The 72,089-nt window shown below is 36.5% G+C and overlaps 1 protein-coding gene across 1 annotated transcript; it reads right to left on the bottom strand.

Annotated features, from left to right (window-relative positions):
* Nucleotides 1-36,803: 36,803 nt before the first annotated feature.
* Nucleotides 36,804-71,882, bottom strand: HDAC2 (histone deacetylase 2). The gene is made up of 14 exons (XM_037842992.1): nt 71,585-71,882; nt 55,206-55,318; nt 54,051-54,168; nt 52,365-52,439; nt 51,684-51,822; nt 49,030-49,171; nt 46,428-46,520; nt 46,244-46,352; nt 41,707-41,847; nt 41,373-41,481; nt 40,600-40,730; nt 39,651-39,806; nt 37,912-37,969; nt 36,804-37,184 (listed from the first exon to the last, which is right to left on the bottom strand). The coding sequence occupies exons 1-14, from the start codon at nt 71,634-71,636 to the stop codon at nt 37,154-37,156; spliced, it is 1,467 nt and encodes a 488-aa protein (XP_037698920.1). The 5' UTR covers nt 71,637-71,882; the 3' UTR covers nt 36,804-37,153.
* Nucleotides 71,883-72,089: the final 207 nt, after the last annotated feature.

The following is a 72,089-nucleotide window of genomic DNA, read 5'->3' as shown; positions in this document are numbered from 1 at the left end:
AATCTCTGCTCAATCACATATATGAGCACTATGACTCCCAGACAGGTACCACACCTCTCCAAACCTCAGTTTCTCTACTTATAAAATGGATGTGAAATCAGCACGTTTTTGTTGTGAAGAATAAATTATAAAGTTTTTAAAATGCCTAGTATATAATAGAAGCTCAATGTCAAAAAGTCATTTAAAATGGACACATCTGGAAGATATTAGGATGGAAAAAAACAAATAAATGCCAAAGGATAGAATATAGGAAATGAAATAAGTATGTTGAAAAATGAGAAGGTATCTAGCCTATTGACACACATAATGTAGCTGGGAAAGAGAGCTGGTTTGGAGTAAAAGCTAATGGATTTGGTATTGAATATATTGACTTTGAAGTGATGGCAGGATATCCAAGTAAAGACGTCTAGAATGTAGTTGGAAATACTGTCCTGGAACACATGTGATAAGTTAGAGAAGACTATGTATTAGAGTTAGAGATATGAATTACAGAAGCATATAATTAAGAATAATACCTGAATCCATGAGAACAGACAAACTTACTAGAGGTAGATAGCAGACCCTTGAGGGGGCAACCACAATTAGGAAAAAGCAAAAGACAGAGTATTGATCAAAAAGTTAGGAGGGAAAAAAAAAAAGGTAGGAGTGTATCCAGGAAAGCCTTCTTTCATGGGAACCGAAGGAAAAGTGTCTCAACAAATGGATAATTGACACTGTCCATTATATTGTCCACTCATTGGAAACAACATAGATGTTCATCAAGAGGGGATTTGCTCAGCAAATAATAGAACATGCATATAAAGGAAAATTTTGCAATCTTTAAATATGGTAGATTTATATTTATTGACATGGAAATATTTTAGAATGAATGAATAAAAAACAGTTTAAAAAGCATTATATGTGGAATGTGCTGCTACAAATGAATACTTAAACATATAGAGAGATATGTATAGAAGTATGTGTATAAGCATGTATCACTCTTACAGAAACAATAGATTATTTTTAGAAAAGAATGATTCTACTACTCAGCACTAAAGTTAGTATTGTGTTTATATTCTTGCATTATCTGTTGGCGCACATGGAATTCCTTCTACTTCCTGGCCATTCACTCAGCTTCCTGCAGTTTATCCCCATTGGTAGGACCTAGGCCTTTAGTTTGCATTAGTCCAGGTCACTAGCGTCCTATGAGATATTTAGTGGAGAGAAAGTGGCCTCATGGTCAGTAAGTTAGAGAAATTTGAGCATTATACCTCTCACCAGGTGATCACCAAGCACATCTGAACATTCAAGTTTCTGTGAAGGTTTTCCTAAAAATAAACCTGTTTAACATTTAATCTAATTTATGTCCCCAAATTATTTGAGCATGGAACCTTTTTCTTCTTTTATCAATTGTTAATATATCATGGAACTAGTGTTTACAGAGCAGACTACAGGAACACTGGCTTATATGTGGACCCAGTGCTTTGTTATGGATTTTGAGCTTTTCCTGAAAAAAATTCAGATTAACTAACTGAAATGTGCAGTCCCTAAAGACTCCTTTGCAGCTTCTTCAAAGGACAGGTCAGTAATCTAATGTTTCACTTTGTTCCAAGAGAGGTCTCTGTCATAACGGCCTATTTAACAATAGGTTCTGGATTTTCAGCAGTGTTCTGTAGTTACTCTCTGGATTTCTTCAAGGTTCTGGTTGAAAATTAAACAGGGAATCCTATGGTTTGCTTCTTTGTGGGGATTTTTTTCACCTTCACCTTTTCCTCTATTATCTAGAAGCCAGAAAAAGTTAACAATTTTTCAATAATCGAAAACTAAATTAATCAGACTTTACAGTCAGGAGGTTAACTATTTTATCTAACTAATATATATTTTCATTGAAGATAAATTGAAAATGGAGACAAAGTAACAGAAGTAATTAAGAATCACAATAATCCCATCATCCAGAAAGATTCACTGCTGATATTTTGATTTTTTATCCTTCCACACTCAATATATGTATATTTAGCACCCAAATAAAATTGTGATCACATGATATATTTGCTGTATAACCGGTTTTCCCCTTAATAAATAATATTCTAAATATACTTCTATGTCAAGCTTTATATCATCATTTTATGGAATAATTAGTATTCCATTGAACTAATAAACTATAACTTCTTAAGGAAATTTCCTAGGGTTGAATAGCTAGACTTTTATTATAAACAGCACTAAAATGAACAACTTGAAACAATTTTTGTGTATGCACCAATAATTTTTTTTTTGGTTAAGCTTGACACTTTAAAAAGGTTATAAAATCTACAGTTCCATACACCATATTTACAAACATTGCTTTCTTTTCTCCCAAAGCATGAGACATTAGAAACAGATGTTGGTCTTCACACATGTTGTCAAAGAGGGAAAAGGGCTGGGTCTTTTCCTTTTCCTGAGCTGTGTATTTTCTAAGTATATTCAAGGCCCCCTGGAGCCAGTATCATTGGGGAGGATGATACGGAACTGCTAAAACATCATCAAAGGCCTGCAGCTCCCTTTCAAAGGATATCCATAATCTTATTCACCAACTCTGTCTTTCATGCACGCGAAGTTCCAGTTGATCACTTTTGTACCTGGAAAGTGCTTGAAAACAAGGTTATTTTAACTTATGACAAGATATGCAAAGTTTCAAATCATGGTACACTTAATTTTTAAATGTTCTAGCTACAATGAATCATTTCTTTGGTCCAACATTCAAAAACATCAGGCCAACCTAGAAATCACAGATTAACTCAAAATACCAAATTTTGTTCTGCTCTCAAGAATTGAGTTTAGGTATTAATAATAGCTAACATAAAATCAACACTTAAAACACTCCAGGTACTTGCTAAGCAATTGGTATGCATTATCTTATGAATTTTTCATATAAACCTACGAGATCAGCATCATGGTATTAGACTGGATTGGAAGTATTGGTGTGAAGTCACGGTTTTCAATATAGATGGATAAGAAATAAATATAACCTTAAGTGTGTGTTGTGCTCCCAATTTCTGCCCACTAAGGGGGCTTGGGACCAGTGACACCCCAATAGTAATGAGCACACATTCAGATCTTGGCTTCTAAATACTATTCTCAACCAGGGCTTTCTAGAGATGTGGGGTAGTGTGCCAGTTTTTACAAATTATGTCCCCCAGAAAAAGCCATTTTCTTTGATGTAATCTTGTGGGGGCAGATGTATTAGTGTTGATTAGATTGGAATTCTTCGATTGAGTGTTTTCATGGAGATGTGACTCAATCGATTAACTGTGAGTGCAATGTTTGATTGGGTAGTTGCCATGGAGGTGTTACCCTGCCCATTCAGGGTGGGTATTAATTGGATCACTGGAGTCGTATAAAGGAGTTCACAGACAGAGGACTTTAGAGCAACTGAGAATGACGTTTTGGAGTAGCTGCAGCTTATAGGGATATTTTGGAGAACACAACCCAGGAACAAGCAGACTCCTAGAGAAGAACATCGTGGGAGAAAGCCATTTTGAAACCAGAACTCCAGAACAGACACCATCCACATCCCTTCCAAGCTAACAGAGGTTTTCCAGATGCCAATGGCCATCCTTCAGTGAAGGTACCTGATGGTTGATGAGTTTACCTTGGACACTTTATGGCCTTTGGACTATAACTTTGTAACCAAATAAACCCCCTTTATAAAAGCCAATCCATTTCTGGTGTTTTGCATACTGGTGGCATTAGCAAACTGGAACAGGTAGGGAAAGCATAAGATGCATTATACCAGAAAGCAAGGAAGTACTTAAAGAACAATGGAGCATGGCAAAAGGATACAGAAGCCAGACTGAAGAGGCTCCCACTGATGATTTGAACATCAGGGTAAATAATGACAGTAACAGATTATAACCCATTGAATAAAATAGGAAGGCATGAGTTCGTACTGATACAATAAGAAATTAATAAATAGAAATTTGATGAGAAATGGAATATTTATATAGTTTCAAGGTAACTCCCCACAAAACACTTATCAAATATGGAGAAAAAGAGTAATGCTACCGTGGAGAAGACTGAAGTCTCCTGTGAAGCCATCTACTGCGTTTTCTTTTGAGGGTTTTTATAACTGATTAAATCTCTTTATCTGTTATTGGTGCATGGAAATCTTCTATTTCTTCTTGAGTCGGTGTAAATAGTTTTGTGTTTCTAAGAATTTGCCCATTTCATCCAGGTTACATAATTTGTTGGCATACAGTTGTCATAATATCCCCTTATAATCCTTTCTATTTATGTGGGGTTGGTAGTAATGTTTCCCCTTTCATTTCTGATTTTAGTTATTTAAGTCCTCTGTCTTTTTTTCTTTGTCAGTCTAGCTAAGTGTTTGTCAATTTTATTGATCTTTTCAAAGAACCAAATTTTGGTTTTGTTGATTCTATCTATTGCTTTTATTCTCTATCTCTACTCTAATCTTTGTCATTTCCTTCATTCTGCTCATTTTGGGTTTAGTTTGCCTTTCTTTTTCTATATCCCTCAGTTGTTGTGAAATTAGGTCTCTGATTTGAAGTGTTTCTTCTTTTTAATGTAAGCATTTAAAGTTATAGATTTTCCTTTTAGCACTACTTTTGCTGCATCCCATAAATTTTGGTATATTGCATTTTCATTTTCATTCATCTTGAGATATTACCTAATTTCCTTTGTGATTTCTTCTTTGACCAATTTGTTGTTTAAGAGTGTGTTGTTTAATTTCCACATATTTGTGAATTTTCCAGTTCTCCCTCTGTTATTTATTACTAGCTTCATTTCATTGTGGTTGGAGAGGATACATGGTATAATTTTGATAGTTTTAAATTTATGGAGACTTGTTTTGCTACCTAATATGTGGTCTATCCAGGAGAATGATCCATATGCACTAAGGAAGAATGTGCATTCTGTTGCTGCTGGGTGAAGTGTTCTATATGTCTGTGTGGTGGCTTTGGAAATATCTATCCCAGAAAAACATATCTTAAACATAATCCATTCCTATGGTGTAAACCCACAGTAAATAAGATCTCTTCAAGATGTTACTTCAGTTAAGGTGTGGCCCAAATGAATCAGGTTGGTCATTAATCTAGATTACTGGAGTCCTTTATAAACAGAGTGAAAGTCAGAGAAAAAAAAAGACAAGAGGAAGCAGTCAGAAGAGAAGAGGCCAGGAGAGGCCACCAAGTTCATTGCTATGTGAAGGAGGAGCCAAGGACCAAGATGACCAAAAGCCAGCCCCAGGATGTTAGTCTTAAGGAATAAAGCATCACCTTATAATGTCTTGATTTGGACTTCTCCTAGCCTCAAAACCATAAGCCAATAAATTTCCATTGTTTAAGCTTACCTATTCCATGGCATTTGCTTTAGCAATGAGGAAACTAAAACAGTCTGTTAGTTACAGTTGGTCTATCCTTCAAGTTTTCTATTTCCTTATTAATCTTCTGTCTAGATGTTCTATCTATTATTGAAAGTGGTATACTGAAGTTTTCTGCTATTAATGTAGAACAATCTATTTATCCTTCAAACCTGTTAATATTTGCTTTTTATATTTTGGGGCTCTGCAATTAGATGCATATATATTTATAATTGTTATGTCTTTTTTTTTAATTGACCCCTTTTTCAGTATATGTGAACTTATTTCTCCCTCATAATAGTTTTTTACTTAAAGCCTATTTTATCTGATATTAGTATACCCCAGCTCTCTTTTGTTTAGTATTTACATGGTATATATTTTTCCATGCTTTTACTGTCACCCTACCAGTGTCTCTGAATTTATGATAAGTATCTTGTAAGCAGCATATAGTTGGATCATGCTTTTTTATCCATTCTGCCAATCTCTGCATTTGTCTGGAGAATTCAATTCATTTACATTTAAAGTAACTATTGATAGTGCAGGAGTTCAATCTATTTGGATTTAAAGTAACCACTGATAATGCAGGACTTTCTTCTGCCATTTGCTACACTGTCTTTGGAAGTCATACCTGTTTTGTGTGTCTGTCCTGCAATGCTTTTATTAATATCTATTTTCATATTTATTTGATTTTTTGTGCAGTATGATTTTGAGTCTCTTCTCATTTTTTCTTTCAGTGTATATTTTCCTATATATTCTTTGTGGTTATTGTGGGGCTAACATTTGACATCCTAAATCTATAGCAATCATGTTTGATATGATATCAATTTAACTTCAGTAGCATGCATCTGTCCTTCTTATACCATTCTGTCCCCCCACCTTTTTGTTGTAGTTCTTACAAATTATATCTTTATGCTTTGTATTTCCCAAACCACAGAGTAATTATCACTATTTATGTATTTGCATTTTTGAAACTGTAAGAAGTAAAAGTGGAGTTACACACCAAATCATACAATACAATAGTACTGGCATTTATAGTTACTCATATGGTTACCTTTACTGGAGTTCTTTACTTCTTTCTCTCCTTCAATCCACTTTCTAGTGCTCTTTCCTTCAGTCTGAAGAATTTGCTGTACCATTGCTTGTAGGTCATATCTAGTGGTGATATCCACCCCCACCCCACCCCCACACATAGTTTTGTTTACCTGGGAAAGTCTTAATTTATTCCTCATTTTTGAAAGACAGGCTTGATGGATATAAAATTTTTGGTTGGAAATTGTTTTCTTTCAGCATGTTAAGTATTTCATTGCACTGCCTTCTTCATTCATGTTTTCTGGTAAGAATTTAGAAATTAATCTTATTGGGACTCGCTTGTCAAAAATATGTTGCTTTTCTCTTCCAGTTTCAAAACTCTCTCCTTGTCCTTTGTACTTGGCAGTTGAGTATAATGAGTCTGGGTGTATTTCTCTTCAAGTTTATCCTGCTTGGGATTTGTTGGGATTCTTGGATGTGTATATTCACTTCTTTTGCTAAATTTGGGAAGCTTTCTGCCATTATTTCTTGGAATATTCCTTCTGCCCATTTCTTTCTTTCTTCTCCTTCTAGGACACCCATAATGCAAAAACTGGTACACTTGACGGTGTCCCACAGGTCTCTTGGGCTATTTTCACTCTAATTCTTTTTTTCTATCTGCTCCTCAGCCTAACTCATTTCAATTGCTTTGTCTTCAAGTTTGCTGATTCTTTCTTGTGCCATCTTCAGTATGCTGTTTAACCCTCTAGGGAATTTTTCATTTTAGTTATTATGGTCTTTAACTCCTGTAGTTATATTTGGTTCTTTTTTTTTTTTTAATTTCTATCTCTTTTTATTAAAATTCTCATATTGTTCATTCATTGTTTTCCTGATATCCTTTAGTTCTTTCTCTGTATTTTCCTTCATCTCTTTGAGCATATTGAGGAACATTTTTAAGTCTTTGTCCAGTATGTCCACAGTCTAGTCTTCTTAATTTATGTTTTCTTGATTTTTATCTTCTTCCTTTGGAAGGGATATCATTTCTTGTTTCTTTGTTTGTCACGTAATCTTATGTTGCACATTTTAATATTTTAAAGTCTTAAAGTGCTAACTGGAATTTAGCCCCCAAGCTATTTTTTGAGTTTGCATCCAGTTTGTATTATGATAGAGATTTCCCTGAGTGCCAAGAGCTAACAAAACCAAAGAAACCAATGCAAAAATTGCCTTTCACAGTCTTTACAAAATGGCTTTGCACTGGCTAAAATGACTTTGCATTGGCAGCCCTTCTATCTAGAAGATCAGCCCAAAGAAATGGAAAGTGCAGGGTCGTCCTTGTCTTTTCCATGCCTGTTTCTTATACTGGGTTTGTGTTTGCTACTGATCTTAGGAGTTCCCTGTTTACAGGAATTTGAATGCTCCCTCTGCTTCCAATGATATAGACTTTCTCCCTATCCTGGGTGCTCTATTGTAGGACTTAAAGCAGATAAGCTTTGGCCCAAGTTGTTTGGCTTCAATGATTCTTACACTGCTTTAAGTGTTCCAAATTGCTTTTTCCTGGAGGGCATGAGCCTGAGAGGATTTTGTTAGTTCAGTCTTTCCCAGCCAGAAGAAGGCCAGTGACCCACAATGGGAGTGCAGGCCAACTCCACATGCTGGTGAGGGGGTAAGGGAGGTGCCAGCAACGGCACCAAGGGCTTCTCCCGCAGCTTTTGAAGCTGCATTTTCTTGACATGGCACTTGCCTAGTTAATGTAGCCCTTTAACTGGTTTCCAAGTTTTGAAGAAAGTTACTCTCTTTAAGACTTCTCTGTCACTTTTGCCTTAGAGGGGTTGGAACAATGGCCACCCCCTAAGCCAGGCTCCCAGTAAACTGAAGTAGTTGCCCAAAAGCTGTGATCAGTGATCTGACCACACCCCCTGGATCTTTGGGAACTAGGTCTTTATATTCTATCCTGGCACCAACAACACACACCAGGAGTTGAAGCAGTGGACCCCATTACTGCCTGCCATGAGGCTGGGGGATGGGAAATGGTAGCCAATACAAAGAGAGTGAAATTCACTGATACTTACTGCTATTTACTGGCCTCTTTCTCTTGGTCTTCACTGTATGTTACACAGTGTTCTACTATACTTTGGAGTTTCTAAATAGTTGATTCAGACACCTCCTGTCAGTTCAGTAGTTTTTCTGGTGGAAGGACTGATTCCTGGACCTTCCTACTCTGCCATCTTTCCACAATCCTCTCCTCCTTCTACCTGATAAGGGTTTGATATCCAGAATATATAAAGAACTCCTACATTTATCAACAAAAAGACAAACAACCCAATTTAAAAGTGAGCAAAGGATTTGAAAAGCCATTTCTCCAAAGAAAATATACAAATGGCCAATAAGCACATGCAAAGATGTTCAATATCATTAGCCATTAGGGAAATGCAAATCAAAACTGCAATGAGAAGCCACCTCACTCACTAAATGGCTATTATTGTTAAAAAATAAAATAATAAGTGCTAGAGAGGATGTGGAGAAACAGGAAACTTTAGTACATTGTTGGTAGGGATGTAAAAAGCTACTGCCACTGGAAAACATTTTGGTGATTCCTCAAAGCACAGAAATACCATGTGGCCCAGCAATTCCGTTTCTAAATATGTACTCAAAAACAACTGAAAGCAAGAACTCAAACATTTATTTCTACACCAGTGTTCATAGCAGCATTATTCACAATAGCAAAAAGGTGGAAGCAACCCAAATGTCCATCAATAGATGAAGGGATAAACAAAAAGTGGTATATCCATTAAATAGAATTTTTTCAGCTGTAAAACAGGAATGAAGTTCTGATATATGCTACAAAATGGGTGAGCCATGAAGATATCACATTGAGTGAAATGTCAGACATGAAAGGACAGATATGTATAATTCAATTTATATGAAATACTGTATGTATTTAGTATGCAAATTCATAAAGACTGAAAGTAGAGTATAGGTTACCAGGATTATGGTGGTTGAAGGAGAATAGGGAGTTAATAAATAGTGGGTACAGGGTTTCTGTTTGGGGTGATGGAAAACTTCTGGTAATGGATGGTGGTGGTGGTAGCACAACATTGTAAATGTGATTATTCCCACTGAATTGTCTGCTTGTGAGTGGTTTGTATGGACAATTTTATGTGGTATATATTTCCACAATTATAAAAGAGATATGGACAGAGACTAAAGAGACAATGACAATTAAATGCAACACCTGCTCCTGGGCTGGATCTAATAATGGAGGATAAAAGACCCACAAGGACATTATTGGGACAAATAAAAAAAGTGAATATAGACTGTAAGCTTTATATCAATACTAAATTTCTTTAACTTGATAACTGCACTTATGGTGGTTACATAAGTGAATATCCTTGTTCTTAGGAAAAGTGCATGGATGAATTAAGTGTTCAAAGAGCATGTTGTATGTAACCTACTCTCAAATTTTAGAAAATAGAGGTAGATAGATAGACAGATAGATAGATAGATAGATAGATAAGAGAAGGGGAGAATAATACATCAAATGTGGCATGTTGTTAAAGGTTTGTAAAATCTGGGTAGGTTTTAAGTATCATCAACTCCTAATTTTTTTTTTCCCTAGCTTTTACCACCACAGTTCTAAGTAAAATGATTATCTTGCTATTTATTTTTTTTCCATTTAAACACAAACATATGTATATATATATATATATATATATATATACTTTTCCACCTCTTACTCTTTCAACATAGTTGCAGTATAATTTTTTTGTATTGGTTTAGTATTATTTTTGGAACTGTCCTGTAAGTTTGAAATTATTTCAAAATAGAAAATTTAAAAAAATTAAAAGACTGAAGAACTATTCCAGAGTAAATGAGACTAAAGAGACATGACAACTGAAAAAATATTATTCTGAACTGGATCCTTTTGCTATAATTGCAATATTTAGTGAAACTTGACTGGGATCTGAAGATTACATAATTCCAATATTAATTTCCTAATTTTAATGGTTATATTGTGGTTATGTAGGAGAACTTCCTTGTTCGTAGGAAATACACATTAAAAGTATTTTGGGGATTCTAGGGGTGACGGGGCATCATACTGACAACTTACTTTGAAATGGTTAAGGAAATAAAGTTTTTTGTACTTTACTAATGCAATCTTTCTATTAGTTTGAGAATGTTTCAAACAGTGCCTAAAAATATTCTGGTCTCTTAGCCCCAAAACCTATGCAAACCACTCTTGCCTTATAGAACCTCCTTAGCATAAGGGACATTAAAAATTGTGACAGCACTTACATTTTAGTACTAATAAAACTGAGACCCAGAGGGTTAAGAACTTTCCTAAAAGGACTTGTTAATGACAGAGCTAGGACAGGACTGAGTTACCCTGGCTCCTAGTCCTGAGATTGTTCCACTCCACTGCACTCCACACATAATAATCGAGACTTGTCATATGCTAGGCATTGTTCTGGACACTGGAGATGAAGTGGAGAATAAGACAAAGTCCTTGCCCTCATGGGAACTCTCAGTCCAACAAAGGTAACCAAACAACAAAAAAGTAAAGCAAGAAGGTAATTTGTAAAATTAAAAAATGCCACGAAGGAAATAAAGCCAGGCATTGGTTAAGCCTTAGTTATATGCTTTCACATTACTTGTGGTTTAAAAATATCTCTGCAAAGTTTTTGACATTTTTCCCATTAAGATTCCCATTAAGAGATGGGATATAAGTCCTCTCCCTTAGGATCGGCTTTTGTGATTGCTTCCACCAGTAGAATGCCATGGGAGAAAAGCTGTATGACTTTTAAGCCAGGTTACACAGGGCCATGCAGCATCCTCTTGTATTTTTCTCTTGGGACACTTGCTCTTGGAACTCTGCCACCAAGCTCTGAGGAAGCCCATGAAGAGGCCATATTTAGGTGTCCAGCTGACAGCCATCAGCTAGCATCAACCACCAGGTGATGGGTGAGGAACCTTCAAGATGACTCCAGACCCAGGCTGCAAGCAAATATATACATACATACATACACATACATAAACACACACATACATACATACAATGTTTTTTCCATCAAACTAATATATATGCACAATTTTAAAACTCATTTAGTTACTACTATGCTCACAGTGAAAGCAACAGTCCCTTGCTATACACATCCCCCACTCCTAACTCCTTCACCCCCTGGATATAAATATCATCAACTCTTCATTGTTTTGTTTTGTTTTTTTTCTCTAGCTTTTACCACCACAGTTCTAAGTAAAATGATTATCTTGCTATTTTTTTCCATTTAAACACAAACAAATATATATATATATATATATACTTTTCCACCTCCTATTCTTACAACATAGTTGCAGTACAATTTTTGTGATGTCAATATTTAGTGTTTGTGTTACTTTGACCATGTATAAATTATTCAGTGTTGAACCATATGTAATACTTTGATCATATTTCCTTGCTCAAGCAATTCTTTTCTTTTCCTTGGAGATAGTAATTCCATCTTCATTTGGCTTTGTTTTATTTTCCTTGTAGCAACCACTAATGTCCAAATCTCTGGTGGAACTGATATTCTCTGAATATATTCAAATTCATTGGGTGAGCTCTCGATTTAGTTTTCTTCACAGAGTCCTCACATCTGCAGCTTTGTCTCTCTGCTTCATTCTTGAGCAGTTGTTTCTGGGTTGGCTGCACAACTGTCATCCTGGGAACTGCCCTTGCCCATCTCCTGCATCACCATCACTGCCTGCTATTCCTCCATCTTTGTTTTATTGGTTTACTCCTGTGTATAGTGAGACAGCTCATCATACAGTAGAAAGGGTACATGGCAGGAAAAAAAATGTGATGCTTTGCATGTCTAAAAACATCTTTATCCTACCTCATATTAGACTGATATATTGATTGGGTATAGTTTTGTTCTTGTGACATCTGATGCCATCCTGGTCCCTACTCCTTACATATGAATAGGTTGTTTTTCTCTCTGTAGTCTTTGGAATCTTAGCTGCATCCACAATGTTCTGAAGTTCCAGAAGATGCGCTCGTTGTAAGTCTTTGTGATTGTTTTGGGCATTTGGTAGATAGGTCTTTTTCCTCTGACAATTCACATCCTTCAAGTTCTGTGACAGTCTCTTATTTTCTTTCTTTGATAATTTTCTCCTTTTTTTATTCTCTTATCTCATTTTCTGGAAATAATTATCAATCTTGTATTGTACCTCATCTTTTCTTATCTTTTCACTCTCATTCTCTCTTGTCTATGTTGTAGGAGATTGCCTTGATTTTATCTTCTAGTCCTTCTATTGACTATTTAAAATTTTTGCTACCGCATTTTAAATTTCTATGAGCTCTTTTTTATTCTATGTTCCCTTTTTGTAGAAATCTTTTCTTTTATCATGGATGCAATCCTTTCTTATGTGTGTGTGTCAGGGGGGTATTGGAGGGTATTTGCTCCCCTCACTGTTTTGAACTCTCATTTGAAATGATTTCCTCAAAAGTCTGTTGCTATTAGGTTTTCCATTCACATTTAAGAATGAGATATTAACAAGCTGATTGGTAACTTGTCAACAGGTAGACCTCAGTGCCTCAGTGTCTCGGTGTAAGGGCTCCAGTCATCTTTCAGTTTCTTGCCTGGGAGGGATAAACCTGGAGGGTAATGTGTGAGCCAAGCAGTGGATGGGAGCTGGAATCTCACAGTTCAGAGAGACGTCTTTATTTACTCAGTGTGTCACTTCACCCCTGCATACACCCATGTTAACACAGCAGTTAACACCAGAGAGCCCACTGGAAAGAGGTATACATTAGTTAACACCTTATTACCTCCAACTCCAAATATACCCTTCATCGCCTGTCCTGCAAAAAATAAAGATGATCTCTTTAACTATTTCTACTTTGACAGGTGGCATGATATTAAGCTTTGTCTATAAGGAGTGTGAGAGTGACATTGCAGGAAGAAGGGGATTCTCTTCTCCTGGTTTTGGTGATCTTTTCTCAGTAGAGTGTTGCAGCATGCATGGCTTCTTTAGCACCTGGCTCCTGCAACATAGGTAGCTTCTCCAGTGCTTGGCCCCTGTATCACCAACCAGCCTTTAACACCTGGTCCCTGCAGTGCATTTACTTAGCAGCACCCAGGGGCCAACAGCTTCCCCCATATCACCTTCACACAGTTTCATGACAGAGTGCCTCCAGTGAGATACTTCCCATGAGCAGCTTTCCTTGGCACTCTAGAAGGCAGACTTCTGGCAAGTGCTAAAGGGCAGACTTCCAGCAAGTTCCACCTGGAAGGCATCCCAGTCATTTTTTGCTATCAGTGAGGCATGTCAGTCCTGGTGAGATGTAGGCTTCTTTCTTGATTGCTCTATCTCAGATCTAAGCTTTGTGACTGCTCCTTATATCTGCTACTCTTATATCATCTCTCAGTATTACTCCAATTCCCTATTATAATTCATAAATATATTAAAATTTTCCTATTCAAATTACAGTTTGGTTCTGTCTTCTGACTGGACTCTGATACAGAGTAACTGGTCTCTATGCCCTTTCCAACAGCATTTCTGGTATAATGAATTGGTTTAAAAACTCTTTTTTTTTTTTTTTTATAAATCTCTATGGGTAAAAGTTTAGATATGAGGAAAAGATTGACATTAGGAAAGATTTGAGGATCATGTTTAACTGCCAAGGAATAAAATGCACACCTGTTGGGGATAGACATAAAGGCACACTGTTGCTTTTGGACCTCGTTGACCTTGTAGTTCAGGGATGACAAAAGCATTTCATCTATAAGCCAACTCTGATGAGTGGTAGTGGATCTTTGTATTGAGAAGGATTTAAGGTCAAAAAGCAATGATTAATTTATAATGTCTTCCACAGGTAAAAGAGAGGGAATTGTAGAAAAAGCATGGTTGTCAGCTGTTACTTAACCAGTTTCACAGATTAGTACACTGAGGCACAGAGAACTAAATGACTTGCCCAAAACAAAGCTATAGAGTGTAAAAGTTGAGACTAGATTCATATTTATAATTTCCAGTCCACTTCTCTTTACGTATTGCTACTTTAAGTGATGATGCTGTTTTGAGGAAATTGGATAAGAAAATGGCACAAACAAGTTTGATCAGGCTTTTTACCTGACATAACTACTGGGATTCAGGTGTGCATATTTGGGAAATCAGATTTATTGCCCACCATAGCCAGAAATAGACATGAAATAACATGACTTACAGAGTTTTCTGCTTAACTCTAGGACAGGATGTTTGAAAAGTCAAATTAAGAAAGCCCAATATTTTACCATTTAATTAAAGACATATCAAACATTAATTTGGTTTCCAAACAAATCACTTTTAATGGGCTCTTAACAAATTTTAGGGTTATTCAGCAGTAAGAGAACAAAACCTAATCCTATTACATGTAAACATTTCTAATTGTTAAATTAGAAAAATAAAATCCAAGGAATCTGCTCTCCCTTATAATTTATTCTACCAGAAAAGAATTCTTATTAATAATTGTAATCAGAACTCTGTCAAGTGGTAGAATATCAAAGTTAAAAGGGTTATGTACTTAGTTCAGTCCCAGAAATTCTAGAACAAGAATCCAGAGGACCTGGATATTAACTTCACTATACTAAACTACATTTCCTAGAAGTAAATTTCTCTTTTTCCATTGTGTATATTAACTGATTCCACCCCCAGCCAAAATAGAACATTTTTCTGAACCATCCGAATATTCATTTTCATTCTGCTTTTGACTAGAATAGCCACATGTAACCAATTACTATGAGGTATTCTCCACTCTGTTTTGTGAATGTAAATCTCAGGAATTAGTGTTATAATGGTTCTACTTAAAGAAAAATCCCAATCGGTATGCCAAATTATATTTTAACTCAAATATATTGAATCCAATATTGCATTCAAAATTATTAACATTTGCTACTCTGCTTGTTAAAAGGACACTGACTACAGGATAAGATGCATAAATAAGAGGAAAATTTAAACCAAGGACTGTCTGCCATCTTGTGGCAAGGTGGGGGAAATGCCACAATTGTTGAGCAGCTTCTAAATGCTGTAATCCTGAACATTACTTCTCCACACTAAAATTGATCCTCATTTGAAAAACCAGTAACACCAATATAATAATTTAATTTTTCCCACAATTCACTCACAACCAATTTGCTTGACAAATTTAATTTTAGGGCATTAAGATCCCACCAAATTCACCAAATCTTGTTAGCTTCCTCATGAAAATCAGGTCTCAAAAGATTGCTTCTCTATTCACCATGCCTAGTAGTTTGAGATTAGTAGGCATCAAATTGCAACAAAAGGCTCAAATATAGCCCATTTAATGACGAAGAGAACGTTTGAAGATTTAAGATTTTTTCCCCCAGTACTATTTTGGCCCCATTATATCTCTTTACCTAACATTACATAACCAAGGAAAATAATAACAGCTAACACTTATTGAGCATTAACTATGTATTAACTCAGTCCTCACTATAACCCTATGAGGGAGGAACTATTACCATCTTTTCCTCATTTTAAATTAAGAAGCAACTGAGATAAAGAGACGTTAGTGACTTGCACAAGATTATGGTGTAGAAAAAGGGATCTTAAATTATTGAGATGATTACCACTTGTCAGAGCACACAAATCAAAGTTCTCATTTAAAAACCTGAAAACCCCATGTTGTATATCCCACAATAAAAAATAAGAAATCTTATGAATCCCAGATATCAGAGTAACTTCAGCAGTATTTTTAGCAAAGCCTTACAAACTAGAAAGTACAGTTTAATGACTTCAATGCAGGAAGTTAAAAAATCTCCTACCGACAGAACCTTGGTAGCTCTGATAGAAGGGCAAAGGTTAGTTACCACCTGTGCCCATTTGAATGTATTATGTCCCCAAAATGCCATTATCTGTGATGTCATCTTGTGTGGGCAGAAAACTATTGGTGTTGATTGGGTTGGAGACTTTTGATTGGATGTTTCCATGGAGATGTGCTCAGTCACTGTGAGCGAGATCTTTCATTGGATAATTTCCATGAATGTGTGGCCCCACCCATTCAGTGGGGCCTTGATTAGTTTACTAGAGCACTATATAAGCTCAGACAGAAAGAGTGAGCTTGCTACAGCCAAGAGGGACACTTTGAAGAATGCACAGGAGCTGAGAGAGGGAGGTCCTGGGAGAAAGCCATTTTGAAACCAGAACTCTGGAACAAATGCCAGCCACACGACTTCTGAGCTAACAGAGGTTTTCTGGACTCCATTGGCCATCCTCCAGTGAAGGTACCCAATTGTTGATGCCTTACCTTGGACACTTTATGACCTTAAGACTGTAACTGTGTAAGCAAATAAAACCCCTTTATAAAAGTCGATCCGTTTCTGGCGTTTTGTGAAAAGGCAGCATTAGCAAACCGAACACCACTTTATAGCAGCAAGGCTGATTTTGAACAAGATTTCACTCATACCCCAGGGAAATAAGAAAATTAAGGAAAACATAGGGACTTCTTCATTAAATGAATTAAAGGACTGTCCTTTTCTGGGATGGATGGGGGGGGGGTGAAGTCTTCATTTTAAAATATCATTTCTTAAAAATGAAATGAGAGCAAAAGTCGAAAGCTACTCTTCCCCAGTCAGGGTCCCATCATTCTTTCAAATGAATCTTATGTAATTCTGCCTTCAACAATGAGGCTTTTAGCCACATGGCAAGTCTTCTGGGAAGAAATGAAATTCAGATTGTCACTATTGACCCAGCAACACTGAACTGCGGGAGGTTGCAAACCATCTAGAGAGCTAATTTGTGACAAGTAAACAGAAGCTGTCCTTTTGTTCAGAAATTGCTTGTTTTTTTTTTATTATTAAAAATTTTGCATGGGTAAAATATTTGCATGGTCCCACATTCAAATGTCACAAAACATATAGTGCAAAGATTCCCATCCTCATGAAGGCAGCCAATCTCCATGATTATCTTTGGATATTTGTATAATCAAGCAACTTTATAAGCTTTTTAATTAGGAAAAGGTAGTATATTACTACATCATCTTCTCCTGTACTTTCCTTTTCACTTAATAATATACCTTGAAGATCTTTCCATATCATACAGTTATTTCATACTTGTTATGCTGCATAGTATTCATTTATATAGATGTATTGTTTAACCCATTCCCTATTCAAAATGTAGGCCATTTCAATTTTTCACTATCCCAAACAATGGTGCAAAACAAAGTCTTCTGAAAGCCATATTGCACAAGAACATGTGTTAGATTTCTCAAAGTGGAATTTTGAATCAAAGGGTATTTATAATTTTGATATAGAATGTCACACTAACTTCAAGAGATACTGATGTACATACCTTGCCACAATATATGTTTCCTCAAACTTTTGCCAACAGTTGTTTTTTTGGATCTCTAATATGATAGGCTCAAAATATAAAACTATCTCCATAGCTTTTAATTTGCATTTCCTAAGTTAAGATCTTTTCATATTTAAGAACCATTTGTATTTCTTTTCTAAGAAACTATTCACATCCTTCATTCATTTTTTAAAATCTTCTCTAAATTCTAGATAATAGAAAATTTAACCTTTTGACTGTGATGAGTCACAATGTTCTGTGTTCACTCCCCCCACCAATTCTGCCATTTTTTTGACCTAGCTTTAAGTTTTTGACCCACAGAATCTTCTTTTTTCCCCCAAATGTATCAAATGTTTCTCTTTGTTTCTCTTACAAGTTTGAGTTTGGTGTCTGTTCCAGTTTGGTAATGCTGCCATTATGCAAAATACCAGAAATGGATTGGCTTTTATAAAGAGGGTTTATTTGGTTACAAAGTTAGAATCTTCTGGCCATGCAAATGTCCAAACAAAGGCATCAACAGTAGGGTACCATCACTGAAGGATGGCCGATGGGGTCAGGAAAATCTCTGTCAGCTGGGAAGGTATGTGGCTGGTATCTGTTCCAGGGTTCTAAAGGTCTGGGGGTGTTCTCTTAGTTTATCCCAGGGCAAACTCTGGGCTTCATCTCTTAGCTAAATGTCCTTCTGTCTGCATTTCCAGGCATGTCTAAGCATTGGCTTCAGATTCTGGGGACAAACTCTGGGCTCTCGTATCTCCAAAACATCAGCAAAACTCTGCTTTCAATGGCTATCTCCAAAATGTCTCTCTCAGCATCAGCCAACATCTGGGGTCTGCAACTCCAAACATCTCTTGAGCTAAGCCAGCAAGTGTCTGGATCTGTGCCAGCATTTTTAAAGGACTCCAGTAAACTAATCAAGGCTCACATTGAATGGGCGAGGCCACGCTTCCATGGAAATAATCTAATCAAAAGTTTCACCTACAGTTGGGTGAGTCACATATCCATGGAAACAACCTAATCCCAATATCCCACAAGATTAGGTTAAAGATCATGGCTTTTTGCGGGGGAAATAATATATCCAAACTGGCAGTGTCATACTTAGGAAGGCCTTCCCTACTCCAATTACTTAAAAGGTCTATGTTTTTTAATACTTATGGTTTCATTTTTTCTTTTCCAACTTAAATCTCATTCTTCTGGTATAAGGCATAAAAGTTGTGGATTTTTTTTTTTTTGCTACCCATTATCCCAATACTACTTGTGAGATAATCATATCTCCCTCACTGATTTGAAATATCACTTTTATCCTGATATTATTCTTATTGTTACAATATCTTTTTCATTAAACAAGAGAACCATAGCTTCTTTGTACTTTTATTTCTAGAAATTTTTATTGTAAATGGAAGTCCTCATTTTTCCAACAAATCTTCTATTGATAACTATATAACAGTTACTGATTACTGCTTTTACCTAATAACCTTGCTGAATTTGCATTCTTAGAGTCATATAATCATGAGGTTCAGTTTTTTATATGTAAATGTTTATATGTAAAAGAGAAAACAAGCAAAATATCCCAAGGAAGTTCACTATAGCATTGTAAAAAATTATCACCCCCCCTCCCAGGAAATACCCTAAAAGTCTATCAAAAACAGGCATAATTTTAGTATATTCTTATAGTGAAATATAATAATATCAGTTAAAAGAACTATAACACTACATATACATAAAACATTGTGCCAGTTTGAAACTGTTACATACCCCAGGAAAGGCCATGTTCTTTTCCCACTCTGGTGGGTGCAGACTTACTGTGGGTGGGCTCTTTTGATTAGATTATTTCCATGGAAGTGTGACCGTGCCCATCCAAGATAGGTCCTAATTAGTTTACTGGCATCCCCTATGAGAGGATGTATTAGTTAGGGTTGTCTAGGGAAACAGAATCAATGAGAGGTGTCTATGACTATAAAATTTATAAAAGTGACTCACGCAACTGTGGGTATGCACGAGTCCAAATTCTGTACAGCAGTCAGCAAACTGCCAACTCCAAGGAAGATGTCCAATGAACTCCTCAGGAAACGAACCAGCAACTTCAACGAACTCCTCAGGAAATGAACTGGGATCTTCAACGAACATGTTTGATGAACTCCTCAGGAAAAGAACTGGCAACTTTGACGAACTCCTCAGGAAACGCTTTGTTGGGCAGCCAAAGAAGAAGTGAAGGTCCTCTATCTGTCTCACTTATAAATTTTTAACTGATTAATTGGATTAAATCCAGCCAATTGCATTCTCTCATTGTGGAAGACACGCCCTTTGGTGAGTCATCAGTCACAGCTGCAGCCAATTGACTGATGATTTAATAAACCAGCCTGTTGGTTTATTAACCAGCCACAAATGTCCTCACAGCAATTGTTAGGCCAGTGTTTGCTTGACCAGACAGCTGGGTGCTATCACCTGGCCAAATTGACACAGGAACCTAACTATCACAGAGGATAAAAGGCAGAGAGATTTTGAAGAGATCTCAGAGAGACACCTAGAGGGAAAACACCCAAGACATTTTGGAGACAGCCAAAGAGATGAAGCCCAGAGTTTGCCCCAGAAAAGTTAAGTGAGAACCCCAGACATTTAAAGCAAAAGTCACAGGAATCAGAAGCTGAAAGCAATGCAAACCTATAAATTTGTAACCTAATAAACCCCCTTTATAAATGTCAATCCATTTCTGATATTTTGCATTCCAGCAAGCTATAGCAAACTGGAACATATATATCTCCTCTCCCTCCCTCCTTCCTTCCCTCCCTCCTTCCCTCCTCTATCTATCTGTCTACCTATCTATCATCTATCTATGTATCTATCTATAAACAATATAGAATAGGAAAAGTTACAGAATACTTGTATGTGATGCCATTTATGTAAATGTTGCACAAATATTAAATATATTTCACTATTCTCCTAATGAAGGGACTGAGTCCCTTAATTCCTGTTTTAAAGTTTTATGGATTGCTGACATATATGCTGTAAAAGAATAAAAACATGGATGAGAAAGATAACCACAAACTTCAGGCAGTTATTCCTTCCAGAGAGTGGGTGAAAGGGAAATGAAAAGGCAAGTTGCATGTTCCAGTTTGTTAATGCTGCCATTATGCAAAATACCAGAAATGGATTGGCTTTTATAAAGAGGGTTTATTTGGTTACAAAATTACATCTTAGGGCCATAAAAGTGTACAAGCTATGGCATCAACAAGTATACCTTCACTGAAGGAAGGCCAATGGCATCCGGAAAATGTCTGTTAGCTGGGAAGGCATGTGGCTGGCGCCTGCTGATCCCAGGTTGTGTTCCAGCTCCACTCTCAGCTCCTGTGCATTCTTCAAAGTGTCCCTCTTGGCTGTAGCTGCGCTGCACCTGGGCCTGTGTGGCTCTTTTTAAAGTACTCCAATGATCCAATAAAGACCCACTCTGAATGGGTGGGGTAACACCTCCATGGAAGTAATCCAATGAAAGGTCTCACCTGCAGTTGATTGAATTACTTCTCCAGGGAAACACTGAACTAATAGGTTCCAACCTACTCAACACTAATACATCTGCTCCCACAAGACTACATCAAAGAACATGTCATTTGGGGGACATAATACTTCCAACCAATGCATAAAGAGGTACAATGTATAAAGACAGCTTCAAGCTATCATTTATTAATTAAGGGTGAAAAAACCCAACCACTCACTTGAAGCAAATATGGCAAAAGTTAAGTATTTGTTAAATCTGGGTGGATGCATGAATGTTCATTACAGGAGTTTAGGTGCTTTTGTGAATGTCTGAAATACTTCATGATAGCAAACACAGGGAGGTTTGTAGAGAACCATTTTGATCTTTTTTTCTGGCATTGTTTAATTTTTACCTCAAAACAATCAATTTGGGCCTGGCTAAAATAGAGATTTCTCTGATATCAGCAAATTTTTAAGATGTTTTATTTCCCTTCACACCCCTTTAGTGGTGGGAATTACTTGATTTATCAGTTTCCTCCCACTAGATTGTGATTTATGGGAGCAGGCATTTTTATTTTGTTCACAGTTGCATCCCCAAAGCCCTAAAATGGGTAGACAATAAACAGTTGTTGAAAGTTAAACCACTTCTTTGGGTATTTATTTCCTTGGTTTAGTATCCGTTTCAGTTTCCTGGCTGCCAAAGCAGGTAACATGCAATGGTTGGCTTAAACAACAGGAATTTATTGGCTCACAGTTTTGAGGATGGAAGTTCAGATCAAGGCATCATCAAGGTGATGCTTCCTGAAGACTGTCATCCTGGGGCTGGCTGCTGGTGATCACTTGTCCTAGGCTCCTGTAATGCACAAGATGGTCTCTCCCTTCTCTTCTGGGTTCCATTGACATTCAGCTTCTGGCTGTTCTTTCTGTGGTTTTCTCTGTGTCTGAATTTCATTTGCTTATAAAGGACTCCAGAAATAGGATTAAGTCCCATCCTGATTGAGTGGGGCCACACCTTAACTGAAGTTACTTCATCAAAAGGTCCTATTCAGCTAGGACTTCTGGGGGAGATGGCAGAATAGGGAGCTCCAGGACTCAGTCTTTCCACCAAAATGGCTGTTGAACAGGCAGAAACTGTCTGAGACAACTTTTATGGGGTTCTGGAGGCCAGAAGAACACTCTACAGCTTTCAGAGAAGAGCTGGAGGAAGAGGCTGAAGAACTGGAGTGGAGCACAGGGAGTTGCTGTCTCTGCACAGTGGCTGCTGGTAACTGTCCCCCACTCTCATGGAGGGCTGCCTTGGGGGCCAGTCCCTGCCTAAGTCACTAGAGACAGAAAGGGACATAAAAATCTTCTTCTCCAAGAAAGTGGGTAGGCATGACAGATAGCTGATCATGGCTTTTGATTAGTGAGGTCAAGTCACTGGGTTCCGACTCTGAGCTACTTTTTAAACCTGCCTGAGACAAAGGCAGCAGAAGCCATTGTTTCAAACCTGCCCCAGACAGGGGCTAGAGTGGTGGAGATTTAAAGACACAGTGCTTCCCTCAGACTGCAGGGAACAGTAGCTGAAGGGTTGCACTTGCTGAGTAAGCCAGGAAAGCTCAGCTTTTGGAAGCCATCAAAGAGACATTTGGCATTCCTCTTAATCCCCTCCCAGGGCACACTGCAGCCCCGTCATGGGTCCCTGGCCCTGTTTTGGCTGGGAAGTACTGACTTGGGAAAGTCCTCTTTGGGTGACCCTCATCCCAGAATTTACCCTCCAGGCAAAAACAGCTAGAGACAATGAAAGGAGTGTAAAAAACTATAGAGGCAAAACAAAACAGAACAAAACAAAACAAAAACAAAAACAGAACAGATGAAGATTCTTGGAGAAGGAACAGAGGAAAGGAAGCTTTCTCCTAAAGGTGAAACAACTGCACAAAAAGTTCAATTATCCTTTCCACATCATGAGGGTTAGGGGCACAGCATCCCTGAAATCTGGAAAGTCTTCATAAAAAATATTTTTTCAGTTTTTCAGGGAGCTCCATAATTGCCTCAATCAGCAGACACTGCCTCTTCCATTACTTCTACATTGCATAGGATAAACCTTTTTTAAAATTTTCACACCAGCCTTTTCTGGCCTGAAAATCTGTAGTAGTAGACCCCTCACCTTCATTTTTCTTTAGAGAATCATATAAGGACATAGTCTTTCTTTTATGATGCCAGAGTCTACTGGAATGCCTTTTTTATAACAATGTTTCACATTTCTAGCCTTTGAGGTGTGTGTGTTGTCAGCTGGACTTCATGTGTTGTCTGTGACTTCCACAAAACTACCCTAAAATTTCTATTTAATTTCTTATACAGACCAATGATATATCAAAACCATGAAGGGGAAAGTTGTGATGTGGAAGGAATAGCTGTACTGCATGTCCAGAGCAAAAATCAGGATGAAGAAGAGCTGAAAAGGTCTGATCAGAAGAGACAGATTATTCTAGATGTCTAGAATAAGTTGAACCAAGCACCAATGAAGAGCCTAACACAAAGCCAATCAACAATAAAACTCTAGGCAAGAGAAATTGACCTTCAGAATAAACTCATCAACATAATCAAGTGCCTAGACATCAGCAAAAAATTACAAGCCACAGTAAATGTGCTTTTTTGGATATATTACGTCCTCCAGAAAAGCCATATTCTTTAATGCAATCTTGTGGGGGCAGACTGATTAGTCTGTTGATTAGGGTGGATCCTCTGGTTGAATTATTTCCATGGAGTTGTGGACCCTGCCCATTCAGGGTGGGTCTTAATTAGATCACTGGAGTCCTTTAAAGAGAGCTCACGCAGAGAGCAGAGAGGACAAAACACCCCAAGAGAGGCTAAGAGAGACATTTTGGAGATGTCCATTGAAAGCTGACACTTGGAGATGCTTGGAGATGCAGACAGGACATTTGGAGATGCTAGCCCAGAGTTTTCCCCAGAGAAGCTAAGAGACGACCACCAGAGACTTAGAGAGAAATGTCCTGGGAGAAAGAAGCAAAGATGCAGAGGAACTGAGAGAGAGGAGCTAAGACAGATGCCCAGAGACATTCTGGAGAAAGTTATTTTGAAACATAATTCCAGGGGCATAGGACCAGCAGACACCAGCCACATGCCTTCTCAGCTGACAGAGGTGTTCTGGATGCCATCAGCCATTCTTCATTGAAGATATCCTCCTGTTGATGCCTTAGTTTGGACATTCTATGGCCTTAGGACTGTAAATTCATAACCAAATAAACCCCCTTTATAAAAGTCAATCCATTTCTGGTCTTTTGCATAATGGCAGCATTAGCAAATGGGAACACTAAGAAACAGGATATGGCCCAGTCAAGGAAAAAATTAAAACTTCACAGGAGATGCATAATTTGCAACAATTAATGAAAGATGTTCAAACCAATCTCCTAAATTAATTCAGGGAGATGGAGGAAAATGTAACTAAAGAGATAAAGAATATTAAGAAGACAATCTGTGAGCATAAAGAAGAATCTGAAAGTGTACAAAAAGCAAAACATAACTATGGGGATGAAAGGCACAATAAAAGAGATTAAAAATACACTAGAGGTATACAATAGAAGATTTGAAAAGGCAGAAAAAAAGAATCAGCAAACAAGAAGATGCAAAAATTGAAATCTTAGAAACAGAGAACAGATACAGAAAAGAATGGAAAAAATTTGAGCAAGGCCTCAAGGATTTGAATGACATCATGAAGTACACAAACATACATGTCATGGGAGTCCCAGAAGGAGAAGAGAAGGGAAAAGGGACTGAAAGAATATTTGAGGAAATAATGGCTTTAAAATTTCCCAACACCCATGAATGATTTAAATATGCATGTTCAAGAAACACAATGTACTCCAAAAAGGATACTCCTAATAGACCTACTACAAGACACATACTAATCAGAATTTCAAATGTCAAAGTTAAAGAGAGAATCCTTAAAGCAATGAGAGAAAAGTGGTTTGTCACATACAAGGGAACCACAGTAATATTAAGTGCTGATTTTTCATCAGAAACCATCGAGGTGAAGAGGCAGTGGTAAGATAAATTTAGGGTACTGAAAGAGAAAAATTGCCAGCCCCAAATTCTTTATCCAGTAAAACCATCCTTTACAAATGAAGAAGAATTTATAATTTTCACAGATAAACAGAAACAGAGTTTGTCAACAACAGACCTGTCCTTTAAGAAATACTAAAGAGAGTTCTGCCAGATGAAAGGAAAGACAGGAGAGGTTTAGAGTAGAGCACAGAAATGAAGAATATCAGTAAGGGTAATTAAAAGGGTAAAAAGGGAGACAAAAATATGACCTACAAAGACCAAAGGGTAAAATGTTTGAAGTAAGTACTGCCTTTACAATAATAATATTGAAGGCTAATGTATTAAACTTGCTGTGGCAGTTTGAAGTTGTATGAACCCCAGAAAAGGGCAAGTTCTTTTAATCCATTTCCTGTGGGTGTAGACCTATTGTAGGTGGGACCTTTTGATTAGGTTCAGTTGAAGCATTCTCCAGGGTGGGTCTTAGTCCTCTTACTGGGGTCCTTTATAAGAGGATAAAACACAAAGAGATGAAATTGAGAGAAGCTCACAGAAAAAGCCCCAGAGAGGCTAGGAGACAAGGATATACCTACTGAAGCTGAGAGAGGGAGCCACTGAAGCCAGAAGTTGAAGCAACAAAACCCAAGAGAGAAGGACCAGAAGACTTTGCATGTGTCTTGCTATCTGACAGAGGAGCCCAAGATCACTGGTAACCAGTCTTCAGAGAAGGTATTGTCCTATTAATGCCTTAATTGGGACATTTCCATGGCCTTAAAATGGTAAATTTGTAAGCTAATAAATCTCCATTATTAAAGTCAGTCCATTTCTGGTATATTGCATTTCATCAGCTTTAGGAAACCAAAATACTCCCCCAATAAAAAGACAAAGATTGGCAGAATGGATAAAAAGTATGATCCACCTATATAGTCTACAAGAGACTCACCTTAGACACAAGGACACAAATAGGTTGAAAGTGAAAGGTTGGAAAAGCATATTCCATGCAAACAGTAACCAAAAAAAAAGAGCTGGGCTAGCTATACTACTATTGGGCAAAACAGACTTTAAATGCAGAACTGTTATAACAGGCAAAGAAGGGAGCATAGAGGAGGGAATTTTGTTAGCCCCCTAGAGCTACTAGCAAATAGCCAGGAACAACTAGTAAATAGTCTAGAACAACTGTTGGGGGACTTCTGTGACTGGACACCCATCATATACGAGTCTAGAGCACGTGGAACAGCTGAGAATGCAGCACAGAACTGTAAGTAAGCTCCCCAAACTGAAGGACTGGTACCCCTCCCCCAATGGCACAGCAGGCTGAGTTGGAAAACTTCCCTGTGGGAAAAAGCAGCAGTCTACTAGGAGCAAGGGAAGGTAGCTCAACCAAGCTCCAACAACAGCTTTGATTAACAAATTTGGGCTACTGAATTCAAGCTATGAGCACAGATCAACCCCAAGCAAGCAGGAAAGGAACCCGGAAGTCTCTCCTAGCAGAGAGGAAGCAAGGATGAAGGAAAAAAATGAAGACAGAGGCTTTTGGAGTCAACTGAGCTCAGAATACTGGAAAAGGACTGTGTCCCAAGAAAAGGGGCACACCAAACCGGGTACCAACTCCAGCTCCTGACTGGTGAAACTGGGTGGGCAGGGGACAGGCTCTGAAAAGAGAATTTCTTTTTTTGTTTTTTTGTTTTTTTTTCCCCCCTCTCATTCTAAGTAGCTCATTAGAGAAAGCCTCAGGCATTTTTTAAATTCCATTTTTATTGAGATATATTCACATACCATGCAGTCATACAGAATAAAGCATACATTCAATTGTTTACAGTACCATTATATAGTTGTACATTCATCACCAAAATTAATTTTTGACATTTTCATTATCACACACACTAAAATAATAAGGATAAAAATTAAAGTGAAAAAGAACAATTAAAGTAAAAAATAACACTGGGTGCCTTTTTTTCTTTATTTCTTTATTTCTTTTTCTTCCTGCATTTTTCTACTCATCCACCCATAAACTAGACAAAGGGGAGTGTGGTCCATATGGCTTTCCCAATCACATTGTCACCCATCATAAGCTACATTTTTATACAATCATCTTCAAGATTCATGGGTTCTGGGTTTCAGTTTGATAGCTTCAGATATTTACTGGTAGCTATTCCAATTCATTAGAACCTAAAAAGGGTTGTCTATGTTGTGCATAAGAGTGCCCACCAGAGTGACCTCTTGGCTCCTTTTGGAATCTCTCTGCCACTGAAGCTTATTTAATTTCCTTTCACATCCCACTTTTGGTCAAGAAGATATTCTCCATCCCATGATGCTGGGTCCAGATTCCTCCCTGGGAGTTATATTCCATGTTGCCAGGGAGATTCACTCCCTGCTCAGGAATTTTTAATAGTCAGCCCTGATCCAGGCAAGGGTGGAGTTAAGATAGAGAGGCAAAGGAAGAAGTAAAGTGTAGGATATAATTCCTTAAAGGGCTTATCTTCCCTAAGAAAATGAGGAGGGGGAGGGCACAGCTCAAGTGGTTGCCCTCCATCAGAGAATTCAGACCCCAGGTCCTGGGGAAAAAAAAGAAAAAAAGAAACAGCTTAAGCTTAGCTTTGGACACCCTCAGCCCTGGCAGGGACAGGATCTCTGAGAATTAAAGGCACCTAACCTCTTTATGCTAGTGGGAAGCTGTGGGCTGATAAGAACCACCTGCAGGGCAGGATAGGAAAAGCACCGAGTCTAGAGGCCTCACAGGAAAGTCTGACAATCTTCTGGGTCTCATCCTCAGGGAAACTTGAAACTGATTACACTCTCTTCTGAGACATGGGCCTGTCAGGTGTGGGAAAATCTGACTGGGGTAATAAAGTAAAACAGATGCCAAGAGTGCAAAAATTATGAATCACACTAGGGAAACCAAAGATATGGCCCAGTCAAAGGAATAGACTTAAACTTCAAATGAGATACAGGAGTTGAAACAACTAAAGATGTTCAAACAAATATGCCAAATCAATTCAAAAATCAAATCAACAAGTTGAGGGAAGATACAGCAAAAGAGATGAACTATCTGAGGAAGACATTGGGCAAACATAAGGAGGAACTCAAAAGTTTGAAAAAACAATTGGCAGAAGTTGTGGAAATGAAATGCACAATAGAAGAGATGAAAAACACAATGGAGACTTGCAACAGCAGATTTGAAGAGACAGAAGAGAGATTCAGGAAATAGAGGACAGGACATCTGAAATTCAACACACAAAAAAACAGGGAAAAGAATGGAAAAATATGAGCAGGGTCTCAGGGAAATGAATGACAACATGAAGCACATGAATATACATGTCATGGGTGTCCCAGAAGGAGTAGAGAAGGGAAAAGGGGCAGAAAGAATAATGGAGGATATAATGACTAAAAATTTCCCATCTCTTATGAAAGACATAAAATTACAGATCCAATAAGTGCAGCATACTCCAAATAGAATAAATCTGAATACACCTCCTCCAAGACAATTAATAATCAGACTATTAAATGTCAAAGACAAAGAGAGAATTCTGGAAGCAGCAAGAGAAAAGCGATCCATCACATTCAAGGGACGCTTGATAAGACTATGTGCGGATTTCTTAGTAGAAACCATGGAGGCGAGAAGGCAGTGGTATGATATATTTAAGATGCTGAAAGAGAAAAACTGCCAACTAAGAGTTCTATATTTGGCAAAACTGCCTTTCAAAAATGAGGGAGAGATTAAAATATTTTCAGACAAACAGATGCTGAAAGAGTTTGTGAACAAGATACCTGCTCTATAAGAAATACCAAAGGGAGCACCACAGGTGGATAGGAAAAGACAGGAGATAGAGGTTTGGAGAAGAGTGTAGAAATGAAGACTATTAAGTAAGGGTAAAATGAGAGAGAGTAAGGGTAAAAAAAAATAAAAATAAGATATGACATATAAAATCCAAAAGACAAAATGATAGACAGTAGATATTACATTGAATGAAATTAGCCAGAAACAAAAGGATGGATACTCTATGGACTCACTAATACAAACTAATATTGATGAGTGAACTTTGAGAGTTAAAGTTGAGAAAACAGGTTACTAGGAGATAGAAAGAGGTTAGAGACCAGGCATTTGATGCAGACAGAATACAGAAGGTTCAACAGGATTGATTGTATAGATCCAGAAATTAATAGCATAATACTGTGTGATGCTGGGAAAATATTGTAAGTACTCTGAACAAAGATGAGTATGGTCAAAAGAGGAAGGCTAGGGGCATGCATGACACCAGAAGGAAAGATAGAAGATAAAGACTGGGATTGTGTAACTTAGTGAAACCTAGAGTGGTCAATGATGGTGATTAAATGTGCAAATATAAAAATGTTTTTACAAGAGGGATAAAAAATGAATGTCAACATTGCAAGGTGTTGAAAATTGGATGGTATAGGGGAAAAATATAATCAATGCAAACTACAGTCTATAGTTAACAGTAACATTGTAAGATGCTACCATTAATTGTCACAAAGGCAATATACCAAAGTTAAATGTCTATAACGGGGATATAAAGGAGTGATATGGGATCCTTGGTGTTGCTGTTGTTATCTGACCTTTTCATTGTATTTTATTTTTATTTTTATTCTTCATTTTTTTCTCCTCTTCCTCTTTATTTGCAGAAGAAACAGCAAAGTCCTCACAGAGATTGTGGTGGTTAATGCATAATTATGTGATTTTACTGGGAATCAGTTTACTTAGAATGGATTGTATGGTGTGTGAATAAAACTTTAAAAAATAGGGGGATACAAGTGCTGGACAAAATGTGGAAAGAGGGATGTACCTATTTACTGTTGGTAGAGTAAGTAGAATGGTGCAGCCCTTCTGGAGGGCAGTGTGGTGGCTCCACAGGAAGCTGAGTTTGGGGTTGCCATATGGTCCTGCAACTCCATTATTAGGTATATACTTGGAAGAACTGAGAGCAGGGACATGAATGGACATTGCACACTGGTGTTTATGGTGGCAGTTTTCATGATTTGCGATGGATGGAGGTGGCCTAAGGGTACATCAACTGATGAACAGAATGGTGAACTGTAGTGTACACATACAGTGGAATACTGAGCAGCAGCAAGAAGGAATGAATTTGTGAGGTATGCAACCAGGTGAATGGCCCTTGAGGACAGCATTTTGAGTGAAATAAGCCAGAATTGAAAAGACAAACATTATAATGCCTCACTAATATGGACTAACTATAATGTTCAAACTCTGAGAATTGACTCTGAGACCAAAGGTTATCAGGGGAAGTCTTACGTAAAGGTTCCTAGATTGTAACCTCTTAGAGCAGTCACATCTATTCATGAGTTGTAGTGGTTATTTCTAAATTTTGAGATACTGAGGTATAATCAGGTTGGTCCCTGGAACTTCACCCTGAGACTCAAGAGCCAGAACAGCAGCTGTTAAAGCAGCTGAAAAAGAGATCAGCCTTCAATTAGAGATATGAACGAAATGGACTTGGTTAGGACTAGGGTAAATCAGACTAAAGGATAAAGGATGATATTAATTTCTTTGTGGGAACGAAGGAAGAGATTTTTATTTGGTGCAAAATCTACATTTTGTATAGCATGCTATATAATTTAACTTGGTTAGTTTATTCAAACACCATTAATTACATGGAACCTTGAATAGGGAGTGAGATCTGGTTTATCTGTTCAGGTTAGCATGAAGCCCCAATACATCGCAGAGTAATCTGGGCAGAGAATAAAAAAGCCCTTTGAAGGACTTGGGAGAAAATGTGGAAATATTAAACTTACCCACCTCGAGAAATCCTTATATTCTCACAAGCATTGGGGACTATCAATTTAGTAGGCTGAACCCTCAATCTTGGGGCTTGCACTTATAAAGCTTGTTACTGCAAGGAAAGAAGAAGCTAAGCCTACTTATGATTGTGCCTAAGAGTGATGCCCAGAGAACCTCTTTCATTGCTCAGACATGGCCTTTCTAAGCCCACACTGCAGGTAAACTCACTGCCCCCCTCCCTATGTGGGACATGACTCCCAGGGGTGTAAATCTCCCTGGCAACATGGGACCTGACTCCCAAGGATGAGCCTGGCCCTGGCATCATGAGATTGAAAATGCCTTCTTGACCAAAAGGAGGAAGAGATATGAAACAGTTTTAGTGGCTCAGAGATTTCAAATGGAGTCAAGAGGTCATTCTGGAGGTTATTCTTATGCATTATATAGACATCCCTTTTTAGTTTTTAGTATACTGGAATAGCTAAAAGGAAATACACGAAGCTGTTGAACTGTCATCCAGTATCCTTGACTCTTGAAGATTGTGTAACTATATAGGTTATATGGTGTGACTGTGTGATTCAGAAAACCTTGTGTCTCACACTCCCTTTATCTAGTGTATGGACAGATGAGTAGAAAAATGGGGACAAATTAAATGAGTAGTGGGGAAGGAGTATCAGATGTTTTGAGTGTTTTTTTATTTATATTTTTCTTATTTTTGTTTTTGAGTAACAAAAATTAAAAAAATTGATTGTAGTGATGAATGTACAACTATATACTGTGAACAACTGATTGTACACTTCGGGTGACTATACGGTATGTCAATATATCTCCATAAAACTGCAATTTTAAAAACAGAGGCAAAGAAGGACACTATATACTAATAAAAGGGCAATTCACCAAGAAATAACAATCATAAGTATTTAGGCACCTAACCAAGATGCTCCAAAATACATGAGGCAAATGCTGGCAAAACTGAAGAGAGAAATAGATGTCTCTACAATAATTGGAGACTTCAATACACCATTGTCATCAATAGAGTATCTAGATAGAGGATCAATAAGGAAACAGAGAACTTGGAAATATGAAAAATGAACTAGACGTAACAGGCATATACAGAACACTGCACCTCCAAATAGCAGGATATCCATTCTTCTCAAGTGCACATGGATCATTCTCCAGGATAGACCACATGTTGGGTAACAAAACAAGTCTCAATAAATTTTTAAAAATTATACAAAGCATTTTCTCTAACCATAATGGAATGAAGCTGGAAATCAAGACAGGAAACTGGAAAACTAAAAAAAATATGGTAGTTAAACAAACACTCTACTCTTAAACCATCAGTGGGCCAAAAATGAAATTGCAAGGGAAATCAGTAAATACCTTGAGACAAATGAAAATGAGAACACAACACATCAAATACTTATGGAATGCAGCAAAGGCAATGCTAAGAGGGTAACCGATAGCCCTAAACATTAAAAAAAGATGTAAAATCAAAGACCTAACTGCACACCTGGAGGAACTAGAAAAAGTACAGCAAACTAATCCCAAAGCAAGCAAAAGGAAAGAAATAACAAAGATTAGAGCAGAAATAAATGAAATTTGAGAATGAAGAAATAGAATAAAATGAAGTTGATTTTTTGAGATCAATAAAATCAACAAGCCCTTAGCTACACTGACAGAGAAAAGAATGATGCTAATAAATAAAATCATAAATGAGAGGAGGAACTCACCACAAATGAAAAGCCCAAGACCAGATGGCTTCACAGATGAATTCTACCAATCATTTCAAGATCAATTAATACCAATCCTGCTCAAACTCTTGCAAAAAATTGAAGAGGGAACACTACCTAACTCATTTTATGTGGCCAACATCACCCTAACACTGAACATCATCCTAACACTGAAGACAGATAAAGATACAAGAAAAAAAAATTAGACTTTCTCTTATGAATATAGATGCAGAAATCCTCAACAAAATACTTGCAAATCAAATCCAACACATTAACAAATTGTACACCCTGATCAAGTGGGTTTTATCCCAGGAATGCAAGGGTAGTTCAACACAAGAAAATCAATTAAGGTAACACACCACCCTAACGAATTGATGGGGAAAAGCCACATGATCATCCCAATTGACATAGAAAAGGCATTTGACAAAATCCAGAATCCTTTGATAAAAATAATTGAAAAAATAGGAATAGAAGGAAACATTAACATGATAAAGGCCATATATGAAAAACCCACAGCTAACATTGTAGTCAACAGTGAAAGGCTGAAATTTTTCCCTCTAAAATATGGAACAGGATAAAGATGCTGTGTCACCACTGTTATTCAACATTGTGCTAGAAGTTCTAGCTATAGCAATTAGGCAAGAATAATAAATGAAAGGCATTCAAATTAGAAAGGAAAAAGTAAAATCTTCACTATTTGCAAATAACATGATCCTATATAAAGAAAGTTCCCCAAAATAGACAACAAAGCTACTAGAGCTAATACACAAGTACAACAAAGTGGCAGGATACAAAATCAACATGAAAAAAATCAGCGTCTCGATACACTAGTGATGAGCAACCTGAGGAGGAAATTAAAAAAAAACAAAAAAACAAAAAACAAACCCATTTATGATAGCAACTAAAGAATTAAATCTCTAGGAATAAATATAACCAAGGATGTAAAGCACTTGTACACAGAAAACGACAAAACATAGCTAAAAGAAATTTTAAAAGACCTAAATAAATGGAAAGACATTTCATGTTCATGGATTGGAAGTATCTTCAAAATGTCAATTCTACCCAAAGATTTACAGATTCCTTGCAATCCCAATAAAAGTCCCAACAGCCTACTTTGCAGAAGTGGAAAGCCAATTACCAAATTTATTTGGAAGGGTAAGGAGCCCCAAACAGACAAAAACATTTTGAAAAAGAACAAAGTTGGAGGACTCACGCTTCCTGACTTTAAAACTTATTACAAAGTTAGTGGTCAAAACAGCATGGTACTGGCACAAGGATGGATGCATTGATAAATGGAGTTCAATTGAAGAGTCAAAATTAGACCCCCACATCTACAGCCAATTGACTTTTTACTAGGGTGCCATGTCTCTTCAACAAATTGTGCTGGGGAAACTGGATATTTATATGCAAAAGAATGAAAGAGGACCCCTATCTCATACCATATACAAAAGTTAACTAAAAATGGACCAACAACCTAAATATAAGCAGGACTGTAAAATTCCTAGAAGAAACTGTAGGGAAGAATATTCAAGATCTTGTGGTAAGCAATGGTTTCCTAGACCTTACACTCAAAGTACAAGGCAATAAAAGAGTAACTGGATCACTTCAAAATTAAAAACTTTTCTGTATAAAAGGTCTTTGCCAAAAGTGAAAAGACAACTGTTTCAATGGGAGAAAATATTTGGAAATCACATATCTGATAAAGATTTAATATCCAGAATATATAAAGAATTCTTATAGTCAACTATAAAAAGAGAAAACCCAATTAAAAATGGGCTAAAGATTTGAATAGACATCTTTCCAGAGGAAATACAAATGGCTAAAAAGCACATATAAAAATGCTCAACATCACTATTATGGAAATGCAAACCAAAACCACCATGAGATACTGCATACCTACTAAAATGGCCACTATTAGAGAAAACACACACATACACACATAGAAAACTACAAAGGATTCATTGTTGCTGGTAACATAAAATGGTGCAGCAGCTGTGGAAGAAAGTTGGCAGTTCCTCAGGAAGCTAAGTATGGAATTACCATGTGATTCAGCAATCCTGCTACTAGGTATATACCCAGAACTGAAAGGGGGGGCTTAAGTAGTTATTTGCACTGATGTTCACTGTGGCATTATTCCCAATTGCCAAAAAATGTTAGCAACCCAAGTATCCATCAACAAATGAATAAACAAAACATAGTATATATTCTTACAACAGAGTATTTAGTCATAAAAAGGAATATCTTGATGCATGTGACATGGATGAAACTATGTTGAGTAAAAAGGACAAATAACTGTATAATCCCATTGTTATAAACTAATTACAATAAGCAAACTCAATGCTAGAATCTAGAATATAGGTTACCAAGAGATAGACTGGGGTTAGAGAATAGGGAGTTGATATTTAACTTGTACAGAATTTCTATCTAGGCTCATGGTAGTAAAGGTTTGGAAATGAATGGTGGTAATGGTAGTATGTTATTGCATGAGAATAATCAACAGCAGTCAAGTATATGGGCGAATGTCAAAAGGGGAAACGTTACATTGCATATATTACTATAATAAAATTTTTTAGGTAAAACAGGACTGTTCCTCACAAGGAACCTTACTGTAGACAATGGACTATAGTCAATAGTACAAGTATAAGAGTTCTTTCATGAATTATAACAAACACATGATATCAATACAAGGTGGTAATAACAGGGTGGTATATGGGAAAAAACACACCTAATGTAAGTAATGGAAGATATAACTATAATCTCTCAATTTTAACAAAGGTAACTATTGCTAAAAAATACAATTATTAAAAAAAAAGTGCTATCATAAATTTTAACTAATATTCCACATCAATGAAGGTGGTGGTGGTGGTGGTGGAGTGGTACATGAGAATCCTGTATTTTATGCATGATTATTCTGTAAACTCACAACTTCTGTAATAAAAAATAATAAAGGTACTACCCAACAATGGGTCCACACCCACAGGAATGGATCAAGCCCAAGAACATGCTTTTTGCGGTACACAGTTCCAAACCACCACAGAATCCTGGGTGCATGTGGTAGAAACTGGATGCCATGCAAATGCAGTAAAAGAACCAGGTTTTGTCTAAAAACAGGCTTCATTCAGACTGACCTAACATACACTAATTAAAACTACTGACCTGATTAAACTCAACCATAGAATTCCTTGACTATTTAGTACTTGGCAGAAAAGACTAGCAGATAGCTCAAACACAGTAGCTTCCTTTTTTTGATTATAGATTACTTCTTTTAATTCGTAATTTCCATTTCCAACTTCTGGAAATCTTTTCTCTGGTTCAGTTAATTCCTCTATCTAAGTTGCCCAGCTTATATTATTAGTTCCAAAGATAAGTTATAATTACATGTCAATCTTCACTAAAATTAACTGGCTAAGCTATAGAGGGCAAGATAGAATTCCTATTACAATCAGAAATAATTATTAGAAATACTCTCCCCTCTTTGCTGGGCTGTGATATGCATTCACGCAAATAAATGAGACCTTATTATTTCTTAACATCCTTGGAGGTAATATTAGAATCAATACATAATGGCTAAACATAGAATGTGGGTCATTATAACAATTTACATAGTCTGTGAATATTTGGTAACATTACGTGCTTGGGGTATGTGTGTGTGTGTAATCACTGCATGTTTACATGCTATTTTACTCCTGGAATGCATGAGTTCCTTAATTACTTAATATTCCACCTAAATGCCCTTTACATAATTCACCTGATTTATGTCAAGCCTCAGTGAAAAGACTTAATTAACCAAATATATTTTTATAAAAGGTGAATATTTATAGCTGGTAGTAAGGGATACTTATCTAGATTCTAAAATAAAAGAATGTACCTAAGGATTAGTACTATATGTTGGTAGTACCATATTTTCTATCAGGTGCATTATATTCAAAAAGGGTGTTTCATAGCAGCATATAATTCTATGGTTACTTATAAATCTGTAAGTGAACTTCATATCATCTTGGGTATGAAGTAAACCGAAGAAACAGAGCAGATGGATATCTTTCAAGTTGTAATCACTATCTTTCATCCCTAGTGTATCCCAATTCCTCACAAAGGATCATGTCATTAGTCTCTAAGATTTCATGTTATAATAACAGACAAAAGGCAATCCAAGTACAATTTTTTAATAAAGATAGTTACAAAAGATGGAAAAATCAGCTCAGAAAGGCCAATTACTTCTTTAATAGATCAGTTTTTTTGACATAATAACTCACATCAATTTTAAATACTTTCACATATAGCATGGTAGAGAAAAGAAATTTCGCTTCATAATTAGAAAAACTCAAAATAAAACTTGCCAAGAAAAACAAAAACGAAAAAGCCATTTTGAAAATAAATACAGTCCATGCCAAAGTAGTATAAAATGAAGCCAGAAGTCTCCTTCAAAAAGAAAACATTTTTCTTCCCAATATTTTCTCACTTTTTAATGGTTTCCTGAAACTGGTAAGCCTCTCAAATTCAAGGATTGCTGAGCTGTTCCGATTTGGCTCTGTTAAAAGAAGCAACATGAAATATTAAAAATGGCACAATCTTAGTTTAAATGCACTGACCTATTGGTCAGGCCCTGGCTCATGCCAAGAAAAATGTAAGCTAATAATGCCTACGGTTTTTGGAACACTGAATGCATTAATCTCTTTCTAATTCATTTAGTGGTTTTACAATCTATTAAAAGTTATCCTGCAAAGGCTAGCACAAAATTAGGTGTGGCCAACATTTATATCTTTCTGACAGTAGAAAACCTCGCTTATGTTTTTACTTAAAAACTAGTGTTTCTTAAGCTAACCTATCTCTCAACACTAAACAATCATATATATATATATATATATACACACACACACACACAAAAACAAGAGCACCATGAAAGACGAGTCTATATATTTGAAAAGTTAATAATCAAAAAGTTTCAGATAATTTATATACAATACTGACATATTTAATTACAATACTGATTACTAATCTTTATAGATTTTCTTATAGGCAAACTACATAAATAACAGTTGAACAGAAGAACTGATGGCTGAAATGGCACACTTTGTCTTACCCATTAATAAAGGCTAAAATTCAGAATATGGCGTAGAAATTACTGAAGCTCTCAGGTGAAGCAGAGTATTTCTTAAAAGAATGTATGTATGCACATACACATTTACCTATATCAAATAATTGTGTTTATTATTTTTAAGGTATATAAAAATTACTAGATAAAGAATATCTTTTACCCTTTGGTATCTGTTTTTTCACCACTATTGTCCTTGGATTTATCTTCTTCCTTAACATCTAAAAAAGAAAAAAGATTAACACCTTATTTTGAAATATAAAACGCATACAAATACACTGTACTTTTACTAAAAGCTGTCACATACACTCTTACTATTCATTCAAGAACTAAACAAGATTTCTGCTTTAGATGCTGGGCTACATGGTAGATTTGAGCTGCCAACATAACGTAGTCCCTGCTGTTTTAGAGCTTGCAGTCCTGTGGGTTTACAGCATTACAGTTGGGATATGTGCTGTGTAGAAGTTCCGAGTGCATTTGTGAGCAGTACTGTGGGAGCTTGGCAAAAGCTTCCATAAAGAAATGACATTTGAGAGGCATCTGGAAGAATGAATATATTTTAGGTGGGAAAAGGGGAGAAATATATCAAATGGTGAAAACTAAAAAGGACTTTAAGGCAAGAAGGAATTGGCAGGTTGGAAGGAAGAACTCAAAGAAGGCCAGTGTGGCTGGAGTATTGTGAGAAAGCGAGAGTTAGACAAGAGGAGCCCAGAGCCCCAAGCAGAGGCCAGATCCTATTCTTATGCCTTTACTTTTTAACCTTCACTGTAAAATTAAACACAAAGTTCACAATTTTAACAGAATAGTGGTATTAACACTATAAACTCGAGACTGAAAAAACAAATCATTTGAACTGTACCAAAATATTTATTAAATAAGCAAATGAAACTAAGTATATTTTAATAAGGATATAGTAAACCATCAGCATTGTTAAGTGTTCTACACAGACATTCAGGGACCTGGTTTGACCAATAATACAAACACACATATGGACAATCTGGATTTCATATTTGTTCCAATTTCCAGCCTAATGTTGCCTACGTAAACTTACTAACTCCAAGAGCTAAAATGAGATGGGGAAAGCAGAGGAAGGAAATGTAAAGGTTCCAGATCTAGATATTCAGCTATGGATTTTTAAAAAGGTTTCTATGATAATATTTCTTTTATCTGTAGGCTGAGAGATTTTTATAATTGTCATGCCCTGTAAGAAGATCCTTGGTATAAAATAAAGGAGTTAAAAAAAAATCTATTAAAATCAGTACCAAAAGTGTCGAGAAGAAAACAAAGTATTGACTGATCCACCACTGGGCAATTAAACTAGATACAAAGGTACTTTATTTTTGGCTAAAACATCAATGAAAGACCAGTACCCTACTGCACCCACTTTCTCATGCGGAAAAGGAAGCACAAAGAAGAATTAAAAGACAAAAAGAAACACCAAACACCAAGAAAGGACAGACAAGAAGACACACTGACAATGAGAGAAAAGAATACTAGAAAAATCCTGCAGCTAATGTTAAGTCCTCCTTACCTCAATCATTAACAGGGAAAATTTCTAGATACCAATCAGTACACAAGAGCAGCCAGTGGCACCATCATTATAATGCACTGGGAAATTAAATTATGAAATGGCAGAACTATAATAGAGAAGAGTGAATCCACTAGTGAAAGAACAGAACCAGATGTGTCAGATCTACTACTGACTCCTAAGTCGCCAGTGAAAAAGAGCCAACTTACTCAAATAATTTCAATATGATGTACAGTAAAAGAACATTGGACCACTATCTCATGAATCAGTTTTTCCACATGCTACAGGGTAAAAACTTTGCCAATGAAAACACGGGGTCACTACAATACCTGAATGCAAGTATCAGGTATTTCTTACAGTTAGACCATATTTACCTGCTTTTTTGTCCTCTGTTTCCTTCTTGTCTTCTTCAATTCTAGCTTTCTTTGCTCCTTTCTTATGATCAGCTACATTTCTACGACCTCCTTCTCCTTCATCCTCAGAATCTGAGAATTCTTCATCACAAGCTATCCGCTTGTCTGATGCTCGAACTGATTTATAAAGATTTTAATAAATTTAGACAAAAATAATCACATTTAAAAATTACCATGCACTCACTCACAAATGCACCAGCAGTCACCATATTTTAAAAGTACAGGAATAATAGATGCCTAATGATTTTATAATTTGAACTGAATATATAGTTTGCTCAGTGGTGAAAACTGAGCTTTGATCTGCAAAGAAAGAATTCAAAGAAACATAAAAAACATTTGCGGATCTCGGCTTAAAAAAAAATTTGGAGGAAAACAGATTGTGTTTTTCTAATAGGCGGTGGGGATGCTTTACCTAAAAAGTAACCTTTCCTTTCAGAGCTGAGGGGAAAAAGACAAAAAAAAAAGTATACCAGTAATACCAAACATGTTACCAAATTACACCTTTTCCATTATGCTACAGAGCTAGCAATTATATTAAGTGGAAACAGAGGTTATAGAATCAAACAGAAGGTGTTTTATGTTATTCAACTCATCCTACTTTAGGTAAATGAAATGTCTTCCAATTTATTACCAAATGCCTAAGTGGTAAATTTGTAGAAACATACTTTCAATCATATAAACAAAAGAAGAGTCATATGAATTGAAATTGCTCACACTCAAATCAGACTTGGAAACATTAGGAAGTTAAAATCTATATCAGATTAAAAATGGAAAAAAAATGAAAGTAGTGTGTTCACAAATCTTAACCAATAGCAAACTTCTTGGGGCCACTAAAACCTTCAATTTGATAGGGTGCTTTAATTAAACTAGAAAAATGCAACATAGTATATACATCAAGGCTTTATCTTACTGGAAATTCTCTTGTCTGGATCTTCTCCATCTTCATCTCCACTGTCTTCATGAACAGCATCTTCTGGAATAGCTTGCATTTGGACACCAGGTGCATGAGGTAACATGCGTAAATTTTCAAATAAGCGCTGTCTAAATTACATATGCAAAATTATTAGACAAAATTCATTTCCTTTAAGGTTCCTCTGATATGCAGGAAGAAACATTAAGCAAGCAATTTCATTTTTTTATCTAGCTTAACCTATGAACTAAAATAAGTGACATATAATGAACACTGATACTTTACATACATTAATTCATTTAATCCTTAAAACAAGGTTAAGTACTACTATTATTACCCATTTCAATGGTGAGGAAACTTACACGCAAAAGCACACTAACTTGTTAAATGTCGTACAGCTAGTTAGTGGTGGATAGAGGACACTACCCAGTTAACTGGGCCTATGCGTTACAATGTCACTTTAAACACTGTGGAGATACAGCTTTATCAAAATGTTTCAATGAAAATATTTTTTACTTTCATATAAATCAAGAAAGGGTAAAATTTATAATGCCCACTGCATTACAATTAATGCAACTAATTTTTGGTCTTTGAAACCTGCACACTTTCATTAACTTAAAAAGTTAACTCAATGATTCAAAGTTTCAAATTCTTTTGAAGACAAAGGAAATATCTGTCATATAAAGCTAAAATGACCTACTGCATTTGTCAGTCTAAAGCCTCCTAAAGCATCAAGATGAAATGTTTATAAAAATAATTCAGTGATTTCTTACTTTATCTTTTCCATATATTCAGGAGTGTTCTGGTTTGTCATGTTTGACGGACTAATATGCAGTTTGAAGTCTGGTCCAAAATACTCAAAGTAATCATTGTATGGCAACTCTATTAAAAACAACGAAATAACATTACATATTAAATGGTCAGTTTTTACACAAATCCATGCACAAAACCCAGACTCAGGTCAGTATTTCAATTCTAATAGTGGACAAGTGAATTCAATAAGTGAATGCTCACCTATTTATATAGTTTTGGAATTCTACCCTAATCATCCAACCATCTACTTCTATATATTGAGAGCCCATAAAATAAAAATATAAGAATACTTACCATTGGGAATCTCGCAATCAAGGGCAACTGCAGTCTCATATGTCCAACATCGAGCAACGTTACGGATTGTATATCCACCTCCCCCAAGCATCAGTAGGGGTAAGTTGAATGTTTTTACAACTTCTACACATTTAGCATGACCTAACACAAAGAAGATTTAGGTAACAACAAATCTGCATACTGTAGCAGTTTTAAAAATCATTTTAAAATGAATGCAAACAAAATTTTTCTTTACCAAAAAAATGGTTTTCTAAATATCTTTAAATGAAGAATATGTAAACATTTCAAGGAATTTCTAGTCTAAAACTATAAACATTTTCATACTATGTTACGTGACATACTATTTTTAGCAAGTATCCCTGATATAAGTCAAATATACAATTAAAATTAAAATACGAATACAGCACACTGATATTTTTATTAACATAGGAAGAGATTCACGTCACAGTAAGTGGGAGAAAATGACATTATAATGAAACATTTATGCTCAATCTAAACTTACTTTTTGTTACCAGTTTTCCCTATAGACAGACATAGAAAAAAGATGGAAGGCTGCAACAAAACTTTTTAACAGTGGGGTATTTTTATTATGAATAATTTTCTTAAGATTTTGAAAACAGGATCTATTATTACTAAAAAAAAAAAAAAAAAAAAAAAAAAAAAGAAAAAACCTCCAAAAATTTTCTATGTGGAGAAATTTGAATATAAAATTAAACCTGCCATAAAAACATATTTCCTTTGGATAAATGTCATAGTTCAGCAAACAATTAGGAATTACCAAAAATGTCAAGGAAAATTATCATGTAGGTACATAACTCAGCTAAAAAACAAAAAATTTTAGAAGAAATTCATGCTTATTGAAGAATATTTGAAAATAAATAAAAAGTTACAAAGAAAAAATTATCCCCTGCAAAATCCTATCATCCAGATACATTTAAAAATGTATTCCCTTCTAATTCCTTCTGCCAGTTAATTTTATAAAGTTTAGTTATTAGTTCCCATCATATAATTTTTTATTTTGAGCATTTTCATTCTATATTCCTCAAAAATGAGTTTAAATAGCTGCATTACATGATTCACGGCCCAATCTTTATTACTTTTACCACTATAAAAACATGTATTTCCTACAATAAATAAAAACCATTCAGATACTTTTGAACAGGAAAAAAAAAAACAAAAGTTAGCCTACAAAATTCCAAGTAAAGGTGGCTGGCTACATAAAACTACGTATTGTTCCTTCATTCTAAAACCTCACAAAAAATGACAGTAAAGGAAAAATTTTAAAAGCTAATATTAAAGAAAAGAAAAAGCAAAGAATGGTAGAAAATAACAGCAACAAAAGAAATAAAGGTGGAAAGCAGATGGACAAAAACTTTAGGATATGGGAGAAACTGAATTGAAGCTAGAAGTGGAGAAAGCATAGAATCAAGTTTAACATTTATAACAAAGATGTCCTAGAAACTGGTGGCACTATGAGGTTCCCTGAAATGAGGAAGATAGAGCTAAAATAAATCCAGGATGTAAGAGATCTTGAGATCCCATCCTCACCTCTCACACAATCAGGGTGACTGTCTCTCCTCTGCTTACCCAAAAGACTAGAGATCTATTCTCTGGATTAAGTATAATAGCATTCCCGGACTGTGAGACTACAGACACAATTAAAGGCAGGAGTATTGTATTGAAAATACTACCTACCTTCCCATAATGCCTAGAATTCTAAAACAGCTAGACAGCTTCAAAGCACGAAAATTAAACTTTGTCTTGGGGGACTTGGACCAGTTTAGGAGAAAAACCTAAAGATACTGATATGGAGTGGTTCCCCATGAAATGGCCATACCAGAGCACTCCAGAGTAGTGGTTCTCATTGGTCACGATTTTGCTCAAGGTGCACTGGACATGTCTGGAGACATATTTGGTTATCACAAGTAAGGGATGAATTGCTACTTTTGGCAGCTAGTGGGCAAAGATCGATCAGGTATGCTGCTAAATAACCTATAATGCACAGTACAGCCTCCACAACAAAGAGTTAAGTGGTCCAAAATGTCAAAACTGCAGATGCTGAGACTGCTCTAGAGTAAAGTCCACATTGACATGCCGTATCAGTGGGCCCAATTTTCAGCAAAATGTGAACTGACAATGAAGGGTTGCCAAAAATTTAAAGAAAGACTCTATTATAAATGACAGAGTAGAGCAGAAAAGGAATTTAGAGGAAATATTATGCAAGAAGAAAAATCTAAAACCATCATGCACATACTCAGATGGGTGAGAAAAGATATTCCAACACTGAAACAAAAAGGGGGGACATTCAGAGAATTTTGGAAAACAAAAATAGGGTGAGATCAGAAAGACAATGGAAGGACTAACAGATAAATTGAAAGAGGCAGAAAACAGGAAACCAAAAAGCATTAGAGAACCAAGCCAAAAGACCCAATATCTGGCAACAATTAAAGTAAAAAAAAAAAAAAATTAAAAAAGACATAAACAATAATACAATGCAAGAAAATTTCTCAGAACTAAATGAAGGACATGAGTTTCCTAACTTGAGTATGCATGGAGAGCCAAATACAATGGATAAAAACAAACTCACATAAATGCACATTATTGCGAAATTTCAGAATACTGATATCAAAGAGATCCCACAAAGTTCCAGAGAAACAAAATAGAGACTGGGAATCAGAATGGTTCCTGAATCCTCAAGCTAGAAGACAATGGAACAATGCCTTTGAAATTCTGAAGGAATCTGAATTCAAAAATCTGAAGGAAATCATTCCAAACTCAGAATTCTATACCCAGTCAAACCATCAATCAAACATCATGGTAGAATAAAAAGTATTTTCAGACACACGAAAGATTTCAAATTTACTTGCCATTAAGGATGCACTATATAGTATGGCTCTGGCCTTAAAATAAGCCAAAATAAAAGGCTGATGATTAATTTCAACATTTCTGGTATTATAATCATGTAGAATACTAACACATCTAATCAAACTGCTGGTAACATTTTTTATCAGTTGAAAAAATCTATCAGTTGAAAAATCTATCAGTTGAAATACAAATATAAATTTTTTACTGTAAGAATAAAATGCTACAGTTGTCAGTTTATGATTGTCAAAGTAGTTTCCAACTTTTAAGTATAAGAACATTAAGAACTTCCTAAGAATTAAACAGGAAAACAGACTGACAATACACATTTTAGATAATTTACAAAGATCATATTCATTTTCAGTGAACAGATGGTTATCAACACATTAGATTGGGCAATACAAAATGCTGTTATTTTACCAGTTTCGATCTACCAAAAAAAGGAGGCAATTCCATATAGTGTGACCTGATACAAAGCAGAATAACAAATAACTCTAATATTGCCTGGTGGAACAGCAATCATAACATTAAGTAACTTAACCTTTAATATCTGTATTTATTTATTTAATTCCATTTAGGCCAAGAGTCATTCCGCAAAAAGTTCTATTTGCGAATTCTTCACATCTTATGAGAGAATTAAAAGAACTTGAATTTGCTACTTCAAAGTTCACGAAGGAAAATACTCCAAAAATCATGTATAACATCCATAATACATTATTTCTTTTCCACATAGAATAAACTCAAAATTTTTTTCAGATATATTTTTATACCCTAGATCTTCATTTTATAATGGTGATACTTTGCTTTTTTGACTTAGACTTCAATCATATGTTGATTTCAACACTTGATCAAAATTTAAGTATTCAGTGCACTTCTACCTCCCACACACTTTTTCTCAGAAAGCTACTAGAGAATGTGTTCCACTGAAATGAGAGAAAAACCAAGAGGAAAACAAAGGAAAAACAGTCGGGGGATCCAACACAAGAGAAGCAAAGAATAACTCCATGTGCTGCCAGGTCTGTAGAGGATACTCAACAAGAACAGGTCAGAGAGCTGTTCTTCAAGAAAGTAAAACTAATAGAATAACTGATATATCCGAATATTTGAATATACTTAGATAGCAGGCAGTTTAGTATTGAGTAAGAGAAAACTAAAATGAAGTAATGTAGGACAGAAGAATTGAATTGGATAAGCTGAAAAGTTTTAATCATGATCATGATGTTGATGAGTATCAAAATTCTGATATGAATATACTATAAAAATAGAGATATGGGAGGGTGTGTGCGTGTGTGCTGGGGAAAAAGTGGTGAATGAGAACTAAATCCTCATCTTCCATAATGAGAAGTGAACAGATAATGCTAAAATTAAAAGTCTAATTAAGTAACAAAATGTGCCTGTTATTGTCAGAAAGGTAAACACACACATACACAAAAACAAACCCCAAAATAGTAGAAAGTACCTGCCTTTGCCAGGATTGCAACCATCTTTTAAAACTATTGATTATATATGTATATATAAATTTGACATTTAAAAAGATGCAATTTACTGAAACAGTGATTATGCACATGCTTTAGTGGTAAAGTAGCAGGCCAAAAATTATGAGAACTTTCATGAGAAGTTCTTACGAAGAAGAAAAACCACCCTTTCTGTGAATATCATACTTTAAATAGCTTACCTTTGACTGTTAGATTGAAGCAACCCAGTCGATCTCCAGATAATGAGTCTGCACCACACTGTAACACCACAGCACTGGGTTGATACATCTCCATCACTTTTGAGATAATCTATGTTTGAGATAACAGATGTTAGTCTAAGAATATTTTAAACTCTATTTTAATTTTGAAAATAATCATACTTACAGGCTTAAATATCTGCCCATATGACTCATCATCGATACCATCTCTCATTGGGAAATTGACAGCATAGTACTTCCCTTTTCCTGCACCAATATCCTAAAATACAAAGTTAAATAGATCTTAGCGAATACTTCGTAATAAAGTTTGACTTATTTATTAAAATACTGTTTAAAGATTGAAAAACCTGGTAACAAGACCCAATTCTGAATTCATCTTGTAAGCTGAGAAAGGAAATAATACAAAATAAATAAGCACACATTCCAATTATTTATGGATTGCTTGTAAAGCCTAAAAGAACCATTTCCAATTAACTTGTAATGATTATTTTTGGGGAGAAAGAAATTTAACACTACCATTAAAGGCAATATAAAGTTTTTACTATTTCATCAACTTAAGAAATTCATTCACAAACAGATAAGGAGACAACTCCAAGGTTAAACTGTGTAAAATGTATACTCTAGGCCAAAGAATTCCATAAAGGAAAATTTTCTCTGTATTGTAGAGCCCTTCCTACAGCTCATAATCTGGTATGAAGTTATTTATATGAAACAAAGGCCAAATTCCTTGACATTATAACAATAACAACCTAAGGCATCAGAATTTGTTCTTTAATTGGGCTTAAAATAAATTTTTGTCTCTATTTGTTGAATGGGTACTCCAGGCACTTAATACCTCCCAACAGAAGCAAAGATGAGAAATTGAGAACTATGTCCCAACTAAATACACACACACACTTAATAAAATTTCCTTGCATGTGAGTATCATGCAAGTATTTCTTCACTTGCAATGAAGAAAAAAGTAACTATACACCTCCCTCTGCAAATTTTTCTTAAAGAAATCTAAATTTCTATATATGTAACTAATTATAACTACAAATGTGGAAAAACTGAAGTATTGGGACTCCCTGGACAGTGGCACTAAAAGCACAGTTAGAATCTACTCTGATTTTACATTTTAAAATATAGAAAGTTGACCAGCATCTCACATCTCAGCTTTATAAAGGCTGGCAACTCAGGGCTGCTGCACTGATAGACCAGCCTTACCCCTCCTTTCCTTATTCCACAACTGCTACTTCATCACACCTTTATTCCTTTCCTCCACCTCAACTACCGATCAAATTAAAGCAGGCAGACTTTTAACAATAATCTAACCGCAGAGTAGCCTTCTCTTCTGCTTCAGAATGAGTTGTGAGATAGAAAGGGGAATGTTTGTTGCTGAAAATTTAATAACACCATCCAAAGGTACATACGAGTTTCCAAGAATCCAAATGCAGCTATACATATAATGTGATGACTAATTTTAGTTTCCTCACAAAGTCTGGGGACACGTTTACGATATCCAAGCAGAAAAAGTTATTCTTTGAATGACATTTTATATAGTGATGACAAAATATTAAGTGAGGAAAACATGTTGAAAATCATTCTCAAATATGTTTTAGAAATATAAACACACGTTCTCCAATATTTTCCCACAAATCCAAACAACTATAAGAATTATGAACAGTAACTGAGAAGACACCACAGTGACCCTCATCTACTGGCTGAATTAAAACAGACCTCTCCATTTGCCACCTCTGGGATTAATTAGATTTATTCTGCAAAGACACTGTCTCATTCTTTAAGCTTAAAGCTAGGAAGGCTTTTGCTTGATTTCCACTAGGTTGTAATGATAGCAGACAAATGTATTCTACTGGTTTATAGCAGTGGTTCTCAAACTTTAGTGTGCAGACTATCACCCAGAGTTTCCGGGGTCTGAGAATATGTACTCTGACAATTCCCCAAGTGATAGAGGATCCTTGAGAACCATCACAACTTGTGATTTACTGAAAGAATACCAACTTGTGGTCAAATAAAAGCCACAGATTTGAAAAATACTTTACGAAAATCTCCCATATAATCCAGGTTGCACAAATGTAATGGATGTAAATTTGACTTCAAGAACAAAAAACAACAACCAAAAAACAACAAAACACTGTAGTGAAGCAAAACAGCTTCAAGAAATTTGTAGAAAGAAGATTTGAACAGTGGTTTTCACACTCATAAAATACAAAGGCACCAAATGGGAATAGGAATATAATAGAAATAAAAATAAATGTACTTAATATAATAGGTAGACAGGGCTAAGCTATATGGCATTCCTTCTCTCTTCTTAAATGGTATACATTATAAAACTGCACAAGCATTAAGAAAAAATAAAATTAGACCTATTAAATAAAGACCAACATAAAGGAAGACAGTATAAGAACTCAATAAAGACCTGGCCAATTATATATTATTCTAATAATCTACAATTAAGAGCAATGCACACTATCAATGAACATCAACAAAAGTGCATCATGCTTTGTAAAACTCCTATTTATTCACCCAAAGAAAATAGTTGAGGAAAAACCTTTTAAGTTCTCATTAAATTTCTGGTTATAGTTATCAAAAGTGAATTCTAACAGATGTTACAGTTCATACAAAGTGATTCCATTTTACACACTACCTTCAAATTAATGTCCCATGAAAACTATTAGTTCAACATAAATTTAAGTATAGGATTAGAAACCTCCTAGATTAATCTCATAATACTAATCTCGTAATATTTATTCAGAATTTATCCTTACCCTCAGGTCTCCTGTGCCAGGAAAGTATTCCCCATATTTATGGAATGATACAGTCATTACACGATCTGTTGTATAAAAAGCTTCTTCAACACCATCACCATGATGGATATCAATATCAATATATAAGACTCTCTGATGATACCTGGAAAGAAAGTCATAAATTGTTTTTTTTTTGGTTAAGGTTCTAAGATGGGACAAATGGCCACGGATTTAGGAAACCGATTTTTGAGCTCTTGCATTCAAGAACATTTAATCTCCTTTGTACTTTACTTCCAGTCTAAGGAACCACTCAAATACCTGAAGTTATACTTCAATTTTACACCATTAAATCTTCCATTTAGACTCATCTAGGTGACAAAATGTACTTAACTCTGTCTGGGAAATTTGTTCTATTCTACATGCGTTACTAACACAGCATGTTTTTTTCTATATAATAACAACTGAAGATCACATCATACTCAAGTTTGTTATCAATCAAAGTATCTCCATAGTTACTCATATAACAAGGTTGGTATCTATGACTCACAGGGCAAATTTGGCCACAAGCTCATAGTTTTTACATTTTTTTAAATGGTTGCAAAAAAATTAAAAAGAATAATCTGTGATATGATTGAAACACTCATCTGTTATGAATTTTCTATAGCTTCTTTTGTGCTACAAGTACAAAGTTGAGTTGACGTGACAGAACCACTTGTGGTACTGTCATCATGTCATTCTGCTGCTGGTGGAGCACAACAAATTGCAGTGACACAGTTACAACTTCAAAGCATTTTAAGTGCCATAGGTATTACTGTACTGTGACATTTGGTTTTATTACCAGCGCAAACCCACGCCAAAACAAGAAAGTGTACTTCAAATGCCATCCTTTAAAGGCACAGCAGAGTGTGGATTAATTTGTTACAGAATTAGATGTTGAAGCACAGTGCTTTTTCTCAAGATACCACAGATGTGCTGAAAGAATACAATATAAGCTGTTTTTACCAGACTAAGCACTCATGATATTCTCAAAACTCAAAGGAAAGCAATAATCAGAAAAATTAAAAACAGAGTTATCATATCATAGCAGAATTTCCTTAAAAAAAAAAAAAAAGAAAACCAGGCAGCAAACAAAGTAAGTAAGTTTCTAAGTGGCTCGTTTGTTAGACAAGCAAGGAAACCTATTTACCAATAGTCAAATCATGTTTGATTGCACTAGCCAATGTGTCCAGAGAAATTAAGCCTGTTTAAGACTATTAGTCTGTGGGCAAGAGCTGTTGCTTAAAAAGTTGAGGACATTGAGAGCAACATCAATAGTCAATTAACAAGACAAGGCAAATGATTTCAAGTGCTCTTCTTTGGTTCTCAGTGACACTGTTGGCTGCTGCTTATGTGAGGAATCAATACCAAGTTTGAAATGACTAAAAAATTAGTCTGTATGAACAGTAAGTATGGAATAACCGGAGAAAAGAATGTTTTCAAGGAAGTTGAGAACACACGAATACAGTACAATCTGAAGTGGAATCTGTTAAGATGCACTGCAACAGATGACGGTAATTAAAAAAACCAACTCGAATTTTTTAAGTCTACAAATTTGCAAATACCACTGTGGAATACTACTATCTTTCCTTCAAACTGCAGTCAAAGATAACTTTAAAAATAACTCCTTTAGCAAGGAGATAATTACATAATCATTAATAGAAAACAGAGCCCCATCCATATGCAGAAGCTAGGTAGTTAGGTACAAATTTCCTTTTACACGGGTTTCAAATTTTTGCCTCCGAAAGTTAAAAACTTACAAAATGTTAGAATATAAACGCCTAGGGTCATGATGTTTTTCATTAGTTGAAACTGTAACTCAAACATGAATTTGCATATTACTACAAACATTTTTGTAAAGGGCTCATAATGGTGGAGTTTTAGCCATTTGTATGCTTTTCTCACTCTTAATACCAAATGATTGGGCAAAATTCCTGTATTTCTTCAATGGCTATAATTTATACATAGAAGATTAATGATTAACTTTTTTCACTATCTTTTACTTGATTTCTTTAAGCCATATATTTTTAATGCAATTTTATTGAGGTATAAGCACATACCAAACAATTATCCAAAGTGTACAATCAATTGTTCACAACACCATCATATAGCTGTGCATTCATCAAAATTTTTGAACATTTTCATTACTCCAAAAAATAAAAATAAGAATAAAAATAAAAGTAAAAACGAACATCCCAAACAACCCCCCCCCACCACCATTATTCATTTACTTTTTGTCCCCATTTTTCTACTCATGTTTCCATACGCTGGAGTATGGGAGTGTGAGCCACAAGGTTTTCACAATCACATGGTCACACCGTATGAGCTATAAAGTTATACAATTATCAAGGCCACTGGATTGCAGTTCAACAATTTCAGTATTTTCTTCTAGCTATTCTAATAAACTAAAAACTAAAGAGGGATATCTATATAACACGTAAGGATAACCTCAAGAATGACCTCTTGACTCCATTTGAAATCTCTCAGCCACTAAAACTTTGTTTCATTTCTCTTTCCCCTTTTGGTCAAGAAGGCTTTCTTAATCTTATGATGCCGGGTCCATAAGCCACAGATTTTTTTACTGTATTTTAATTTAAACAGTTTATCATAGGCAAAATTATCAGTACAAATTAACTTACTTTAGTAATTCAAGGATGGCAAGCACAATATCATTAACATAACAGAATCCTGATGCTTCTGATTTCTTAGCATGATGTAATCCTCCAGCCCAGTTAACAGCCATATCAGTTTGTTGTCGGTTTAACTTCACAGCCCCAGCTAAGAAGTAGAAACATGACAGGGTAGCTTTTAAAAAGGTTTAAAATAAAAATTCAGTATAACTAGACAAAAGCTCTATAGGTAAAGAGTATACCATTCATAAGCAAAAGAATTTAAAATTCACTGTTTTTAGACCCTAAGAAAGAGATTCATAATAAAAAGGTAGGATTTATTGTCTAGGGCACTAACAGAAAAATAATTTCTTCTTAGATAAATGTTTTCTAAAAGCTGTAGCCCAAAAGAACAAACTTACTAAACAAAGGTGTACAGATGGAAAAAAAGCAAAACAATGGGAACTAGAAGAGAAAGGAAAAAGACATCTCTACGTGTACAAAAGAAGAAACTAAAGTAAAAAATAAAAGTTTGGGACATTGTGATATAAAACATGGAAGTTTTAAAGAGAACGGTATTCTAGCATAAACATACTCATTCATTTTTGTTAACAAAATCCACTACCACTAATGATTCTGCTTTAAAGAAACAACCCAAAAGAAACACAAGTTTAAATCAATTTTTAAATCAGATAAAACCAGTACACTTACCAACTGAACCACCAGTTGAGAGCTGACAAAACTCAAAGAGTCCATCAAACACTGGACAATCCTCTCCAACATTAACTGTAGAAAATGGATTTCATTAATTTCAACCCACTCTGTAATTTAATGAAAGCTTTTTTTTACAAAAGGTATTATTCCTACAAATACTTTGTGTTTAATGCAATCATAAAACATACACTTTATAACAGTAACCTGAAATCTGCAATTAAAATATAATTTTTCACTCAAGGGAATTAAAGTATTATCTGTGAAATACCACTTCCAAATCCTTATCAGGATTATTGTGGAATACCTGTAATCTATTAACAAGAAATCAATAACTATCAGGCTATAAAAGTTATTTGTTTTTATTTAGTTAATTTTTCTGGGCATTTCTCCTCAATTATACAACAATAAAACAACCATGACTCAATAAATCAGCTCAAATGCTTTACTACAACTTTTTTTTTTTATTTATTCACTAAAAAATTTAAAAAAATTCAAACAAAACAAAGGAATAAGAAAAACAAATAACCTAAAATACCTGCATACTTTTTAAAACACCTTAACTACACAGATACTCTATAACTTTGAAATGTATTTTAGTGGGTATTAAAAAGATTTAATAGCTGGCTGACATATGCCCATGGTTAGCCTAGATATTGAAAGACGGAAAGAATTAACCAGGCCCATGGGACTCAAGATAAAGGGAAAGGAAGGGGTATTTAAGGCACAAGGAAATAATACATAAAGGTATGTGACACAGCATGACATAGTTTAATGAAGTTCTTTAGTACTGAGAGAATGAAAGAGATACAGTGGGTGTGTATAACCTATTCTCAGTCTCCCCTTACCCCAAATTAAAACCTCTTCAAGAGGTTGTTTTATATAGCTTTGTATACTCTTAACTTACTAGCATTTAGCACTAACCAAAGCAAATAATGATGAAATCTTAGATTCTTACTGCTTAGAAATGATAATAGTCCTAATACAATTCAGTATTATATAAGTTTTAATCAGTTCTGTTAATTCATTTGCTCTACAGTCACTAATGACTTTAAGCCTGTATTTCCACTAAAGAACAAGGATAAATATCTACTGTATTTATAACACAGCATTTTACTGAATCAAATGAGATAATCTATGATGGAAATGTATATGAAGTTATATGAATGTGAAATGCCTAACAATTACACACTTAATTTAGTATTCTTGAAACTGTGTTCATTTTTAAAAAATTCATTACTGAAATTCATCAATAAAAACACTACGGAGGATGAGTTCCAGGATCAAGCTTGAAGACATAACTCAGTCCTTTAAGGATGGCATTTTAAATTCCTCCTTCAAGTCAATTTGTTATCAATCTCTAAACAATAAAATATTTTAAATTTTATCAAAGAGAAAACTATTGGAATTTTTTTCTTAACACATGGGAGTGAGGTCTCTCTAGCAATATCCATTATCCCAAGGTTAACATGAGTAGAGGAACAGCCAGACTAAGAAGCTTCAGGTATGTAGTTATTATTATTAAAGTTGCTTTAGTAGGGTTACATACTTTCAAATCAATAAATAATAATAATCTTTTAGATCAATAACAACAACAACAAAAAAATCACATTTTGGTATATTTATAGATCTTCTAGAAATACTTGTTTATATTTACCAATATATACTTTTAACATACAAACGTACATCTTTGCATCTGCTTACTATACTCAGACATGTTATCTGGTCTTATTGAACGTAGAAATTTGATGTACTCGTCACTGTGGTATTTTGTCATTTCCTCAGCAGTGGCTTTATGGGGCCTCTGTGAATAAAAATATCAAAATTGTGGAATTATAATTAGTTATGCAGAATTATCAAACACAAAATAGAAAATTCCCTAATAGTCCTCAAAACAACCAGGTCTTCCTGAACAAAATATGTAAATTCCAAAGTTAATTCAAATTTCTTTAAAGCGTTAGACAGGCCTAATACCAGCTAGGATTAATTACTCCTCATATTTTCATGGAAATGAGTCATGTATAATATAGTCAAATCAGGTACATAAACTCCACTTTCTCTTGTTTTTCATCATTAACCTTCTGTCCAATATCATCATCCCAGTACGAGGCTCATTCCTAATTCTAAATCTTCTCCCTTCCTTTCTTCTTCCTATCCTAATCATCAATATTCTGAAGAGTTCAATTTCTCTTACGACTCACTCCCTCCACGAGGCTTCCACAGATTGACAGTCTTATCTCTCCCCTCTTCTCTAAATGTTGCTATCTGAAAGCTCATGTCAACATATACTGCCTAACATTTTTAACTGCTTCAAGTCTTTCCTCCCAGAGGTAAAAATTGTCTTGTTTTGTATTTGTTTATATATTCATCATCCTTATCTACAAAATCATTTAAGGCATATGTAATATTTTCTGTGTTACTTGTATCTGCTTGTTCATTAAACAATGTTTCACATATAAATATATGTTCAATAAATATTTATAGGAACAATTTTCTGAATAATTCTTTTGTACTAGTCTCAAGGTCAACTCTTTTCAGCAGCATAGGCAGATTACCAATTATTGTAACAAAAATCATATAGGATGCTACACTTAGTTGTTTTCCAGAAAAGTGAAAGCCAGGGTAGGGTATCTATTTCAAAACAGTTGGTGGAAGAGTGGAAAAAGAGGCTACAGCTCCCACACTATTTTCTCTGAAGAATAAATCAAAAAGGAGCTTCTATTTTCTTCTAGACCTTTTCATCTGCTAATTGTCCTCCACGGGGAAAAAAGAGAACAAAATTTCAAAGTAGTAGTTAAAACAAGTAAGTACAGAATATCCTTTACCATAACACATACTCACATAAATTTCCATTTTTCTGTATAAGCCATAATTTAGCAGCAAGTTATGGGTCATGCGAATTCTATGAGGTTTCATGGGATGACCCTGTCCATAATAGTAATTTCCAATATCACCTAAAATAGAAAAGAGACAAACTAAACAATACAGAAAGAGAATCTTCACAAACTATGAACTTATGTACATTCATCTTTAGAAGGTATTCACTACCTAATCCACTGATATCAGATCCATCACCCCAGAAATCCTTTATAGTTGGTATTATAGAAGTTAAATGTTCTGTGCCTGTATCAGTCTATAATGGAAATCTTTTGGGAACTTAAACTTAGGTCCTAAATAGAATTTCAGTCTATCAAGATATACTCATGGCATTCTTCAAGGTAGTAAGGATATTCTGCCTCATTTTCCAGCATTGAAGAGTTACAATTTCTATTTTATGACATCTTATATCTCAATGTCTTAATACTTATGCATGAGACTGATTTTAAAATAACACCACAATCGAGGCGGGGCAAGATGGCAGACTGGTGAGCTGTATGTTTTAGTTACTCCTCCAGGAAAGTAGGTAGAAAGCCAGGAACTGCGTGGACTGGACGCCACAGAGCAATCTGACTTTGGGCATACTTCATACAACACTCATGAAAACGTGGAACTGCTGAGATCAGCAAAATCTGTAAGTTTTTGTGGCCAGGGGACCTGCGCCCCTCCCTGCCAGGCTCAGTCCCGGGGGAGGAGGGGCTGTCAGCTCCGGGAAGGAGAAGGGAGAACTGCAGTGGCAGCCCTTATCGGAAACACATTCTACTGATCCAAACTCCAACCATAGATAGACTGAGACCAGACACCAGAGAATCTGAGAGCAGCCAGCCCAGCAGAGAGGAGACAGGCATAGAAAAAAAACAACACGAAAAACTCCAAAATAAAAGCAGAGGATTTTTGGAGTTCTGGTGAACACAGAAAGGGGAAGGGCCCTGAGGCGCATATGCAAATCCCGAAGAAAAGCTGATCTCTCTGCCCTGTGGACCTTTCCTTAATGGCCCTGGTTGCTTTGTCTCTTAGCATTTCAATAACCCACTAGATCTCTGAGGAGGGCCCGTTTTTTTTTGTTTGTTTGTTTTGTTTTTTTTTTAATCCTTTTTTCTTTTTCTAAAACAATTACTCTAAGAAGCCCAATACAGAAAGCTTCAAAGACTTGCTATTTGGGCAGGTCAAGTCAAGAGCAGAACTAGGAGAGCTCTGAGACAAAACGCAATAATCCAGTGGCTGAGAAAATTCACTAAACACCACAACTTCCCAAGAAAAGGGGGGTGTCCGCTCACAGCCATCATCCTGGTGGACAGGAAACACTCCTGCCCATCGCCAGCCCCATAGCCCAGAACTGCCCCATACAACCCAGTGTGACGGAAGTGCTTCAAATAACAGGCACACACCACAAAACTGGGCGTGGACATTAGCCTTCCCTGCAACCTCAGCTGATTGTCCCAGAGTTGGGAAGGTAGAGCAGTGTGAATTAACAAAGCCCCATTCAGCCATCATTTCAGCAGACTGGGAGCCTCCCTACACAGCCCAGCAGCCCAGAACTGCCCTGGGGGGACGGCACTCACCTGTGACATAGCACAGTCATCCCTCAACAGAGGACCCGGGGTGCACGGCCTGGAAGAGGGGCCCACTTGCAAGTCTCAGGAGCCATACGCCAATACCAAGGACTTGTGGGTCAGTGGCAGAGACAAACTGTGGCAGGACTGAACTGAAGGATTAGACTATTGCAGCAGCTTTAAAACTCTAGGATCACCAGGGAGATTTGATTGTTAGAGCCACCCCCCCTCCCTGACTGCCCAGAAACACGCCCCATATACAGGGCAGGCAACACCAACTACACACACAAGCTTGGTACACCAATTGGACCCCACAAGACTCACTTCCCACTCACCAAAAAGGCTAAGCAGGGGAGAACTGGCTTGTGGAGAACAGGTGGCTCGTGGACGCCACCTGCTGGTTAGAGAAAGTGTACTCCACGAAGCTGTAGATCTGATAAATTAGAGATAAGGACTTCAATTGCTCTACAAATCCTAAAAGAACCCTATCAAGTTCAGCAAATGACACGAGGCCAAAAACAACAGAAAATTATAAAGCATATGAAAAAATCAGACGATATGGATAACCCAAGCCCAAGCACCCAAATCAAAAGACCAGAAGAGACACAGCACCTAGAGCAGCTACTCAAAGAACTAAAGATGAACAATGAGACCATAGTACGGGAGATAAAGGAAATCAAGAAGACCCTAGAAGAGCATAAAGAAGACATTGCAAGACTAAATAAAAAAATGGATGATCTTATGGAAATTAAAGAAACTGTTGACCAAATTAAAAAGATTCTGGACACTCATAGTACAAGACTAGAGGAAGTTGAACAACGAATCAGTGACCTCGAAGATGACAGAATGGAAAATGAAAGCATAAAAGAAAGAATGGGGAAAATAATTGAAAAAATCGAAATGGACCTCAGGGATATGATAGATGATATGAAACGTCCAAATATAAGACTCATTGGTGTCCCAGAAGAGGAAGAAAAGGGTAAAGGTCTAGGAAGAGTATTCAAAGAAATTGTTGGGGAAAACTTCCCAAATCTTCTAAACAACATAAATACACAAATCATAAATGCTCAGCGAACTCCAAATAGAATAAATCCAAATAAACCCACTCCGAGACATATACTGATCACACTATCAAACACAGAAGAGAAGGAGCAAGTTCTGAAAGCAGCAAGAGAAAAGCAATTCACCACATACAAAGGAAACAGCATAAGACTAAGTAGTGACTACTCAGCAGCCACCATGGAGGCAAGAAGGCAGTGGCACGATATATTTAAAATTCTGAGTGAGAACAATTTCCAGCCAAGAATACTTTATCCAGCAAAGCTCTCCTTCAAATTTGAGGGAGAGCTTAAATTTTTCACAGACAAAGAAATGCTGAGAGAATTTGCTAACAAGAGACCTGCCCTACTGGAGATACTCAAGGAAGCCCTACAGACAGAGAAACAAAGAAAGGACAGAGAGACTTGGAGAAAGGTTCAGTACTAAAGAGATTCGGTATGGGTACAATAAAGGATATTAATAGACAGAGGGGAAAAATATGACAAACATAAACCAAAGGATAAGATGGCCGATTCAAGAAATGCCTTCATGGTTATAACGTTGAATGTAAATGGATTAAATTCCCCAATTAAAAGATAGATTCGCAGAATGGATCAAAAAAAATGAACCATCAATATGTTGCATACAAGAGACTCATCTTAGACACAGGGACACAAAGAAACTGAAAGTGAAAGGATGGAAAAAAATATTTCATGCAAGCTACAGCCAAAAGAAAGCAGGTGTAGCAATATTAATCTCAGATAAAATAGACTTCAAATGCAGGGATGTTTTGAGAGACAAAGAAGGCCACTACGTACTAATAAAAGGGGCAATTCAGCAAGAAGAAATAACAATCGTAAATGTCTATGCACCCAATCAAGGTGCCACAAAATACATGAGAGAAACACTGGCAAAACTAAAGGAAGCAATTGATGTTTCCACAATAATTGTGGGAGACTTCAACACATCACTCTCTCCTATAGATAGATCAACCAGACAGAAGACCAATAAGGAAATTGAAAACCTAAACAATCTGATAAATGAATTAGATTTAACAGACATCTACAGGACATTACATCCCAAATCACCAGGATACACATACTTTTCTAGTGCTCACGGAACTTTCTCCAGAATAGATCATATGCTGGGACATAAAACAAGCCTCAATAAATTTAAAAAGATTGAAATTATTCAAAGCACATTCTCTGACCACAATGGAATACAATTAGAAGTCAATAACCATCAGAGGCTTATAAAATTCACAAATACCTGGAGGTTAAACAACACACTCCTAAACAATCAGTGGGTTAAAGAAGAAATAGCAAGAGAAATTGCTAAATATATAGAGACGAATGAAAATGAGAACACAACATACCAAAACATACGGGATGCAGCAAAAGCAGTGCTAAGGGGGAAATTTATAGCACTAAACGCATATATTAAAAAGGAAGAAAGAGCCCAAATCAAAGAACTAATGGATTAACTGAAGAAGCTAGAAAATGAACAGCAAACCAATCCTAAACCAAATACAAGAAAAGAAATAACAAGGATTAAAGCAGAAATAAATGACATAGAGAACAAAAAAACAATAGAGAGGATAAATATCACCAAAAGTTGGTTCTTTGAGAAGATCAACAAGATTGACAAGCCCCTAGCTAGACTGACAAAATCAAAAAGAGAGAAGACCCATATAAACAAAATAATGAATGAAAAAGGTGACATAACTGCAGATCCTGAAGAAATTAAAAAAATTATAAGAGGATACTATGAACAACTGTATGGCAACAAACTGGATAATGTAGAGGAAATGGACAATTTCCTGGAAACATATGAACAACCTAGACTGACCAGAGAAGAAATAGAACACCTCAACCAACCCATCACAAGCAAAGAGATCCAATCAGTCATCAAAAAGCTTCCCACAAATAAATGCCCAGGGCCAGATGGCTTCACAGGGGAATTCTACCAAACTTTCCAGAAAGAACTGACACCAATCTTACTCAAACTCTTTCAAAACATTGAAGAAAATGGAACATTACCTAACTCATTTTATGAAGCTAACATCAATCTAATACCAAAACCAGGCAAAGATGCTACAAAAAAGGAAAACTACCGGCCAATCTCCCTAATGAATATAGATGCAAAAATCCTCAACAAAATACTTGCAATTCAAATCCAAAGACACATTAAAAAAATCATACACCATGACCAAGTGGGGTTCATTCCAGGCATGCAAGGATGGTTCAACATAAGAAAAACAATCAATGTATTACAACACATTAAAAACTCGAAAGGGAAAAATCAATTGATCATCTCAATAGATGCTGAAAAAGCATTTGACAAAATCCAACATCCCTTTTTGATAAAAACACTTCAAAAGGTAGGAATTGAAGGAAACTTCCTCAACATGATAAAGAGCATATATGAAAAACCCACAGCCAGCATAGTACTCAATGGTGAGAGACTGAAAGCCTTCCCTCTAAGATCAGGAACAAGACAAGGATGCCCGCTGTCACCACTGTTATTCAACATTGTGCTGGAAGTGCTAGCCAGGGCAATCCGGCAAGACAAAGAAATAAAAGGCATCCAAATCGGAAAAGAAGAAGTAAAACTGTCATTGTTTGCAGATGATATGATCTTATATCTAGAAAACCCTGAGAAATCGACGATACAGCTATTAGAGCTAATAAACAAATTTAGCAAAGTAGTGGGATACAAGGTTAATGCACATAAGTCAGTAATGTTTCTATATGCTAGAAATGAACAAACTGAAGAGACGCTCAAGAAAAAGATACCATTTTCAATAGCAACTAAAAAAATCAAGTACCTAGGAATAAACTTAACCAAAGATGTAAAAGACCTATACAAAGAAAACTACATAACTCTACTAAAAGAAATAGAAGGGGACCTTAAAAGATGGAAAAATATTCCATGTTCATGGATAGGAAGACTAAATGTCATTAAGATGTCAATTCTACCCAAACTCATCTACAGATTCAATGCAATCCCAATCAAAATTCCAACAACCTACTTTGCAGACTTGGAAAAGCTAGTTATCAAATTTATTTGGAAAGGGAAGATGCCTCGAATTGCTAAAGACACTCTAAAAAAGAAAAACGAAGTGGGAGGACTTACACTCCCTGACTTTGAAGCTTATTATAAAGCCACAGTTGCCAAAACAGCAATGGTACTGGCACAAAGATAGAGATATAGATCAATGGAATCGAATTGAGAATTCGGAGATAGACCCTCAGATCTATGGCCGACTGATCTTTGATAAGGCCCCCAAAGTCACTGAACTGAGTCATAATGGTCTTTTCAACAAATGGGGCTGGGAGAGTTGGATATCCATATCCAAAAGAATGAAAGAGGACCCCTACCTCACCCCCTACACAAAAATTAACTCAAAATGGACCAAAGATCTCAATATAAAAGAAAGTACCATAAAACTCCTAGAAGATAATGTAGGAAAACATCTTCAAGACCTTGTATTAGGCGGCCACTTCCTAGACTTTACACCCAAAGCACAAGCAACAAAAGAGAAAACAGATAAATGGGAACTCCTCAAGCTTCGAAGTTTCTGCACCTCAAAGGAATTTCTCAAAAAGGTAAAGAGGCAGCCAACTCAATGGGAAAAAATTTTTGGAAACCATGTATCTGACAAAAGACTGATATCTTGCATATATAAAGAAATCCTACAACTCAATGACAATAGTACAGTCGGCCCAATTATAAAATGGGCAAAAGATATGAAAAGACAGTTCTCTGAAGAGGAAATACAAATGGCCAAGAAACACATGAAAAAATGTTCAGCTTCACTAGCTATTAGACAGATGCAAATTAAGACCACAATGAGATACCATCTAACACCGGTTAGAATGGCTGCCATTAAACAAACAGGAAACTACAAATGCTGGAGGGGATGTGGAGAAATTGGGACTCTTATTCACTGTTGGTGGGACTGTATAATGATTCAGCCACTCTGGAAGTCAGTCTGGCAGTTCCTTAGAAAACTAGATATAGAGTTACCATTCGATCCAGCGATTGCACTTCTCGGTATATACCCGGAAGGTCGGAAAGCAGTGACACGAACAGATATCTGCACGCCAATGTTCATAGCAGCATTATTCACAATTGCCAAAAGATGGAAACAACCCAAATGTCCTTCAACAGATGAGTGGATAAATAAAATGTGGTATATACACACGATAGAATACTACGCGGCAGTAAGAAGGAACGATCTCGTGAAACATATGACAACATGGATGAACCTTGAAGACATAATGCTAAGCGAAATAAGCCAGGCAGAAAAAGAGAAATATTATATGCTACCACTAATGTGAACTTTGAAAAATGTAAAACAAATGGCTTATAATGTAGAATGTAGGGGAACTAGCAGTAGAGAGCAATTAAGGAAGGGGGAACAATAATCCAAGAAGAACAGATAAGCTATTTAACGTTCTGGGGATGCCCAGGAATGACTATGGTCTGTTAATTTCTGATGGATATAGTAGGAGCAAGTTCACAGAAATGTTGCTATATTAGGTAACTTTCTTGGGGTAAAGTAGGAACATGTTGGAAGTTAAGCAGTTATCTTAGGTTAGTTGTCTTTTTCTTACTCCCTTGTTATGGTCTCTTTGAAATGTTCTTTTATTGTATGTTTGTTTTCTTTTTAACTTTTTTTTCATACAGTTGATTTAAAAAAGAAGGGAAAGTTAAAAAAAAACAAAAAAAACAAGGAAAAAAAAAAGATGCAGTGCCCCCTTGAGGAGCCTGTGGAGAATGCAGGGGTATTTGCCTACCCCACCTCCATGGTTGCTAACATGACCACAGACATAGGGGACTGGTGGTTTGATGGGTTGAGCCCTCTACCACAGGTTTTACCCTTGGGAAGACAGTTGCTGCAAAGGAGAGGCTAGGCCTCCCTATGGTTGTGCCTAAGAGCCTCCTCCTGAATGCCTCTTTGTTGCTCAGATGTGGCCCTGTCTCTCTAGCTAAGCCAACTTGAAAGGTGAAATCACTGCCCTCCCCCCTATGTGGGATCAGACACCCAGGGGAGTGAATCTCCCTGGCAACATGGAATATGACTCCCGGGGAGGAATGTAGACCTGTCATCGTGGGACGGAGAACATCTTCTTGACCAAAAGGGGGATGTGAAAGGAAATGAAATAAGCTTCAGTGGCAGAGAGATTCCAAAACGAGCCGAGAGGTCACTCTGGTGGGCACTCTTACGCACACTTTAGACAACCCTTTTTAGGTTCTAAAGAATTGGGGTAGCTGGTGGTGGATACCTGAAACTATCAAACTACAACCCAGAACCCATGAATCTCGAAGACAGTTGTATAAAAATGTAGCTTATGAGGGGTGACAAGGGGATTGGGAAAGCCATAAGGACCACACTCCACTTTGTCTAGTTTATGGATGGATGAGTAGAAAAATAGGGGAAGGAAACAAACAGACAAAGGTACCCAGTGTTCTTTTTTACTTCAATTGCTCTTTTTCACTCTAATTATTATTCTTGTTATTCTTGTGTGTGTGCTAATGAAGGTGTCAGGGATTGATTTGGGTGATGAATGTACAACTATGTAATGGTACTGTGAACAACCGAAAGCACGATTTGTTTTGTATGACTGCGTGGTATATGAATATATCTCAATAAAATGAAGATTTAAAAAAAAAAACACCACAATCACAGATTTTTACCTATGAATTTTCAATAAAATTAATACTTTTAGATAAAGTTCTAGTATTTCTATAAGGAAGTGATACAATCTTCTTAGATGCATACTATTTTTCTAACATAATGTCACTGCATATTTTAAAACTTTTAAATCAGAAACTGCCTTTAGTATTCCTTCTAATTTTTAATAAGCAATTTCAAAATTTTGTTAGGAGAGCCAAGCTGATTTTAATGTCTTGAAGTGTATCATTTCAACAAAGGTTTACGTGCTACAAGCTAGGAATAAACAATGCTATTTACCCACCTTCAAAATCAGTAAGTCTTTCAAAATTCTCCCTAAATAACTTTTTGTTGTCCTTACTTAAAGGAAAATTGAACAGTTAATATTTTTGTTTCTCTCTTCCATATATTTGATAATAGTCCAGGATGAACATTCATTTCTATAAAATTGCTGTTTCTAATAAGTTTAATAATACTTTGGAGGTAATATATCTTTTGTTTACTTAACTCTTCACTTTTAACACAAGCTTTCTCTCAAAAACAATTCATATACCCATAGTCATTTAAGGAGAAGGTCACCTTTTTTAAGGCAAATACCAAGAAAAAAACTAAGAAACAATATAGACAAGCAGCAAAACATCGCTTAAGTGTATCTGAGATTCCTCTGCATTTATCACAATTCAGAGCCTATGAATACACAAAACAAACTACCAGTCAAGGAACTGCCATAAAAGGTGGCGGTACATAAAATATTCTTTAAATCAGCTGGTCTCAATGAATTCCTATTATATGGAAAACCTACTTGACACCAGTTACAATGCATTGTGTACCTAAGTTACTGCAAATATAGTATTCTAAGTTGGTTATTATCACTACCTATCCAAAGATCATGAGAGTAAGAACAAAGAAACTCTGGTTGTCACATAACTCCATCTGCCTCTTTGTAAGAATTACCAAGATGGTATTCTCTAAATCTAACCCATCTTAAGATCAAATACTTTAGTTAAAGGTATACTGAGAATCCAATGGAAAGCCAATGGATCCAATAATCTGTACATGAATTTCTTAGCATCTGACCTTCACTGAAGATTAGATTGCAAGGGTGACTACAGTTGCCGTATCCTAGCAAGTGGGTTTGAAGACCAAAAAAAAAAAAAAGCAAAGCAGCAATTAACATTTATTGAGAGTGTACTAGGAGGAACTATTCTGGGCAATTCACATGCATTATTATCTTTCAGTTTCAACAACCCTACAAAGTAGGTATTATTTCTATTATACCTATTTTATATTTGAGGAAAGAGAGACATAGACAAGTCAGGTAATTTTGCCAGTGCCACCCAGCTAGCAAGCAGAGGAGTTAGGTTCAACCTCAGGCAGGACAACGCACAGCCAATGCTCTTTAGTAGCAGCTACTGGGAGAGCAATGGCCTTTAAAAGTCACTAGAAAGAAATGGAAGGGGGGAAGGCTGATAAGAAAAGGACATAATTTGGAACATAAATATTTTTAAGTAAAGGTTTAAGGTCTTTGTTAATTTAAAGAAATTGGAGCAGTCTAACCTACCTAATCCCCCAAGGTAACATTTTTTTTTTTTTACCGTGTCCTAAAACTTTATATGAATGTATGCAGCTTTTGACAAGTTTCTTTGCCAGCTTGGGGGCTCTCATCTCACAAAGAATAGCCACAGTAGCTAAATGACACATGTCCAAAAGGGTAGCAAACTAAAGACAGTTGGGATTTGGTTTATCAAGAGTTCTTCCAAAATGTAAGTAAGTTACAAAAGAACCCTCTCCAACTTTTTTCTGCTTATTCCCATATCTCAATTCTCTTAGATGGATGCTTTGAAATTAACGTTTAAGAGACAGAATGTCTTTTTAGTTTTTAGAACCTTATGGATTTCATTCTCATTTAAATGGTCAGTAATACAATTTGGGAAATTTAAATGTTATCCTGATTTTCTTCAAAATGCTTTAAAATACAATGGAGTAGACATCTAGAAGAATCAGTTTGAGGTGGTTCTTTGGATGAACACAACAAACTTAAAGTGTCAAGATGAAGAAATAACCATAAAGATTTAGTAATCTGCACAATTTAGAACCTGCTCACTCTTTAAGAAACCATTAGAATTGAGATGGCTACTAAGGTCCACAATCTCCTATCCAGAGCCCTTGTGACTAGATATGTTTTGGACTTTATAAAATATGGTTCAGTTGTATTACCCAGCATCCTGGAGTCTGACAGCATCCTATAAGCAAGCAATATTCCTGCAGCAAAAATGTACAACTCTTCACAGTTAGTGGAATAAATAAAAATCATAAATAGCCTCAGACCTCACAGCAATTCAGGTAACACTTCTGATTCCAAATTAGCTACCAAAAATAGTAACTCTCCAATTTTTTGATCATTTTGATTTCAGGACTGTCAACTGTAGCTTTTCCCCAAAAGATCAGTGAGTACACAAATGATTCAGGAAAGAAAAGAAAGCAAGAAAAAGCGACTGTATTATTACTTTTGTCTTCCACAGACTACTTAGAGTAGTCCACTAGCAGCAGCATCTAACTCTTCCTTCTGAAACATTCTGAGCCTTGTCTTCCATAATACCACTCAAGGATTTTACTCCTATCCCATAGCCACTCTTCCTCCAACCTTTGAAGTGTTAGGAGGTTCTCAAATTCATTCCTTCATTTAACAAGTAGAGCTTACTATGTACCAGGCACTGTTCTCAGTGCTTGAGTAAATTAACAAACCAGGATTCTGCCCTAAATCCTCTTCTCTTAAGAATGAGTCCTGGGCCTTTTTGTCTATCTATACTGTCACTTTTTTTCAGTCTTAATACTTTATCAGCTATACCAAAATTCTGTCTAGTCTCTCCTCCCTGGGAACCAGACCCACAGGGTCAACTCTCTTCTTGATAGTTTCATTTGAACTCAATGAGTATTTCAAATATAAGACGTTCAAAATGGAGCTCTTGATTAGTCTTTCCAGTCTCAGTGAGTGGTACACTTAACTGCTTGATGCGGAAACTTTAAGAATGATCTTTTATTCTATACCACTGTCTCCCATCCCCAATTCCCTTCCCAATCTATCAACAAGTTCTATTGGTTTTACTTTCCAAACGTCTTTTACTTCTGTCCATTTCTATTAGCTGCAACAATTTTATATGGGCCAATACATTTGGTTCCTGTTTCCAGTCTTAAATCCCACTACTCCCTATCAATCCTTTCTCCCTTCACGAGAGTACTCTCTACTTAAAACTCTTCAATGGCTTTCTACTCTTAAGTACAAATCTATTATCATAAAGTGTTGTGTAGCCTGGTCCTTGATTACTTACATACACACGCACACACACTAGCCTGGTGCCCCATGGTTTCCCATATTTTTCTTTGGGCCTCTTTTCTGTTAAGCGCACTGAGTTCTTTCTAACTATCTGGCCTTTGCAGTTTGCAATGCCTTACACTGCAACCTCTTGAAGACTGGCCTATTCTCTCCCAAGGTCTTCCCTATCCAGTTATCCTATCAAAAGTCCCCTCTCTTATCATCTAACATACAGTTTTTATTTCATCCTTAGGACTTAATCTTTTGCTTACCTAGTACATAGTAGGGACTTTAAGCCCATTTGACATTTCTGAACCCAAAGTTGACTCTATGAACAGATAAACAAGTAAAAGCAGATTAATGAAGATATAGAGAGGAATGACTTATTGGCCAGTACAGACATCATCCTTACACTTGAGCTTCTGAATGTGACCTCAACCATGTTTCAGTGTGATTAACATGTATAACTGTGTTACTAACATTCCTTAAGTGACACCACCCTCCCCTAATTCCAACCATCTTCCCTTTTAGGATTTGTTAGTGGAAGCATTTCAAGTTTTTGTTAAGGAAAAATACTAATACTTTTACTGTAGCAGAGGAAATACTTTCTTCTCTAAGGAAAAAGAAAAATCTTTAGCCCACGTGTTGCCCTTACTCTTGGACATTAACACTAGAGTCAATGTAGAAAAGGAGGAAGAGTGGTGGACTGAGAGTCAAATTGGGATACTCATCTATTTTCATCTGTAAAACAGACAAAATGCCACCCATCCTACCTTTATGTAACTCGGAATGGTAGTAAGAATTAGGGAGAATGTTATATGAAAGTGCTTTACCTATAAAAATATAAAGTATTAATCAGTTATTCATCAAAATTCAAACAAAACACAGGGGTCTCTGTCCCCATAAAGCATATATTTTAGTGGGGAAAGAAACAAGTCAGGTGGTACATGTTCTAGGGAGAAAAATAAAGCCAGTCACGGGAACTGATGATTTACTTAGGGTAACTGGGGAAAGCCTCTCTGATAAGGTGAAATTTGAAGGAAGTTAAGAGCAAATGTCTGGGGGAAGAGGTTCCAGGCATAGAAAAATCTGTTTCATTTTTTAAAAACAGCTCTATTGAGATATAATTAACAAATCACACAAGGTATACAATTCAACGAATTTTAGTACATTCCCAGACAAGTAAAAACCATCACCAGAGTCCATTTTAAAACATTTTCACCACCTCAAGAAGAAACCCCATATCCTTTAGCTATCACTTCCTATCCCTCTCCTTCTAAGCTCTACTTTCTGTCTACCTATTTTGGACATTTCATATGAATAGAATCATATAATAGGTGGTCTTTTGTAACTGGCTTCTTTCCTTTACCGTAAGATCTTCAAAGGTTCATCCATGTTGTAGCATCTGTTTTACTATATTCAAAAAGCTATGTGCAATTAGTATCAGTGTTATTTATGAACTTCTGCTGTAATTCATTCAGCACACTGACTTGCCCCAAATAAACAATTACCTTTTTTATGGATGATATAGATTAATACTACAGCTAAGAACTCATGCAGCATATTAAAGCCCAAAGAAAGATTCTGACACCACTGTTATACACTGAAGTCTAACAAAATTTGACAGTAGTTGGCTGCTAAGTAGAATTCTTGTAATTTGCTAGACTCAGTAAGGAATATATTGCGAGGCAAGATTTTAACTTTTATATTCTATCTTTGTATAGTGTTCAGTGCTTTCTTTGGTACAGGTTTCCAAGCATTGTGATTATGCACTCCTGTCAGATGAGGTAGGGGAGTAGGGGAAATTGAGCAGAGCAATGTGCAAAATTACATAAATTACCTATGTATGCAACTCTTATATATGTATCATAAAACAGATATTAAATGTGGTTGGCCTCAAACTTAATTCAAAACAAAGTATAGTCAATATTTCTAGATGAAGTATTGTAATTAAAGCTCGAACCAAACATAGCTTGGCTTGTTAACTACATTTAAGTTTATGTATAGAATCACATAATTTTAGGGTCAGAAGAGATGACAAGCTACATCATTTTAAAGATTATTTACAATCTTGAAGTATGTGAAAAATAACCAAGATTTTAGAAACATGTTTTTGGAAACTTTGGAAGTATGAGTCAATAGATACAATAAGAGAAGAACCCCTCTTTTCTTCAAATGTTTAAAGATAGCTCACAAATACCTAAAGATTCACTTGGAAATAGCATTCCAGTATTCTAAAGGGCATAGTACTGAAGAGTGTAAAGAATACAATGAAAAATGCATATAACTTTAGAGGCTTCTGTCATTGAGATGCAAACAGCCATACAAGTAGAAATTTGTAATCACTAAGAGGCTCACAGAGCTTGCCCAATGCCCCCACAGTAGGCCTAAATGTATGGTTATAGAATTTGCCACTTCTCTCCTTTCCTCTTTTTCTTTCTTCTTCTTCTACTTTCTTTACCTACAAATCAGAACCAGAAAATTTAGGCTAGGAAATTTAGTCCCCATTAGTACTGCTATTACCTGCCCCCAATCCAATTCATGTTGTATACCTCCAGTCATATAATTCTTTAGCACAGAAGCCATTTTACTTAATCCTCTTCCTTCACACTTAAAAAAAACTCCATTCTAAAGATGAGGAGTCAAGTAAGAGCCACAGGCAAAAGACAGGTAATCCACCAGATTTCCAAACTGGGTCAGTTAAACTCGTGATTGCTGGCTCTCTGGTAAAGAAGTTTGAATGTTCTAGAATAAAGTATTGAGTAAGTCACAATCACAGGACCCCCAAATATTCTCACTCTATCAAGTCTGCATTCCTCCCTTGGGACCAGTGCTTCCCTATTTCTTCAACAAAGGTTCATTATACATGGGCCCAGGAACAAATAACTGTTTAGAAAACTGCTACTCAAGCTTACTTTTTGGTTCTACAGTTCAAACCTGGTGACAAGTTACAAGGCAGCTCACTCCATCAACTATAGGAGGAGTTGACGAAGAGCATTACCAGGTTCCCTGACCTTTTAAACATTCCCTTATTACCCCAAGCCCTGTCAGGAACAAATCTCTAAAACTTAGAAACAAGATCATTTTAAAATTTAACTTACACACAGTTATATACCTTCTAATTTGATCTGGGAAAGCTGGGCTAGGGTTTTGACAACAGCCCAAAATATGGCTGTTACTGTAATGCTGTATTAGCTATCATAAATAAGACAATTTAGGCTTTTTTGGTAAAATTTTAGATTTTTCCACAAATGACACAAGGCTTATTTAAAACAAGGCTTACTTAAACCTTGCTAATTGAAGAGATGTGGTACTGCAATTTTCCAGTGAAGAAGGGATTTATTCAGACCTAGACCTCTAGCGTCTTTTCCAACTCTCTTAAGATTTTGTGTTTTCCAATACACGAAATGTAGAAAATAGCTTTCAAAATCTGTATTGTTTTCATACGAATTAGAAAGGGTCTTTGGGTCATTGAGTCCTAGTCGCTGATAAATTTTGGAATTCTTTCTCTCAAGAGCAACTACAAGAAACTATTTACCAGGTTAACGTCTTTGTTTAAATCTGTAAAACAGGTTACTACTCCATTTAGTATAATTTAGACAGACACAGGAAACAGGATTCATATTCAATGCTACCGCCTGAACTCCAATTTAAGAACCCCTGAAATCATCTTTTATAATTCTCTGTACTGTGGGCTTATTCAAGTTTACCTGATGAGAATATTTAATACTTCTACACTACTGCTCAAAAGTTTTCCTACACCAGTAGTCCCATCACCTAGGAACACGCTTCACAAGCAAGATGCAACGCTCTCATACATCTCCAAAGCAGGGTGTATTTCCTGATCGAACAAAGAGCAACGAAGTGGGTGGTAACCACCACCTCTCACAGAGGCAAGCCAGGACCCATCGAATCTCGTCTACAACACAAGCAGTTAATAGCTCCACGTTCCCCTACGACTTCCTCGTATTTCCCGCTAAGACAAACTGCCTCAAAACTCGAAAACCCTAATTTTTATTGAAGAAGTGGAGCTCTTTCATTGGCATCCTGATAAAGCGGCGCCCAAGGAACCCATTAACAAAGAAGAGGGAAGGAGCCCCCGCAGAAGACGGGTGTGAGAATGCACAGGCCAGACTTGGGCCCCAAACCACAGTAACTATTCTCAAGCACCGACCCAGGTCGATGGGCCGGGGGCGAGGTTGCAGGCCGAGAAACGAGAAGACCCTCTGGCCAAACACAGGCAGAGACGGAAAACAAGGGGAGGTAGGAGACAGCAGGGATGGGGGAGGGAAGGGGGCTGGAGGGGTGGAGCTCCCGCGGCCGCGGGGCTTTGTGTAATCAGGGCCCGGGAGATGTTCTGACCCAGCGGGGAGGGGTCGGGTGCAGAAGGCCAGGCCAAGGCACCCCAAACCCCCACTCCCACGAGGAGCGGACGGGAGAGGCGCCAGGGAGAGCCGACCCCTTTGCCGCAACCACCAAGTCCGGGTAGGCAGGCGCCATCCCCAGAGGTGGGCCCCTCAGGGCGGCGGGCCGCAGAGGAGCAGGAGGGAAGTGGGGCGTCGACCCGCTCCCGCCCGCAGACTCCGTGCGGGCCGCTGGAGGCGAAGGGTCTCCCGCTGACAGCGCCGGATCGGGAACGGGTTAACATGCAGCCCAGCATCGGTCCCAACCCCCAGCACTAGCGCCCACTCGCGACGGTGGTCGTGGGCCCACGGCCCCAACCCTGCCCGCCGACCCTCCTGCCGGTCCGGCATCTCACCATCATAGTAGTAACAGACTTTCTTCTTGCCGCCTCCCTGACTGTACGCCATGGACTCCCCAGCCGCCTCCGCCTCCGGGCCCCGGCTCCTCCTCCTCCTGGTGCTGCTGCTGCCGCGGTTCGGCCGGGGGAGAGAAAAGCTGGGATGAAGGCGGAGATGGCAGTCCCGCGGGGAAGGTCAGGTCGGAGGGAGGAGAGAAGGGGACGCCGGGAGGGGTCGGTACGGCCCGGCCGCCGAGCCGAGAGCGCGGAGCTGGGGGCCACAGCGGCGCCACCTCGCGACACTGGCGAGGGGGAGGGGGTGACCAAACCACCTACGGAGGCCTTGGCGAGTTGGGACGCGTCCACTAAGGCCTGTGCGGGGGAGGAAGAGGCACGCCCACAGGAAAAGGCTGTTTCACACTTGGGATAAAAATGTTTCTGGTGATGAACAGTTCGGGGGAAGAGGTGCCAAGTCCAGAGGCAAAACTAGAAAACGGCAAACTTTCGCGCTGCAGGTACCTAA

This window comes from Choloepus didactylus, chromosome 7 (genome assembly GCF_015220235.1).
Source record: "Choloepus didactylus isolate mChoDid1 chromosome 7, mChoDid1.pri, whole genome shotgun sequence".
NCBI classification, from domain to species: Eukaryota; Metazoa; Chordata; class Mammalia; order Pilosa; family Megalonychidae; genus Choloepus; species Choloepus didactylus.
This window is presented reverse-complemented; position numbering and strand designations above follow the sequence as displayed.

Bases quoted from the DNA above. Each gene is read 5' to 3' on its own strand.
- HDAC2 (XM_037842992.1), bottom strand. From the start codon at position 71,636: ATGGCGTACAGTCAGGGAGGCGGCAAGAAGAAAGTCTGTTACTACTAT. The intron at 46,353-46,427 runs GTAAGTATGATT...TCTCAAACATAG, and splicing joins ATGGGCAGATATTTAAGCCT to ATTATCTCAAAAGTGATGGA. The intron at 41,848-46,243 runs GTAAGCTATTTA...TCTTTGTGTTAG, and splicing joins CTTCAATCTAACAGTCAAAG to GTCATGCTAAATGTGTAGAA.